The sequence below is a fragment of the Poecile atricapillus genome, chromosome W (genome assembly GCF_030490865.1).
Source record: "Poecile atricapillus isolate bPoeAtr1 chromosome W, bPoeAtr1.hap1, whole genome shotgun sequence".
Lineage (NCBI taxonomy): Eukaryota > Metazoa > Chordata > Aves > Passeriformes > Paridae > Poecile > Poecile atricapillus.
This window is the reverse complement of record NC_081288.1, coordinates 20,133,111-20,194,058: the sequence shown is the minus strand read 5'-3', so window position 1 is coordinate 20,194,058 and position 60,948 is coordinate 20,133,111. Positions and strand designations below refer to the sequence as shown.

General features: G+C 40.0%; 2 protein-coding genes across 5 annotated transcripts; one reads left to right on the top strand and one right to left on the bottom strand.

The window, feature by feature from the left end:
* Positions 1–3,182: 3,182 nt before the first annotated feature.
* On the top strand, positions 3,183–38,648 carry LOC131591782 (dynamin-1-like protein). 4 transcript variants are annotated; one of them, XM_058862830.1, is made up of 20 exons: positions 3,183–3,427; positions 14,522–14,669; positions 19,774–19,812; positions 20,976–21,022; positions 22,095–22,166; positions 22,617–22,703; positions 23,286–23,448; positions 24,741–24,861; positions 25,476–25,607; positions 25,873–26,079; positions 26,281–26,401; positions 27,294–27,449; positions 27,557–27,646; positions 28,349–28,441; positions 30,214–30,270; positions 31,461–31,538; positions 33,694–33,861; positions 34,478–34,587; positions 35,762–35,921; positions 36,353–38,648. In XM_058862830.1, the coding sequence occupies exons 1-20, from the start codon at positions 3,326–3,328 to the stop codon at positions 36,407–36,409; spliced, it is 2,208 nt and encodes a 735-aa protein (XP_058718813.1). In that variant the 5' UTR covers positions 3,183–3,325; the 3' UTR covers positions 36,410–38,648. The 4 variants fall into 4 exon arrangements, with proteins under 4 accessions (XP_058718813.1, XP_058718814.1, XP_058718815.1 ...); XM_058862831.1 differs by lacking the exon at positions 19,774–19,812; XM_058862832.1 differs by lacking the exon at positions 31,461–31,538.
* Positions 38,649–41,412: 2,764 nt separating this feature from the next.
* LOC131592221 (tyrosine--tRNA ligase, mitochondrial-like) lies at positions 41,413–45,957 on the bottom strand. The gene is made up of 5 exons (XM_058863603.1): positions 45,140–45,957; positions 44,070–44,237; positions 42,813–42,968; positions 42,314–42,484; positions 41,413–42,076 (listed from the first exon to the last, which is right to left on the bottom strand). The coding sequence occupies exons 1-5, from the start codon at positions 45,940–45,942 to the stop codon at positions 41,917–41,919; spliced, it is 1,458 nt and encodes a 485-aa protein (XP_058719586.1). The 5' UTR covers positions 45,943–45,957; the 3' UTR covers positions 41,413–41,916.
* Between the last annotated feature and the right edge of the window lie 14,991 nt (positions 45,958–60,948).

Below are 60,948 nucleotides of genomic sequence, written 5' to 3'. Positions count from 1 at the left end.
TATTTAACATAGTTTTGGAATGGAAGATCTTATTACTGAATTTTTAGTTTTTCCCCAGAGGGCTGATGCTGGAAGGTCTTAGAGACAAGGTCCTGAAGTAGATTGATATCAGGTCACTTTTGGTGTGGCAGTTTCTGTGTCCTCATGTCAATTAATTTAAATAACCAGTCTGACTGCTACTGCCTTTATCAGATCTTTGAGTTTCTTGCTCAGTACAATGTAAGTCAGACTTGGAAATTTAGAGTTAAAGCTGCCGATAACCATTGCTTGTTAAAATATTTATTGCTTTGGCACAATCCTCAACAGGGCTGAGGTGACTGTTGGTGCAGGCCAGGACACTTCATAGCAGAGGTATTTCTGACTTTCACTTTTTAGCCAGAAATGTAAAATGTGTTAAATGTAGCAGTCTGATGCTTCTTAACTTTATATCTTCTTCAGTACTTTCTTCTTGCATTTCTTCCTCAATTCATTTCCTCCGTCCCCACTGTGCTTCTCCACTGGTGTATCCAGCCCTTGACAGTCCTTTCAACATGTGTTCTGGGCAAGCTGGCTTGTCCCAACTTGGTTCAGCAACTGATGTTTCCTCTGTGTACTCCTTAAAATATTACACTGATAAAATTCTAAGAATAGCCATAGTGGGACAGGCAAACGGGCGAGTGCACACAGTGCTTCTGCATGCTGCTCTCGCGGCTTCCAAACGTTGTCAGCTCAGAAACAGCCCCAGCTAGATCTGATCCCTACAGAGCTCTTTTGATACATGCAATGCATTTCTCCTTCTTAAACTAATCCATACAACATCTGAATCAATTAAAGTTTTACTGTCTACAGCATCCTTTGGCAAAGAGCTCAAAAGGTCACCAAAGCACCTGTAAGGGGCTACTGTCTTTGATTTGTTCTGAGCTGGCTCTTATGTTCATTAGATGTTCCCAAAATGTCTCTATTGGAAGGAAGAGTAAAGAAACCTGATTCTCTTTCACCCACTCCAGGTTGCTAATGAATACACAGACCTCTGGTCCTTGCTACCCTGTGCCATTTCTTTTGTAGAGTGAAGACTCCTGGCTTGCTTAGTTGCTCTCAATATAGAAACTGCTCCATACCTTTCATCATCCTTGTTGTCCCTCTCTGACCCTCTTCCAGTTTTAAATGCTTGCTGAGATGTCCCACTTCTGGTTTAAATTAAGACATAAACCAGGTTTCACTTTCTCCATTTCACAGGGGTGTCCATGAGGTCATATGGCAAAATAAAAGCGGTAGGAGAAAAGATATTTGCATAATGAAATTGGGAGCCAGCAGCTTCTTGTCCTGTGCAGTTGGGATGCTCTTATTGTTTCCTTTCCATCTCCCTTTCCCTTTCCCTTCCCCTTCCCTTTTTTTCTTTTCCTTTCCTTCCAGACACTCAAGGAAGAAGAGGAGGTCAGCCTTGACAGGGAACAGCAAACCTTTTTAAAAAGATTATTTGCTGTGTCAGGGAAACATTTCCTTTTGTCCTGGAAGCTGGAGAGGTGGATGCCAAATGGCCTTTTGGTATTAATGATCTCTGGGAGCCATCAGCTCAGTGGGATGCTGAGATCTAATGGGTGAAACCACTGGATAATGTCTGCATGACAGGAAGCCCTCAGCAGTCATTCAGGACTTTCTTCCCAAAATTTGCACGCATTAACTGCTTCTCTCTGTACTAAATACACTGACTTTCAGAGAGTTTCAAATTGCTTAGCCATCTTTATGCTTTTATCACAAAATATTATCCCTCTGACAAACAGTGTGAAATTGCTTGGCCAAGAACGAGAAACTTTGTTGAAAAGATCTACAAATAAGAACACATATCCTTGTTCTTTCCTTTGACATTTGAGTGTTTCAAGACGTGAGGACTGGAAAAGACTAATTTGTATAGAACAAGAATAAGAATTCTAATGCCATGCAAAACTTGAAACTTTCAGAAGCCTTTTTACTCTGCTGCTTACAAGAAAGAACAAAGTTCAAATTAACTCAGTGCCAGCATATTCATAATTTATCTTTCAGAAAATGCACTCAAAGGAAAGACATTTGGAGAAGAGACAGCTTATTTGTTGTGATCTCACATCACAAGTCATCCTCTGGTTTTATTTTATCTCTTTTTATAACACAGCTGAGTATTAGGTCTCACACAGTTTCCAACTTCCTAAGACACCTCAACCTAACCTATTATTAATATAGATATATTATTATATATTATTCATATTAGATATATGTCTAAGTTACAGAATTTCAGATGATTATCCAAGAATCTCACAGCAAAACAAAAAATATCCCCAAGTAAGCAAACAGAATAAATATAGCTGTTCAAAGTGTGTCTGTTGCAATTCTCAATATGTGGACAGAAATGGAAGAATAGTCCTTTCACTGTGCAATTTGTAGAAGCAGATCTCTAGTTCTGTTCTTCCCCAGAAAAAACTTCCTTTTCGCCTCTTCCCTGCCCCAGCAGCTTCATTTTCCTGCTCTGTTGCTTTGTGACAGCAGATGCTGCTGAGCTCTGGCACTTTGCCCCTCAGCACCTTTCCTTGGTGACATCTCCGGGGGAACGAGGCCGGCCTGTCCCAGCCTGTGGCACCAGAGCTGGGGAAGGGTCTGGAGCACAAGTCCTGTGAGGAGCAGCCGAGGGAGCTGGGGGTGTTCAGCCTGAAGGAGGCTCAGGGGGGACCTTACCACTCTCTACAACCACCTGAAAGGAGTCTGTAGCCGGGTGGGGAGTCTGGCTCTTTTCCTGGGTGACAGTGACAGGACAAGAGCACATCGTCTGAAACTGTGCCAGAGGTGGTTTAAGTTGGACATTAGGAAGAATTTCTTCATAGAAAGAGTGAATGGGCATTGGAATGGGCTGCCCAGGGAGGTGATGGAGTCACCATCCCTGGCGGCCTTTAGGGAAGGACTAGAGGTGGCACTCAGTGTCTTGGTCTAGTTGACATGGGGGTGTACAATCACAGGCTGCACCCAATTATCTCAGAGGTCTTTTCCAGCCTCACTGATTCTGTGATTCTGTGTAATATAACCTGGCAATGCCGTGTCATACAAGCCACCGCCCTGTGCCCTGCGTCACTCGACCTCCCGCGGCCCCGCGCTGTCCGAGCAGGGCGCGGCCCGGGGAGGGGCCCCGGCAGCCCCCACGGCCTACAACTCCCATGGTGCCCGGCGGCGGCGCCGGGCCGCGCGGAGGCTGCCGGGGGCCGGGCCGTGCGCGGGGGCCGGCGCCGATGGCGGCAGGCGCAGGGGGCGGCTGAGGGAGCCGCCGGTGCCCGTCGCGTCCATCGACCGCTGACGCCTCGCCCGCCCTGTCCCTTCGCCCGCCGCTATGGAGGCGCTGATCCCCGTCATTAACAAGCTGCAGGACGTGTTCAACACGGTGGGGGCCGACATCATCCAGCTGCCGCAGATCGTGGTGGTGGGCACGCAGGTGAGGCGGGCCGGGCCGGGGGCAAGGTCGGGGAGTCCATCGCGCTTCCGCCGCTGCAGACCCGCGGCTGCCTCCGCCAAGGGCACGGGGGGACGCGGCAGGCGAGGGCGGGCGGTGCGGGCGGGACGCTCTCGCCGCCCGCGTCCCCGCCGCACGCCCTCCGCGGCTCCGCTGCCTCACCCCGGCTGCGCTGGGAGCGCCGCGTGCGCCGCCCGCCCTTTGGCGCTTCTCCGGAGCGGTTTGAGCGGCCCAGGAGCTCCGCAGGGCGGCGGGCAGGGCCGGTGCCGCCGTCTCCCGTGGCTCCGCCGGGGCGCGGGTGGCGTCGGGGGACCCGTGGAAGGGCAGCCGCCCCGGTGCGTCAGCGTGCCCGCCATCGCTACTCGGTCCGTGGCTTCCCTTCTTCGACAGCGGCCGTGCAGCGAGGGCCGAATGAAAGAGATGCGGTAGCGGGACGGCATCTTGCAGGCGTGGATGGCTGTCCTTTCCCCCGAGTTCTTGGGTCGTTTGGACTCTTTGTCTTAGCTGGTGATGGGGAGTGAAGGTGAGAGGCGAGGCCGGCGACTGTTGGCTGCAACAGTTGCAAGACGTGCGTGTGAGCCTGGTAATGCTCCTGGGCTCGAAGATAACTCGGGCCCTCTCATATCTCTTCAAATAGGATGCTGATTTTCAGCAGAACTTTTGGCAGCTGAACGTACCTGACCAGAACTACAGCAGTAGAAGATGAAGCATTAAACAGAAGTAAAAGTTGAAGCTGATGGGTCTCTCATTTTGTTTCTGTGAAATTTAAATATCTCTTGAATGTTTTGTACTCCTTGACAATAGCTTGCTCACCGAAGACTTTAATACCAATTGCTCGGTACTCAAGATTTTTATTAATAACTTAAACCACCAGCTGTATAAGTAAATGTAATGGCATTTCTCCATGTAAGATTAAAAAAGTATTTTTTCTAGTTTCACTCTATGAAATATATTGAAGTGGCATTTTTTAAAAAACACTTTTAAACAACTCTGTTCCAGTTATCTTTTCCTAGGTGTAAATACTTTCCATAAGTCAATACTGAGAGTTAAACCAGTATTGACGTGTGTTTGCCTTCATTAGTCTCCCCATCAGTATCAATATCTTGTCAGTGCTGTATTCAGGATATTTATGAACCCCCATGACTTAGCATGAAATTTCCTATCACGACAAAACAAAGTCCTCTGTGGATTCCAGAAAAAATATATACTAAAATATCTAGCAAGCTGTATCTTGGCGTTTCTTTGTTTTAGTCAGGGTTGCTGGAAGAAAAAGTTGTCTTTACTGGCATAGTAGTTCTGTAGATGGTTATTTTATGCAATTAGTTTTAGTTTAAATAAAACTTTATTGATCTATTAATTTGAAGTTAGTTTATTGGAGACCGGATTTCTGGAGATGTGTCAGATACGGCCTTACAGCTGACAGTTTTGCTGCTGGTAGCTTGCTTCCTTTTTTTTTAGACAGTCTTGTTTCTTTGAGGCCTTTAAGTTTGTTCACACTGTTGATGTATCTGTAGCCCACTGTCATATCCTGTCTTTGCTTTTTCGTCTGTGAATAATATTCACAATAAACAGTCTTGAATGTTTCACCTCCATTTTTCTTGTAGGAAGTAAATGCTGCCAGTTAAGGTTTCTGTAATTCTCTGTTAATTGAGTTATGCTCTTTTTCTTCCAATTTGCCAGTTGCCTTTTTTAAATGACCTTTTTACATATTCAGCAAGGAGAAGAAAAATACATTTTGAAGTAGTTTTCTGTTTATTTTTCTCTCTTCTCTACCATTTTGGGTTTTTTGTGCTTATGTCTTTGCTTCTCATTATGTGCATTAAGTTAATTCTTTCATTTTGAGAGTGCATAGAACTAGAAGTTGTTTATAAGCCTTAATTCAGCTCTGAATATTTTCTGTTTCCCATGTTCCCTTTCCCCCACCTCTGTTGTCTGGGATTTGTTTCCTACCTCCCTTGTGCCCTGAGCAATTGAAATGCTTTAATTTTTTCCTCTTTCTAGATACATTTTGGTTCTAATTGCAAATTGTTTCTCAGTAAATTTTGCACATTTAGATGGCTTCTTGCACTTCTAGTGGTTTTCCTGCCACTCAGTCGTGAGCCAATTCCTTAGCATTGTCCCCATAAATATTGTGTAAATTATTTTTGTATCCTGGTGCAGGGTCATTTCAGAAAACGGGACTGTGCTGGTAGAACTCGGAGAACAATGGACTCGGAGTGCCAATTTTTCTTCACTGTTTCAGGGTTTTTCTGCCATTCCCGGATAGATGTTCTATTTTTTCCCCAATTCAGTATTCCAGTTCCATTTTTAGAACTGTATGACTGAAGTGAAAAAAAAAAAAAAAGTGTCCAGGTTAGGAGTATAATATAAAAATATTTGTTCAGTAATGCTGTAATACTCAAGTGCTCTGGTTTATACAAATGCTTTGTGCACTGTATTTGTAAGGGACAACAAGGTGGTATTGAAGTGCCTCAACCAAACACATTAAAACTACAGTAAAAGGAGGCAAGGGAAAGAAAAGTAATGTGGTTAATTATGGCCTTTTGTGTGGATAGGTGGTATCACAAAAGTTAAATGCCTACACTACCAAAGTGGGCATAAGATTTAGAATAAATTTAAGAAAACCAGCCAGATAACAAAATATCTGTCTAGAAGTAGGTAAAAATTAATTGTCTTTATTTTTTGTGCCATTAATTCTTGGAATGTGTTTGGGGTTTTTAGTAGTCATCAGTGTAATTTTATACAAATTTTAGCATCAGCTTTGTAGCAAAATTCTTCTAATTCTGACATTATAAAATCACCTTGTGGGCTTTATTTGCACTTGGTAATGTTAATTGAAGTAGAGACATTGTAGTGAAATTGATGTAGCAGTTGATGGAATTCACAAGTGAGATTTTTGGAGTGACCTTTCATGGGTACATTTATAGAGTACTTTTGCTCAGTCTTCTGTCAATGCCATTTTGAAACTTTAAACGGGGAGGTGTAGTTTACAGTATTTTGGATGTTCCCCTGGAATTGGCTCACAGATGAGCTTTACATGTATTAATTTTTTTTTTTTTTACTGTTTATGTTTGATGCTAATGCTAAACCACTTTTTATTGCAAGATGGAAGGTTTCTTGATCTGAGGTCACAGCCTGAGCACTTGAATATGTATAAATTTATATTCTGGTAAGATAAATAGTTGGAATGCTAATTTGGCTGTTAAGAAGTTGACAGCAATGGGAAGGTAATGTACAGTCCTGGCTCGTGGGACAAGGAGATGAATCCAGCAGATGCTATCAAAGCATCCCATCTGAGAGAGACTAGCACTTTGGTCTGAAACTTCAGATACTCTGCAAAGCTTCTGTGACTTTCCCTGGCAAGGGAACAGAAGTTTAAGCCACTTAGCTCATTCAGTGTAGCTTACACTGTTGGCAAAAAGCCAGTTTGAGGTGAAGGAAATTCCAGTTTGCACCAAGCAACCAGGAAAACTCCATGTGAAGCACAGCCATGTCTTCCTCTCTCCTCTCTTGCTGGGTTGTTGGTTTTATTTTTGTGGGGTTTTGTTTGTTTGCTTGTTTTGATCTTTCTTTGGATTTTTTCTTTGTTGTTGTTTTGTCCAAGGATCTTTCCTGGCAATTCAAGCAGATCCAAAATCTCATTTGTATCTACATTTGAAGAGAGGATGTAACCAGAGCATTACTTCTATACTGGCTGGGGACAGTTTGTTTTTTTTCCCAAATGTTTTGCAAACTTCCTGATTTTATTTGGGTTTTTTTTCTTTGTTTTTGTATCTAACATTTACACACTCTGGTTTTGGGTGTAACTGTTTTCCTTTTTCCCATCCTTTGCTCTTGTCAAGTCATGCCCTGACTGTTCTGCTGTTTGTTTCACACAAGCAGCAAAGTGAAGCTGACATGAATTAGCTGTTTACATTTACCAGACATAATCTAAATGTTGCTGCTGATATGATACAGTAGTTAAAACAACATTTAGTGTTTTGCTGTTTTTCTTTGATGGGCTCCCTGTGTTTCTGAACAGCTGAAAGTTTTGGGTCACAAAGGTTTCTGTGATTGGAAGAATTGCATTTTCACTGTTTCGATCTGCAGACTTGGGATGAATTAAAATAAAATGATAGATCTAATAACTTGATCCTGTATTTTAGCATTTTGTGATTCTTAATATGAAAGCATTATTGAACACCAGTGAGAAGAAGATAATAATTTTATTGTTTGCAAATGCCTGGCTATTCTGGAAGAGTTGAGAGCATAGATTTCACAGTTGTAGAAGGATGTGGATAAAGAAGTCTTGTGCTTCTGTTTTTTTGTTTTGTTTGTGTGCTTTGTTTTGTTTTGATGCTTTACTGCAAGGGTCCTGTTTGTCTTGTGATTGGCAGTTTTCTTGGAAAACCGGTATTTTAATTAGACCAGGTGAATCTTGAATGTTATCCAGAGGGCATAGTGCAAAGAAAACTTATTTTCAGGAAGATGGAGGGGAAGAGTATTAAAACAGCACAAGCATTTGTTTTTCACAATCTGGAGAGAAAATGACTGTGCAGTTCTTGGAAAAGATTTGTTCATTTAGTAGCCAGAAGGTTGACTAACTTAGAGATTTGGGGTTTGGGTTTATTTTAATACTACTGTTGTTTAGAACTTTTAAAATTCGAATACGTAAGTTGGCTTTATTTTGATTCACTTTACTGCATGTCATGAATATAGCAGTAGACACAATGCTATGTGAAGTCAGGATATCTGGCTTGCAAATGAAGTGAATCTTCAAATACCGCAGTTCCATGATGTAAGTGAGAGTCTGTAAGTTGTTTCTACTTAGATGAAGCATTTTTTTCTTAAGTGAATTATTGGAGGGCTTTGAGAATTGATGTACTGAAGAAAAAAAAATCTGCTAATCATTGCTCTATTTGCTGTTGTTTGGCACGTGTCTGCAGTTAGATATGGTGTAAATGCGGGATTTCTGAAGAATTTTGACTGAGCTGTGCCAGTTCTGACATTCCTTACTAATTGTACATAAGCTGTTTTATGTGGAGGTAGTTCCTGTGCCTTCGAGTCTCTCCCTGACTTATTCAGGAGAGCTCTCTGTTGAGGTAAATGGGGAATGCCCTGCAGGAACAACAGTCTTGTAGTCTGGACAAGATCTTGCATGCATTTTGCAACAATGAGCAGTGCATTATGCTGGTTTTACTGCTTTCTCAAGTTGGGATCAGCCTGTTGTCTCTTTTGCATCTTTTAGAAGTGTTATTTTGTTTCAAACAATGTCTGAAAATAATTTATTGGGCCTGCTTATATCTTTAACATTCTTTTCTGATTAGTAAATAATTTTTTAAATTTGTTAGCTGTTTAGAACCAGCCTAGCTTGGGGCATTCCTAGTTTGAATCAGAAAATTTTGTTGTAAGAGCTGTTCCAACCAAAGCAGTTCCTTTGTGGAACTGCTCTGAAATTGCCTGTGTACTCACCTTTTATTCCAAAATAATTCATATTTGCAAAATAAGGAAAAAAAAACAACACTGCTGCTCTTTAGTTGACTAAACTTTTCTAGGAAAGTATGTGCAGGCTTTATGTTAAAGCCTAGTAGTTAATGGCTACTGCAAATAACTTTTAAAAGCACCAGTGTAGGTAATATTCCTGTGGATGAGATCCCAGCACAAGTGCATTAGCTTTTATTTCCCAATGATAAAATGAAAATTTAGGAAATTCTATATGTATGTATTGCCAAGAGCAGGATTTACCAGCAGGACTTTTATACTTGTATGACAGAAACTGCAGCGTTGCCACAATTTCATCTCAGATGTCAAAGCCAGATGCATTGCTTTCCTTAACAGAGCTCTTGAGGAATTACTGTGTCTCACTGAGAAGTCTCTCTTGCCTCAGTTCCCTACTGTCATTCTTGAATGTTTTCATTATGCCACTCCAAAAGTCATAGGGAATTTTGACATCACTGCTCTTGTGCTGTCCTGTAATCAGTCTGTGTTGTATTGCAGGGATTCTCTGCATTTTTTTCCCCTATTGGATGATACCGTACAAAAACTTACCAGTTTGCCCTGTTCAAAAGCAATAAGCTAAATTTTGCACTCCTTTCAACTAATTTTTGTTTAGGAAGTTTCCTGGTAGCTTATTGGACGTGTTTCCTTAACAAGGTTTTTTTCCCACAGATGATGTATGGTGCGTTGGCTCCACAAAGATGTTATGAAGTCTAAAGATAGACAAAGGTAGGCAGGGGATTCTTGTAAGATGGCTTGAGATTTGTTGCAGATGATTCAAGTCCATTATCATTTTAATCAATATTTGAAATATACAACAGTCAACAATCTAAGGATGTGACTGTAAGAAATTTGATGCTTCTTGTGCATCAGTGGGATTACAGGTGAGCCTTGTGTTAATTTGCCTTGTTGCTTCATTGTCTTCATAAGAGTAAGAGCAGACTTTGCTTATTTACTGAGCTAATTGGTGAGACCCCGTGAGCTAAAGGCCAATGAATCACAAGGGACCTGGCATTCCTTTAAGCACAACCTCATGGAGCACAAAGGAATAGTCCATACACCTGCTTGGGAAAATGAGTGGAGGTCTAAGGAGAGCAGTACTGAGGGAACTCGTGGCTTAGGCTCAGCACAGAACACTCATGCAGGAGGTAGAAATGAGGACAAGCTCGCTCAGGGATATGGAAATCCTGCCTACAAAAGGCAGAGATGATATGGAGTAAGCCAGTGTTACTGCTAGGGGCATCAAAAGCAGCAGGAACTTCTAGCACTGGATTAGAAGGAAAGAGAAATCAGGAAAATACAGGCTTGCTGCTGACTGTGACCGGTGATCCAGGGGCAGTAAATATGGACAAGGCTCAGGCACTTGATCCTTTCTTTGCCCTAGTCTTCTCAATCAGGGTCTTCTAGGCCTTTGTTCCTATAGGTGCGAGAGGATTGGGTCAGGGTTCTTTTTTTGATATGGAGAAAACATCTTTGCATTCTGTTTGGTATAGGGCACAAGTCTTCTAAAATAGGAATTTAAATATCTTTAGGATATTCCTCATTAGGAATGCTAATGAGGATGTGGAAATAGAATAAGAAAGCCAGTAAAGTAAATGGGATGGGATGAATGTGAATGGTTGTTCATAGTGTTATTTCAGCATTTTTAGGAGTCTCTTCCATCTGACTTGTCAACGACCCTAAAGTGTTTTTGAAAGTAACATCTCTGGCTGTGATCAAAGCTGGACAATTAAAAAATCATACACTTTCTGTGTGCTGCTTCTGAATTCTTAAAACTGTGGTTTGTAATGCAGCAGATTGTAACCCACATTTTCTCTTATGAATTGGTGTAATGGATGGGAGAAAATGCCTTTTGCTTCTTAAGTGCATACAGTTGAAAGATGCAGGGACGAGTAAAGAAGAAATGAAGGATAGGGAAGCAAAGCAACCTCATGTTAAGAGGTGTTGGTTATTTGGAGTGGATCACAATTCTTACAGGTTGCAGCTTTTTAGTTTGGGTGGATAAGTGCACAGTTGTGTCCCAATGGCATCCTTGATTGTCAACATCATCTTCAGATTAATCTAAACCAAAGATGAACATGCAGTTGTTGCAGAGACAGTGAGAATGCTGATACGGTTTCAACACATTCTGACAGTACAGAAGATATAAAATACTGAAGTCTTGTGTGCATCATCTCTATTTATCTTAGTACTTTGGGGGAAATGGTTTTACCATCCACCAGACTCAGGTGTTTCTCTGTGAGATTAACAGTGTTTGACAGAGCAGAGTGTAAAATACTCAGCCATGGTAGTTTGACACAAAGGTTAAAGGAGTGACCCAAGATGTTCCCGTATTTTCTCCCCACCCCCTGTTTTTTTTCTAAGCAACTGTTAAGTTCCTCTAGATATCACAGCTAATAGATACTTTAAGTTAGCATCAGAGTCCAGAGGAAAATCTGCTTGATCTGCTACTGAAGGTTACAGTTTGTTAATGCCTTTCTGGACCCATTGTTAAATGACTTTATGGATTTCAGTCCATGCTTAAAATTGTGATGAGCATTTCATTGACCTGACAAAACAAGTGTGCTGCTTCTGGAGATGCACCTAGAATTTCTGTGGTATCTTTGGTCATTGGTGTTAGTGTCTGTTGGCATCTGTTGTATGAAGGACTGGCTGAACTCACTTTGTATTAACAGAACCATATCCCTTGCTTCCCCCTCACTGGCAGAACAAGATCAGCTTTGTGTTTGCTGCTTTTCTCACTGTGTTCCCAGACAGCTCTTGGTAATGGATGCTGAGGAGTCCAGATTAAGAAGTGCGTCATTAGATAATTGTATTTCATCAACAGATTGCTTTAGTTGGGAGTGTAATGCAATTTGAAAGAATTTCCTGATGCATCGAGTACTGTAATGTTTCATTTAGTGTGTTTGCAAAGGATCCAGATCGTTCCTTCCCCATCCAGAGGTAACTGGGAGCTGTGTAACACAGTGATTTGCTTCAATGCATAGCTTGGTGTGCCCATTTTAGCTTCCTGCATTACCACTCCTTTGGAAAGACTAAATTGCATCAGTGTTCAGCAGCTTGTCTCATGGATTTTGGTTTCCTTTTTTGGTGAGGTTCTTGATAGGGATTCCAGCTCTTTGTTACTATCCCATATGTGCTCGGATTATATGTTCATGAGAAGCCACTTCATCTAAGTCTGATCTCCAGCCTTTTGAGACCGAGTGATCATTTTTCCATGCCTAAGAAAATCTTGTTCAAGAGACCACAGAATCATCAAAATTGGAAAAGACCTTCAAGATCATCTAGTCCAACCATTAACCCAGCATAATCAACCCTAACCCATATCCCCAAGTGCCACATCCAGATGCCTCTTAATGTTTGAAATATTTTTAATAAACAAACCACTGGTGGTCTTTGTTTTTTTCCCAATGCAGATGAACCTTTATCGTCTTTCATTTTTTTGATGAGGCATTTCACTTGTTTTCAGTAAGTTTGTTGAGAAGTGGCTTGTTATTTGTCTCTGTGAAGTTTGTTTTTTCAGGATCTGTAAAATCAGGAGTTTTTCAGAAGTGGGCCAGAACAGGAAGTCTCTCAGGGAGGCTGGCAGAACTAGTTCATGCTTTGGTAGGTTGTTCTTAAGTTAATTGGTAGGAGTTCAGTGTCCAGTGGTCTTTTACAACCTGCTTGCAGTGAAGATGCTCAGAGTTGATTTGGAGAAGGACAGTTGAAGAAAGTTAATAATAACTTTCTAGGGGAGTCTTTTGAAAGAAAAACAAATCTCAATAAGGTTGTATTTCTGTTTGACCCTGTTCTTTTTCCACATCTTTCTGGACCACTGATCTCACTGCTGCCAAATGTGAGTTAGATTTACTTTGAAAAATATACATAATCTGCATTGTGTTATTTGCCTATTGAGACGAATGATATTTTTGATAAAAGGTCTTTTTTTTTTCTGTGCCATAATGCATATACAAAAAAGTGCTACAATAAAAGAAGGCTTTCATTTGTTGCTGTTCAAGCTTTCAATGGGGTTTGGCCTTTTAATATTTATTTTGTCATTCTGCATACAAGCCCTATTTCAATAGGTTTTAAAGCTCTCATATAATATATTTGTGTCCTTTTTTGCTTCACTAGTACAAATGCACTGTCTGATACTAATGTGTTGCTTGAACTCTGATCTGTTTTTCAGTTTTAGAAAAGTCACTGAAAGTCACTAAATTTGTGGGACGTAAGGATATTCATCACTTCTTTTATGTTATGCTAGGTTATATACTCAGCATTTGCTTGAAGTCTCAAATCTGTTACTTCAGAACTGGTAGGCTGAGTGGAGGTTCTATAGCAGTTACATAATGCACATTCCAGCTGTCAGAAGCATCTGTTGGTTTCCTTTTTTGTTTTTGTTTTCTTGTTTGTTTGTTTTTTAATAAGAAAATTGTTTGGTAGTTGCATTAATACCGAAACATTTCCTATATGGTGGCAATGACTGTTGGAGCAGGTTTTCTCATGGTATCACTATGTAGACTTAGAGCTGCAAAAAATTGGAAGAGTTTAATCCAGTATTATTAAAAAGACAAAATCTACTCAATCAGATTGAGTATTATGTTGACATAGCTGTGTATATTATTTTTATTGTTATTTTTAACATGGAGTTATCTGGAATCACTTTTAAAACCCAGGTTTTCACAGCAGCTTGTTGGGCCAATTGTGAATTTTATACAAAAATCCTGCAGGGGAACATTTTAAATGTAGTCTCTCATAGAGTATTTGTCATTTCACAGCCTTTAAGAGTTTTCCAACTTTTTACAGTTTGTTGTTATGTAAATGCTAAAATATATACAGAGAGAGTGTGGGATGCCATGAAACAATGTTTGTTTCTGTGTTTAGGGTGTAAAACAATATCTGTACTTATCAAGCTGATACAATACTTATACCAAAACAAACAAACAAAAACCCCTAAACCAACCAAACAAAAAAACCCAAGCAAACCCCCCTCACCCAACCGAACCTCAAACTGAAAGGAATATAACACTGTAGCAGCCTAATGTACTCAAGTATACATGGTTAATGCATGTTTGTGTAATGGATGCTGTTGGTGTTAATACAGCCAGCCCTTGTTAATTCTAAAAAATACTAACAGAGGGTTAAATTCCTGTGTTCACAACGCAATTTCACCTCAAGATATTAGAAAATGATGTAGTACAAGACATTGAGTTTCTTTCTGAGCATTATAAAAAAAAGCATTTTTTTTTCCAGAAATGTTTTTGGAGTTTGATATTTGTGTTTGAAAATGTTAAACAGGAGATATATTTTTCTGAAACCTATTATGAGTTAGTTTAACCTTAAGAAATAAAAACCATGGGACTCTTACAAACCATGTAGATAGACATCTGTTCTGAATGTCTCAAGCAGGTTTAGGCGGTTACTGGCTTGTAGCAGACCTGTGTCCTTCAGTGCCTGTGTAATGGCACTGCTGTGTCTGCAGGGAGTCTGTCATATGCTCCTTCAGTCACTCTGTAGCAGAGGACAAAACAGAGTGCTGTTTGCAGGCCGGAAAGCAAACTAAAATATCACAGCATTTTTATATTTCAGAAAGTAATGTAGCTGTATTCCACTTTTCAGAGCAGTGGAAAGAGTTCCGTGTTGGAAAGTCTCGTGGGGAGGGATCTGCTCCCACGAGGTACTGGAGTTGTCACGCGGAGACCCCTTATCCTGCAGCTGGTGCACGTTTCCCCAGAGGATGGTCGGAAAGGAGCTGGAGATGAAAATGGTAAGTGTGATCCAAGAAGTGTTTTGCCTTTTTGGAATGAGAATTCAAGTCTTTCTTGTCCTTTTAAATGAAAAACCAGTTGCTGTAATCTTAAAACTGTAGTATGCTTTTTAAAATTTGCTTGGAAGAAAACACAGCTGTTGTCATATCTGTTTTTTCAATTTAGCAAATGTCATGAAGTCAAAATCTTTTGGATATTCAAAATACCTTTAATGTTTTAAGCTTTTCTGTTCTTGTAATTTTTTTGAGAAAAACAGGCCAAAGAAAGCATTTCTGTTGTAAAGATAATTGTCTGGAGTGTAGAGAACATGATTTGCTTGTGTGTGTTTTTCATCCCCTCCCCTTTTGCCGTATAAATTAGGTGTTTCATTGAGAAGGTGAGGAATATGAGAGCTTTTAGAAGGAGGTCTGGAAATAGGTGAGTTCCGAATAAAGAGGAAGGAGGAGAAATGAAAATAAACTTGACCTGTAGTAGATGCAAACAGAATTGAATTGACACATTCTGTAGCTTACAGATGCCACCCTGCTGGGCTGCACTGAGAGACTCCCAAGTGCATCAAGCACAGCACTTTAAGTGTTCTGAAGCTGCTTACTTTGAAGCTTATTTTTTGTACTGCTTCTGTTTTATCCTTTGGCAGATCAAGAGAGTGATCTCAGTTGTCCCTTGGGAGTCTCAGTGCTCATTTTATACCAACTAATGGTCCTGGTCATAGGAAGGAGCAGCAAGGGCATATCCACCTTCTGGTTGTAAGCTAAATTTTAGGTTTTTATGTAGACACTGACAACTGCACAGGCTTTTGTTGGCATGATAAACTTGGGACTATAAATATTAATTCTCGTTGTGTTCAAATTTTTCTTGATTCTTTTCCTACCAATGGTAAGTCAAGGTATCAGAAGTTTACACTATCTGTTTTCCTATAATAGTTATGGCCTTTGATATCTGAAGGACAGTTACTCATATTGCGCTGTTTGAAAGGTTTAAGCTCCAATCCTGATTACTGTCACAAGGAGAAAACACAGGGTTCCTAACAATTACCATGCAAACCATGAGAGAAATTGTAGGGATAATTCAGGCTGGAAATGATTTCAGGAGACCTCTAGTCCAATCTTCTCAAAACGGCCAACTCTGAAGTCAAGACCAGGTTTCTTTGGTCTTTATCTGCTTGGGTCTGAAAACCTCCAAGGATGGAGAACTCAATCTCTGTGCAACTTTTAGAAATTGCACATTTGATGTCTTTAAATGCAGTTGTATATTATTTGTACTGTGCAGTGTATAGTTTGTATTCCTAGAACTTGGATTCTGAGTTGTATGGTAAAATATTAATATGTTCTTCTTTGCAATTTCACAGGTGTAAAAGGAGGTTTTGTAATTGGAGTATTCTGAGTCAAGTCAGAGCCTTTTTATTGTAGGTTGCATTTGATTTGGGGATTTGGATTTTAAATGTAAAGTTCATAGGGATGTTGGGCTAAATTATTACTTATGATGCCCATTTAGATGTTTTTGGGCAAAACAGTACCTAAGATGTAAATGTTATAATCTCATCTTGTTCTTCTGAGAGAGATGTGGGCTTTTTTGATAAGAATAGAGATGTGATAAGAGCAGAAATTATGATTTTTCAATTGAGTTTGAAAAGTCTCTGCAAAATTCAGGGAAATTGTAGTCTAAAGGTGTTGTCGCTGATCTGGTTTAGCATATGTTCAGATTGTGGTGTTACATCTGAGAAGATAGGATCAAGTAGCTTGGAAAGAAAAAAGCTAACAACCTCTTATCCTGGCTGTGCTGTGTAATGTTGTAGTAAGTGCCATTAGAAGTCTATTTTTAGAGGTAGTTTTATTTGTGTTGAGGTAGGGTTGAATATGGATTTGGGATTTCCCAGAGGGAAATAGTCTTGCAGAGAAGGATTTTATCCAGATGAGGGATTTCTTCCTTACAAGTTGAATTCTGGACAAGAGAGTTATCAGTCTTGGCATGCTCCTTTCTGAATGCTGGCATTGAACTCTCTGTGCACACAGATAGTTGTATACAACTCTCTCTTCTCTATTGACTTCTGTTTTGTGATTGTCATCTGTATCCATCCTAATGCTTGCTCTACTGATATTATGTATTAACACAGCCATTTCAAAATAGCTACTACTCTATGGTTCTTCCAAGCTTTAATTTTACCTCAGTTGGAGTGTTGGCATCCAGAAAGCTTCCCAGTTTCTAACACAAAGCACTTTTGACTGCTGTGCTTTTCACTTAGGGAGGGACAAATGGTACCCTGGTACTGTGATCACTGCAGTAAATCAAGAGTGTCAGAAAATACCAAAGATAAATTTTCTATTAAATGTGAAATTCTATATTTTTATAACAGGCTGATTTGTATATTCTACAGAGAATGTGTATAATTAAATGTGAAGGAAATGTTCTCATCATGCTTTTGCTCTTTACTGTTGGCCTCTAGTGATTCAGCACATATGGTGTATTTGATGTGAACACACTGTGGTGTTCTCTGATCAAATTGCAAGAGAAGCAGCACTTATCAGAGAACTGGGCATGGTCTTGTGAATTATTAAGGTGGCCTTGCAGTGAAGACCTACAATGGTAGTTCAGAAATGGAAAATAAGAGAGAACATGCCAGTGGCCAAGTACTAATGCTTTAGTTCATTTTTTTTGTTTGTTCCAAGATAGGAAACTGAACATCGTTCAAATTCTGAGCAGACAGAATTGATACAGAACACAGGAATAATTATTACAGATCCACTGCTTGATAAAACAACACTGTTTTGTTAGCCTTTTTCTCTCTACTTCAGATAGGAATCTCTTACCCCTAGCTCCCAAACAGTGTGACCTGCTTCACTGGGCTTGGCTTTGTAGAAGTGCAAGAGAAAAAGAGCTTTCCCTCACAAGTGCTTGCAGTCTAGTTGTTGTCAAGGGTGGGAAAAATGGTACAACAATTAGTATTTGGGAAATTCTCATTGCCATGCTGCAGGAAATCCTCTGTGGTGGTGGCCTTTTATGACTCCCAGCAGCTTCTCCCACTGGAAATGAATAACATTTCTGTTGCTTTAGAAAGGGAGACGAGATCCATGAATAACTGAAGTCAGTAATCTTTGGATTTTATTGAGCTTCTTAAAGGAGTGTTACAGAGTAGGACATAATAAGTACAATTTGGTGGAGGGCAGTCCTAGGAAAAATCAAGTAATATTTGTGCTTTTCCTGTGTATTAGTTAAGGTTTTCAGGTCTTAGTACTAGATAAGGAAAACCAGAAAAATATAGACTGTTGCTTTATTCATGAGATGTGATAGGGTTTTTTGAAAAGCAGGATCTGTTTGTTCTTAATAGCTGCTGTTTTAGTAATTTTTTATAATGCATAATACTGGATTTCATCATGACCAAAGTACCATTTCTTCACACCTTTATCTAGCATTTAATCTTTTATGTAATCAGATGATTTAAGTCTTCTGAAGCTATAGCCTGAAAAGCTTCCAAAAAGTAGCATAACTGAGAGAAGACTGATTTACCAGTTAAATAGGTAATAAAAAAACATTCTACGTGGAAACCAGAATGTAGGCTAATTAAAACACTTTCTCCTTGTCTTGAGCATTGTTACATTTAGAGAAATGCAAATCCTTCCTCATTTCCTAAAAAACTCCTTTCCATTAAATCAGATCTATTGGGAAACTTTTCCATAGGTGTTGGCAAGTTAGAACGCAGTGTCTCTGACCCAAGTGTGTCTTTTAAATATTTATTTTAAGAAGCCTATAGGTAATACTGAAAAAAAAAATTTATCCATAGAACTAAGCCTAGTACCTGGCTGCAAATTCCCATGCCAACAGTAAGAGAATGATTTAAGTGTCTGAGAAGGAAATTATCTCCCAGGGAGGGACATAATCAGAAAGTGTTTGGTCCATATCTTTCAAATGTAACAGTGGCAGTATCTTGCTGTATATTTTTTATGGCTTTAGGCATCTCTTTACTCCCTTAGATCAAATTTTCAAGAGATATGAGCAGTATAATACTGAACATACTGTAGTTTCTTCCTCTGTGTGCATTTTACTTTATTTCCTCTAAACAATGAATAAAACCTGTTAAATAATCTGGAATGGAGGAACCCTTTAATTTTGCACTTATTTTGCAGACTGGTGTGTCACTTTGCTATTTACCAACCAATATAAACAAAAGCTTTTTCCTGATCTTGTTTTCTTCATAGCTCATGTGCCTGCAGAACAGTAGGGATGCAAGTTTGGTTTTAAAAATTTTTCCTTAGCAGATCCAGTCCATCAAAATCATATTTCTATTGATGGTACCCACACTTTTGACTGAGCAAGACATCAGTTTTACAGATGAACTAAGCTTTCCAAACAGATGAGTTGATTATTGTTGTGCTACCTGAATTTTGTACCAAAAAGGCACAAACCAAAAATATCTTCATCAGTTTGTTTTGCTGCTTGCACTTTCAGGATGTTGTGCAGACGTCACTGGAAAATAAAGTTGTAAATTCACCAACCCCTCAATAAGAAGTTAGATTTTTTTTTGGTAATGAATTTTCCATTAATACTTTGAAAAAATTAAAAGTTGAGAAGGGTAATGCATATGCTGTCTCTTCTTAAATCTGTCTCAGAACCGATGTTATTCTTTAATTGAGTCTTAAAAATATTGATGCACAGTATCAGATTTCCTTCCCATACAGTAATGCTACTTCCAATGACATTATAAATGTTTGTTTACTCTTTCTGGCTCTTGCCATGAGTAAATGATGGGAAACGTATTTTGCCAAAGAAGTTCAACCTTGAGGAGCCCAATGGTGCTGTTGTCTGTGTTCAGATAAGAAAATACTTTAACCTGTTGGAATTAGCTTAATGGCAATAATAGTCATCCTCAAGTAAACTTCGTTGTTTAGAATGTCTGATTGATAGGCATCATTTATGTGTTTAGTTAAGGTCTTATTTCTGTGCAGATTGCTAATATGTTACATACTCCCATCAATACTAGAATAGCATGCACATCTGTCTGTTTGTGCTCTTTTTAATAGAATCTGGTACTGAAAGTGAGTAAAATGCTATATTAAATATGATTAAAAATGTTAAACATCATTCAATGCTGTTTCTCTTTAACTGCAGACCCTGCTACATGGAAAAATCCAAGACACCTTGCTAAAGGTTGCCTTTATCCACTTGCTTTTTCTCCCTACACCTGAAGTGCATGCTTATGTACACTAATTACATACATTTCATGCCACATGATTGTTGATTACACTTTTCCTTTTACACTTCAGCTACTGTGGTGATTATTTTGCTGAGTCTTGTGATTTGATTGATTTTCAGTTTTCTGACCTTGTTGCATTAAAATGAGATGATTTTTGCTTTTCTTCTGTGCCGTTGCTGCTTCATAGAACTTCCTGCACTTTTAATTCCCAAATCCTTAAGAAAAAAATCTTTGGTGATCAATTTTCTTAAATTTCAACTTAAGTGAAAAAAATGTTTTGGAAGATTACTTGATTGTACCTAGATTGTAGGTAAACCATCTGTTTGCAGAAGACCACACTTCTTGTAGACTGTTCTTGTGGAGCAGATTGCTGTGTCAGGGAGCACAGAGGAAATGACCCCAAACTAAAAATTGGAAATGGAACTTGCCTCTAATACTTGGAAACCTAATAGTGAAAGTGTGAATATCTTGCACTGTGACTCAAACTTCTGCCCGTGCTACAAAGGAGGAATTGAGCAAAACCTCCTTTACAGTTTCTGGGATTGCTCTTGCATAGTCCCCAAGTAATTCTGGACCTCGGTGGTGACTGACAAGAGTGAAGATATTTGGTCCTTGACAGATTTGGGAAGAGACATGTTCTCCTAAGGCTTCTTCCTTATGCAGAATTCTTGTGTATTTTCTGTTTGCTTGCTTTTAGTCCTACAGATTTTTCTAACTTTTTCTTTCAGCTGTAATTTGGTCTCACTTGCATGGTTAAAAAAAAAAAGATGCTAAAAGCTAGCTTGATAATTCTTTTATTTTCTGTTACAAGCTGATACTTAGTGAACAAGACCATTTCTGAAGGATTGCAGGATAGGTGATGGGCTCAGTCATATGTAGGAAGATGGACCTTGTGTGAGACAAATTAGACAGTAGCAAGGTGCAATGTTTCAATAGACAGAATCATAAATATATTTATACTGAGCTATTTAACATCTAACTGTGAACTTTTAGAGAAAGCTAACTAATTTTTCTTTTGCTGCTTGAAAAAGAAAATCTTTCATTATTAATGAACGGGCCTTGGAAAAATGTTAGTGAAACATCTACTTCTTTCTCATATATCTGTTTTTGTTTTCAGAGGTAGATGCTGAAGAATGGGGTAAATTTCTTCATACCAAAAATAAGGTATGTTTAGTCTCTTGATGAAGTAGCAGTGTCATAAAGACATTAACATATATATACTTAACTCTGTTATCTCTTCCCTTGACTTTCCTGAAAAGAAGATGTTTATTGGCATTATTATGCCTGCTGTACTATATGGCAGAATACTGAGGATTTTGTGTTTTGCATTTATGAGTAGAAAACTTCTGAAAACATTAAGTGTCTGTTATGTGGGTCATTGACTCTGCTGAGTTATCATAAGCCTTTTTTGGGTTATTTTGCTGATTATTTTATTTTGTGCATTGCCAAAATTAGAGTGGACGTCACAAAGACAAGGATAGGTGTAAGCAGAGTCATTTCAGTCCATTGAAGAACTGGCTGCTTCAGAGGTTTATTAGAAAGCTGTGAAAAGGAAGGAAGAGCCTCGTGCATCAGGGTCAAGGAGCACAAACTGAGATGACCTAGCACCTCTGGAAGAGTCAAAACTTAATTCTTGCTTGAAGACAGTCATATTTTTTGGCAAATGAATTATAGAAGTGTTTATTACTTTAAACTGGTTTCTTCACCTCCTAGACAGTGCTAGGAACTGAAGGAAAGCTGGAGAGGAATATAAGGGGAACCAGTGGACGGGTAGCTCTGCTAACCTTTTTTTGTGTTGATAGCAGGAGAACAGTTATTACAAGAGTGGAAGAATTTGAAAATGCAACTGCCCTTTGTCCTCTTCAAGATGAGAAGTGATTTAGGCTACATGTTGCTTATTAACTTCAAAGGATTACAACTGGACTCAATATGGAATTTTGAGAGTTTGGAATTCTCTGTAGGTGGACACAGATTAACAGTTTGTGTCTGACATTGGTTGTAAGTGCTAATAACTGCCATCTCACAGAAGCAGTCAACAGATTACCAATTTCTGTAATTTTTAGCGCTGGTGATTCCTGTTAGCATCAGTTTAAGGACTACTAGTAATTCTTGTATTTTTTTTTAATATTTTGAGTACTCAGAGAGTTTTTTGCCATCCCTGGAGAAGAGGACATTATTTTGCAGTTAAGTAAGTGAATGCTGTCTTTGATTTTTTTTAAACTATTTCTTCCTTCAGATTTATACAGATTTTGATGAAATTCGTCAGGAAATAGAAAGTGAAACAGAGAGGATTTCAGGAAACAATAAGGTAAATCCTGTACTGTTCATCTGTTGTCTTGCTGTTGATTTTCTTGCTGCTTAAACCTTCAAGGAGTTTCGGCAGCTAGGAGTGAAAAGCATTTAACTGTCCTAATGAGGAACACAGGAATGCTGCTTGCTGTCTTGAGATTTTTTTCACTGTGTTCATGAGATAAATTTCATTAGCTAAAAGACAGAATTGTTGCTTTGCTTCAAGATTCTGTAATAAAAGTTTAAAAAATAAACTTTCAGTTAAACTTGCTTTCATTTTTCTACATACCTGGCTTTATGTGTAATTATAAAATTGGCTGCTGCCAAAGACAAAAGAATTGTTTGACAGATGTTTGGCTTTTTTTCCTTGCTGTCTATTTCATACTACAAAGAAGATCTTTGGATTCTTATATGATGAATTTAAATAATCCAGGGCGGTAATTATTACTTCTTATAAATATATTTCTAGGGGATCAGTCCTGAACCGATTCACCTTAAGATTTTTTCATCTAATGTTGTAAATCTGACTCTTGTGGACTTACCTGGAATGACAAAGGTAAGATGCAGAATGCTTCTCCTCTGACTCAGTGTGTATTTTTGAACAAGGTGTGCCTGTTCACTCTTTGCCATTGTTCTGCATTGTTAGATGAAGTGCTTTCCTGGGGTTTAGTAGTGTTATATAATTCTGACATGTCATTGTGTTCTGGGCTAAGAGTTGAGTTTCTGATGCACTTTGCTGATGTCAGAGATAGATTTGCTTATGTTTTTCCTCTTTCTATATATAAGTGATGGTAGGTCTGTGAGCTGCATGTTCCTTTCCACAGAAGAGGTAGCACTCCAGGTATTTGGCAACTTGGAAAATCTCTTCCACATTGCTTCTCCAGGAGTTGCTTTGTGTATTTTGTGTGAGAGGCTGTATCAAGTAAAGATATCCTAAGAGAAATGTTCAGATCCTGCTTGTTCAGGTTACATATGGAATAACTTTCTGAGACATGAAGAAGTCATCTTGACTTCTTTCCCTGCCCATGCACACATACACACCCCACTCTGCCAGTTGTGCAGGTGGTCTTTGGACACCAAGCCTCATGCAGATATGAAGACACAATTTTCAGCAGTTCCATATTGTTTTTTTCTCTAGGTGCCTGTTGGTGATCAGCCTAAAGACATTGAACTTCAAATAAGAGAGCTTATCCTTCAGTTCATCAGCAACCCCAATTCCATTATCCTGGCAGTCACAGCTGCTAACACAGACATGGCCACTTCTGAAGCACTGAAAATAGCTCGGGAGGTGGATCCAGATGGTAAGCACCAAGGGTAACTGGATGCTGTTATTCAACTGCTTTTTAAAACTCAATCCTAAAGTAAAACTGAAGTTGTTTGGGCAAAATATAGTAAGAAAAGTAAATGTCACCACATTTCCTAGAAAACAGAAGTTTTATATTTGCTTAAAGACTTCTTGCTGCAGTCTCTGTAACTCAAGAGAATGCTGGGATGAATCAATAGCTGATAGTTTTCTGGCTTGCCAGCAGGCCAGGTAACTATTCTAATAGTCATGGAGTCACTTCTGTTTACACAGCAGCAAAATGATATTAAGAACGTTGGAGGTTTTCAGAGTTTTAGTAGTTCACAGTGGTCTGTTAGGGCAACTTCAAGCTTTATTGTCCAACACTGTTTTCTTTGGTAGAGAAAGTATGCTATCCTGCAGCTAGTAATTGACTGTCTAGCTGTTAGTTTAGTGACTTTTAGTAAGGAGGAATTTTGATGCCCTGTATTTATGTGCGAGAGCTGACTGATTTAATGGAGAGGGAAGATTACCATTTTATATTCACCTAAGGACTTTGAAACAGATCTGAAGCTGCTGGCTGCCTGCTTGTTGCATTTGCAAAGTGCTGTCGGTACCATTTACTAACAAATGGCACTGTATGATTTGAAAGAACATGGACTAATAAATTTGGAAAATAAACATACAGAAATTAGGCTAAAATTTAGTGTTGGTACCCTCAAATTTTTCTTTTCATAAAAGGCAACATTTCTTTATTGTTTTCAGACTTCAAGTCTGCTTTGGCTGGTCTGCCACATAACCTTGAGGGAAGACCTCTTCCGGCAGTCTACTCAGTTAAACTGTCCTGGTTCAAGATATCAGACCCCTTTTATTTTACTCCTGTAAAAATGATTGGCAGGGTATTTTGGATCACTTCCCAAAATTCTGAAACTCAAAGGTCTAGACTGGCAGATCATGTTTCAGGTTCTGCAGGAGTAATGCTATATAGTGAGAATCTACAGTACTAAAGTAGCTACACTCACATAAAAGTTTCAAGACCCAAGAATTACTGATTTTGCTGAGATGCTGGTTTATTTTTTAGACTCAAAACATGTGTTATATTTTAAAGAAAAAGTTATTAACACTTTTTTTTTTCAGGCCAAGAGATCAGGAAATATTAAGGTCCCAGACAGATCTTGTGTGTGTTAGCCTACTGGTTTAGATATTTACGTATTTAATGAATTTAGGTCACTAATTCTCCACTTTGCTGAATTGAGTTTCAGTTACTCTGATGAAATCAGAACATCCCTGTGAGTGTTTTCCTTTTGGTAGGTCGAAGAACCCTTGCTGTTATCACAAAGCTGGATCTCATGGATGCTGGTACTGATGCTATGGATGTGCTTATGGGAAGAGTGATTCCAGTCAAACTTGGCATCATTGGAGTAGTGAATAGGTCTGTGTGGGCACACTGGTGCTATTTTTATAACTGTGTTAATATGAAGTAATGCTTCTGCTTTTTTAGCTATGAATATAGTTTTAAGAATAAGGTGACAATGTTGAAATAAACTTGTCAATAAGCAAGTGAGAAGCTTGTTGCTCACTTCTCAAAAGCCTTTGTTCTTCCACTCAACCGGCTGCTAATGCAGATGAGAGTAGAGATGCTTCTAAAAGAACTGTAGTGTCACCACTTCTGCTGTTCTTCAGCTTGAGGGGTGCTTCTGGTCAGCTGTTCACGTTAGCTCTGATCCAGCACAGGTCCTGTATTTCTTAGACCTAGCTGCTTATAGCTGTGGTACTGTTTGCTGTGTTTCTTTACATTACTTAGGTCAAATCTCATGTAGTTTTAGTATGAGCATTGCTTAGTCTGTGTATTATTGCTACCAATACCTATTTGTGTACTATGCTGCATGGAGAAACAAATAAAAACCTTTAAAGCCTAAGGAAAGTGAGTTGTGTAAAGCAAAACCCAATTTTTAAATGTTCTGTCCAGAAAAGCGGAAGTGTAAATTACTTACACTTTTAATTTGCGTCCATTAACTAGTGTGTACCTCTGCCTTTTACCTTCAGGAGTCAGTTGGATATTAACAATAAGAAGAGTGTAGCTGATTCCATTCGTGATGAGTATGGGTTTCTTCAGAAGAAATATCCTTCCCTTGCCAATCGAAATGGAACCAAGTATCTTGCTAGAACACTGAACAGGTATTACTTGAAGATATAAACTGATGTGTTAGACATATGTGCAGATCTTTCTTTTTGCCCTCAGTGTCTCTTTTGGTGCTGTAAAACAGTGCATTAGAGAAAACTGGTTGCAAACTCTGGTTCTCTCAGTTTCTGAATTTAATGTAATTTTCCCAAGTGACTGTTTTCCTTTAGTGGTTGTTTTGTGTCTCTTCTGTGTTTTGATGGAGGTGATAAAGCTGGAACTTTTCCTCCCTTCTAATGAGGGACTGTTTTCTATTTTTAGATTGCTGATGCATCATATCAGGGATTGCTTGCCAGAACTGAAAACCAGAATTAATGTTTTAGCTGCTCAGTACCAGTCTCTGCTGAACAGCTATGGGGAACCTGTTGAAGACAAAAGTGCTACTTTATTGCAGCTGATCACCAAATTTGCCACAGAATATTGTAACACTATTGAAGGAACAGCAAAATACATAGAGACTTCAGAGCTGTAAGTACAAATGTTTTCCTGGAATATTGACTGAGTGGTTCGGTTGACCCAGTGGCTCTTAGGGGCTCTCACTGGCAATATTACTACACTGGACCATAGCATACTCAAAAATGTTCGAATCCAAGCAATTGTAAAAAATGTTTTCAATGAGAGCTTTCTTTTTATTATTTGCTACTTCAGTTGTTTTTTTTCTTCTTTCAGATGTGGTGGAGCCAGAATCTGTTATATTTTTCATGAGACTTTTGGAAGAACTTTAGAGTCTGTTGACCCTCTGGGTGGCCTTAACACAATTGACATTCTGACTGCCATAAGAAATGCCACTGTGAGTGGTCTTCTGTATTTCTGAGCGTTGTAGCTGTATGTTAGGAAGCTAAGGTTTAATTATGTATAAGGGGCACAACTTTGAAATGGTTCTGTGTTTACATGACAGATTTGGCTTCTTGCTAATATAGGAATTGGTGTTGCCAAGAATTAACAGAGTAAGGCCACTTTTAAATTTTGCAGTATACAAAAATGTTCACTCCTTTGAGCTTGACTTTGAATGTCAAACATGTCAGTCTGCTTTTGTAATGTGTCTGTTGTGTGTGGACAGAGAGGCAGGTTTCTACATGGTCTTGGACCATGAGGTACTCTTTAGCAATGATCTGTGTGCATGTTCCTATCCTGTAAAAAAAATGTAGAAACAGGATTTAGTAACAGCAAATATGTCTTATTTCTGGTAAAAAAATGTTATATGTGTAGCTAAGCATTGGTCTGTATGATCATAAATTAAATTCCTCCAGACACTGAAATCCACCTATCTTGTTGGTATGGTATTAGATGCCCAAGACTGTCCAATAAATAAGCTTTTCTCTCTGAAACAAGAAAGAAAATTGTTTTGCCTTTATAATAGATGTCATGTAAATGGGGATCCAAAAATGTGAAAAAGCACTGTTCAGATTTGTAAGCCTGAAGTGAAATGAGTGGGTAGAAATCTCCAAGGTTCTGTAAGGATGCTGGTTAATCATTGTTTAATACATCTTGGCTTAAAGATAGCAACTGATAGCTTTCGTTTTTAAATATTCTTGCAACATATTTTACTCTTGAGACCTGTTCTGAGTGTCAGGTGTGATCACTGTGACCTGATTTATTCTGGGCCTCATCAGATCCTACTTCTTAGAAAAACATCTTGTTTTATACACAATTTAGCAGCTTTTTCCCTCCTTTTGAACCAGGGTCCCCGTCCTGCCTTGTTTGTTCCTGAAGTTTCCTTTGAGTTGCTGGTAAAAAGGCAAATCAAACGTTTGGAAGAACCGAGCTTGCGCTGTGTGGAGCTGGTTCATGAGGAAATGCAGAGGATTATCCAGCATTGTAGTAATTACAGTACACAGGTAAAAATGCATGCTTTAGAATTGTGATTACTGGCATATGTATGTGTGTGATTATTTGGTTAAAAAGTTCTGGAAGTCTCACCAGTAAAATTTTGGTTTGTTTTTAGGAATTACTGAGGTTTCCTAAACTGCACGATGCCATAGTTGAAGTAGTAACCTGTCTTTTGCGTAGGAGACTTCCTGTCACAAATGAAATGGTAAGTTTCCAGCTACTGTAATTTTACTGGTAAAAGTGCATGTTTTCTGGAGTCTTGATGCTTCTGCTGGCAGAGTCAGAAACCCAAGTTATTAAAGGAATCTTAACTTACTTGTTACATTGATAGTTATTTGATATGTACACATTTTGAATCATATGTTACAGATACATAAAAAACAAAGGGGTGAAGTCAGGGTTAAGCATATTGTCCCCTATGTTTCACTTTTCCAAGAAGAATTTTACTAAAACTTCAATTTAGCATCTTCTACTCTTCCTTATATAGGTTATTTCCCTCCCTTGTAACAGGAGCTGTGCAGTTACTGTAGAGTTTGGGATGCAGTTATGAAAATTAAATTGTAGACCTTATTCTGAATGTTTCAGAGGCTTGTAATGCCCTTTAGCTAGTGAAAGCTAAATGTTCCTCTTTTACCTTCAAATCTGTTTTAATATTAAAGTCTGATTTGGCCTGTTGGGGAGTAAATAGTGTTTCAATATTTGACTCTGTATCTGATGTGAAAAACAAAAATTTGTTTGTTTTTTATACTCACTATCCCTCACAATAAGCCATCTGCCCCTGGTTCACGTATTGTAGGTGGTTTGTGGCTGAGTGGGTTTTTGCTGTGGGCAGTTAAGCTGTGCTTGCCAGCTTTGCACTGGCATTAGGTTTATTCCCTGAATTTTTGATCTGGGTCTTGCATTGCAGGTTCATAATCTGGTGGCCATTGAGTTAGCTTATATCAATACCAAACATCCAGACTTTGCTGATGCCTGTGGGTTAATGAATAATAACATAGAGGTAAGAAAATATGTTCTCTTAAACTTGTCTCTTCAATTGAAAGGGAAATTGATAAAATAAGAAATGCTTCAATTTCTTTCATTGAAACAGATTTCTGCTTTCTATTTTGAGGCATTAGAAATGTGATGAATTATAAATATGGTATACTCTAATGATCTGTGGATTTGTGCATTTCTATTGCATATTACATTCAGGATCACAGACTGATACTTCACTGAATAGATTCTACCTGTTTTCAGCCTGGAAAACAAGATGGGCACCTAATTGGGTATTGCCTATGAAATGAGTTTTTTTAAGGGGAAATTTAAATATGTAGTTGTGAAATGGCCTTTCATGTTGAAGTAACTGCATTTAGTGTCTGACACAATATATCAATACTGTTCCTCTCATTCCTGAAAGGATAATATGAGTATTGTTTCCTCTGTTGGGGTTCTAATTTCCACTTGCTTTTGGCATTGGTCTTGAATCTCTGTGTTTCCACACTTCAGTCTCCCTGAGACATTCTCTGCATCAATCTCCCATCAGTGGTCTTGTGTTTTTCAAGCCCAGCTCTGATTGATAATACTTGTTGCTGCCATCATGCTGTAAAAGCAGTTCAGCAACCAGTCTGACAGACTGGAAGAATCACTCTGGTATTGTTGAAATACTTCATCTCTCTGGCTAAAAGCTTGTTAATACTCTTGTGTTTATCCAGCACATTGTTTCCATTCCTCACAGACCCATAGAATGGCTTGGCTTTGGAAGTCATGCAAGGTCATCTCATTCCGACCCCTCTGTCATGTGCAGGATCACATCCCTCTAGACCAAGTTACTCAGAGCCCCATCCAGCCTTGCTTTGAATACTTCCAGGAATGGGGCCTCCACAGCTTCTCTGGGTAACCTGTTCCGGTGCCTCATCACCCTCACAGTAAAGAATTTTTTCCTGTGGAGTATGTAATTTAAACCTAATCTCTCAGTTTGAAGTCATTCCCCCTTGTCCTGTCACTACACATGCTCTTGAAGTGTTACTTTTCTAGATGCTTACATTACAATTTCTACTCTAGTTTTTACCTTTTACTTCCTGCTATACACATATTTTGTACTGGTGAGGTATGCATTTGAATTTGCCTTGGTAGACTGCTTTTTAATCTAGCTCAAAAACAATGTGTATGGAAACAGCTGTGAGTACAGAAACTAAGACTTAGTGAAGCTGAACATACAAAATTGTACCATCATGTGTTACTTAAAGTAGTTCTTTCCTAATGTTTTCCTAAAGAGAACATTGAAATTCTTGAAGAACCAAACCCAAGCCTTACTCAGTGGACAACCAGTTGTTAATTTTGAGCAAAATCAGATCTTTTTTTCCTGATTGCTTCAAATTCTGTTTTGCTATGAAGCGAATTCTGCCTCCTCCTTCATTTTGGGCTAATCATGTGCTGACCACAGAATCAAATCCTTTAGATTACTTGGAGGATTTACGGTTTAATGAGGGCTATAGGGTATCTGTGCTAAGACAAATTGTGGAGCTTTGATGTTGTTTTTTAAATGCTCAGGTTTTAATTAGGGAGTGTGGTGCAGAAAAACTTTGCAAAACTTCTTATATTGAGAATTTAGTTTTGACCAGGTAGTCAAAGTATCCAAATAATCAAGGGTTTTATAGACCACAGTATTAGCATGGCACAGGATGAGATGAAGTTACTCATGTTTGTGTCTAAAATGGAAGTCATCTGTAAAATCTGAATCTTGCCTATGAGAGAGTAATACATAATTGAGGTCTTGGATTGTTTTTAAAGGAACAAAGGCGGAACAGGTTAGCCCGGGAATTGCCTTCTGCTGTGTCACGAGACAAGGTAAGTAAGTGTTCGATTTTTACATAAAGCTTAATGCATTCTCCTAGATCCAGTCTTAAGTATTGGAAATTTTGATATGCTGCCCTAGTAACAGTCTTGGGAGCTCCTGGGTATTGAGTTTTTTCCTTTCAGTTTTGTAAGATAGAAGTGAAATGTCATTTTCTTAAAAAGATGCAGTTTTTGGAAGGTTTTAAATCTGGTATTTCTGAAGACTTGTCTATAAATGTAATAATGCACTTACTACTTGAATTTTGTCATCTCAGGTAAGATGTAAAATGCCTGCAGATATTGAAGATAGACTCAGAACTTTCATGCTTAAATTTATTGCTGAGACACATTGATTTCAAAAGATAAACAAGTGATTTAAAATATCCAGTGCTAACATAGTGACTTGTGGTTGGTTTTTGTTAAATCACTCTTAAAACTCAGTTTATTGCAGTCTGTCTTTGGGATCAGATGTTGGAGGAGATATTTTGGTTGTTCGTCATAATCCAGCCATGTATTCTGTCTCTAGTTTGCCTAATTTTACCAGGTTTTGGGATTAATGCAGTGATAAGGGTGGAAGAACCAACCAAGTGTCATGGAAAATACTGTCTGACACTAAGCTGGAATTTTAGACAGTTATTTAATACTATATGAATTATTAAGAATTCAAAGATGGAGACTATAGTTTAGGATCCTCATGAGGTTGTAACAGGAGTTTCTACATCTGATAGAAATCTGTTTACTAAGTTCATTACCTTAAAAAGTGTGACAAACTCCCAGAGTAGGTCTAATACTGCTGCCTTTAATCAGTCTGAGATAATTGATGGATGAACTGGGAATATAAGGTAGCAAGCTAGAGATTGCTTTCAGTGCTCTTTGATCTTTAATTTTATTGATTACATAGTTAAATCATCAGTGTAGGAGCTTAAATGAAATTGAAGGTCAGATAATCCAAAATAACTGTCTTGGAGATGCTTTTTTTTTTTTTTTTTCCCTTTTCTTTTTCCTTCTCTGTTCCTTCTTCTTTTATTCTTTTTTTTCTGCTTCTATTACTGTTTTGGGGTTTTTTTTGTAAATTCAAAATACTTCTTTTCTGGATTTTGAAAGATGCTAGTAGATAAAAGTGTATGAAATTTGCTAGGTAAATTTGGTGGTCTTCAGTTGAATTTTTTTTTTCCCCTCCTTGCATTTTTTACCTTCCTTAGTCTACTAAAGCTCCAGGTGCATTGGCACCTGCTTCCCAGGAGACTGTTACTGCTGCTTCTGCTGAGGCTGATGGCAAGGTCTGTCTTGATTTTTCCTCTAAGCACTGCATGCATGTTTCTGTTGTGGTGCACCCCAGGTGTAAGGAAAGCAGTTTGTCTCTAGTGTTCTGTCACCAACAGTGTGTCCTACCCAGTCTGGATGTCCTCCCTAGTGTGGATTACTTGGCACTACTGGTTTTATGTGCAGTGGCATGTCAGGACATGCCATGAGGTGGCCAAGTCACTGCTTTCTCTTTGAACTAGTTTGCAATATATGGTGGTGCAAATACGCACCTAATTTGCCTCAAACTGTCAGTAGGTTGTTGGGTGCAACAATATTGTAATCAGGTCTTCAGCATGGCTGTTAAACTGCATGTTTTTAATGTGTTGACAGTTAAAGAAGGAGGACAGAAGATAAGCTAAAATGTGAGTTTCCTGCTTCCTGCAGGGAATCTTTACAGGCTTTGTTCAAACTGAAGCTCATTTGTGTTGTTTCACATAATTGTTGAATCCCTGGTTTACTTATATTTGTGAAATGTGTTCTGCAGTGTTCTTTTACATGTTAGTTGTGCTGTCTCATGTTAAAATAACAGCTCATTATTCCTCTGAAGGCTTTTCTGCTCATTGCTCTCGCTTGGAGTCAGAAAAGATGGGCACTCCCAAGTTTGTGTATTAGGAGTACCAAGGACACTCAGGTTTTCTGCTTAATTGCACATTCAGATTTTAATACAAAGCTTCCATTTCTGTCCTGAGCAAAGTGGCTAACATCAAAATCTAGTAGAATTTTAACTATTTTCATCAATGTTTCAGAGGTTTTGATATCAAAATTAAAAAGAAATCATGAGCAACTGTGAAGATAGTATTGTGACTTAGGAAGTTGCAGGAAGCTGCCAGATTTGGTTTGCATTTCCCATAAAACCTGTCCTCTGTGTGATGCATTTCACACTATCTTGTATAGCTTTGTTTCTGAAACTACTTTGGAGGTAGAGCGGGCTCCACAGTAACGCAGAAGGAGAGTGGCATTTTCGTGATTTTGCACAGCTGCCTTGCAATCAGAAATCATGCAGCAGAGCTTTCCTTAACAATAATTTTCTCTTATTAACAGAGTTTGATTTGAATTCCTAGTGTGTTCTACAATGCCTCTGAGCAGTTGTGCCATTTAAATAAAATTTTTGATGTGCACAGGTTAGCTGGGCTTCCTCCTGTATGCTACTACTGGTATTCTCTTTGCTATGCTTTGTTTCTCACTTTTCTTTTGGATTTAAGATCAGTCTCTGGTGTTTCATTGTAAACACAATAGATAAATTTAGTTTTTTTCCTCTTATATCTGAAGAAAGACATAAATAGTAGTACAAAGCCAGGACTGTTTTTCAAACAGGAGTAGATTTTAAGCCACAGAGTAAATAGATAATAGGCATGTGGAAAGGTACAAAATAAAAACTATTCTACATCAAAATAAACTTTGGGGTTTTTATTACTAGTTAATATACGGTGGATAACATCCACTAATATTTCTTTTGTCCAGTGATTCCTAATGTTTAAGAGTTGGGTGTTTTTCTCAGAAGATTCGTGAGTCTGTCTTTTTCTGGAACTCCCCAGAATCTTTGATCTTCACTTCCAGAGGATGAAGATTTTTGTTTTGATTTGTTACCAAAAAAGTCTTCTGTAAATTTGGACAGCACAAATATGATCATAGCTGTGGTACCTCGAAACAGAAATGTGCATACCTTTTAGCTGTTACTGTAAGAGACTCCAGTCTGTATTTAAATAAAACTCAAAGAATTTAAATTCGAGTATTGCAAGAGCTGTGGTGATCTTCAGCATATACTTCAGAATGATCCTGATAGGATACAATGTGTGGTCAAAGCCAAATAACTTACAAAGGCCACTCCATATTTCACAAGTGATTTGTAGACCCTTAAAATGTTGTGGAACTTCTCCATGTGAGATGTTTTCATACCCTCTATTAGGGATAGTATGAGTTTTGAAAGCTTTCCTTTTACTGGCACCATTTGTCAGCTGTAACCAGCAAAGGGAGAATAAATGTGGGGAATGTGAAGAACAGAATGAAGGGAATATACCTATGAAAATCTTATTTTTTAGTGAGTTTTACCTGTAGTGATTTGATCAGGCACTTCTCTGCAGTGCCCAAGTTCTAATTCTTCCATGTTTTTTCAATGTGCTGTTTGTGCAGACTCCTTCTCTAGGAGCAGATTCGTCTCAGGAGTCTGTAACAGGCAGCTGGAGAGGAATGCTGAAACCCTCCAAAGCAGAAGAGGTATCAGCAGAGGAAAAATCCAAGCTACCTGCAGCCCTACCTGCTAGTCCTCAAAAAGGACATGCTGTAAACCTATTAGATGTGGTGAGTCTTGGAAGACAAACACTTTTTCTATGTAGTTCAGGCTCAGGAAAGAAAATACCTGAATTCCAGATCTTGTGACTTTGCTGCTAATATGTGATATCTTTGTATATCATTCCCACTATAGCAACAGGGAGCTGTAGCCAGTCTCTTCTGCTTTGCTTCTTGCCCGATTCCAATCTCCCTGCAACCTCCCTGCCTGCTCCAGCTTCAGGCTATGATTGGGATAACTGTCTTCCCTTCCATACAAATTCCTGTGCAAGAGAACTCCTTGTCTAGATAGCTGTCAATACTGAGTAACAAATCTCACATTCCTGCTCTTGTGCTGAATTTGAATGTTTCTATTAGAGAAGAATCATTAAAGATAAAACCCACTTAAGTGAAAAACAGAGATATTTGGAGAGCTTTAGAAAAAATGTAGTGGTGCCCTCTGACCTTTGTTTTACGCATGTGGATTTTGCTATGTCTCTAATTTTATTTCCGAATAATTATAGGTTTGTTGCAAGACAGGTTATGTTTATCAACTCAGGCTAAAAGAGCAGTAGTTACAGTTTTGAGTTTTATTAACAAATGCAAATGACCAGAATTGGTAAGCTGAGGGGTTTATTTTTTCACACAGCCTGTACCTGTTGCACGCAAACTTTCTGCCCGTGAGCAACGAGATTGTGAAGTGATCGAACGACTTATTAAGTCTTACTTCCTTATTGTCAGGAAAAACATTCAGGACAGGTAAACCCAAACTTCCTTGAAATATTTAAGCCATACAAATATTGTGATATTTCAGGAATCATATATCTGATCATGTTATTTTTATCATGTTCTTATATTTGTAAGAAGAGAGAAAATAATTTTATTTTTTAGAAGTGGCAGCAGCAAGTAAAATTTGATGCTTCACAGAATGAAGCAGTTTGAAGAAGCACTTGTCTTCCCTAATGGTTTCAAGTTCTGTAATATTAAGTAAAAGGTTCAATTATTTAGGAGATGCCTGCTTTTCTGGAGGATGCTTCAATTCAGATGGAAGATTTGCAGCAAATAACTGGAATAAACTCTATGTGCTGTGTACCCTGACAGAATTTAGATTTGCCATCCTGTTATTTCAAATGGGAAGGTCAAATAGGAACTAGTATATGTGGCTCAGTTTTCTAGCACTTAGCTATAAGGATGGAAACGGCATAATAAAGTTCTTTCTACTGTGGAAAATGCCTTTAAAGTATTTTCTTTTAAAAATGTCGTACTTTAATGAGCAATTCTATAAAACTTTTTTTGCTTATGTCTTTGTGGAAAGGTCTAACTTCATATATATTTATACTTTTACATATATGAGAAATTTGGGAGGGGGGGGAAGTACAGGAATCTGGAAACCAGATTTTAGAGCAGGTTAGCGAGGCTCATAGGTGTTTTAGTCTATCCAGTAAACTAATACCTTCAATATCATTTTTAGTATTTCATGTCAGGAAATTGCTATGTTTATCTTTACTGCAGTGTTCATACTATGTAATATCAGAGATATGAATTATTTCTTTACCTCTTTCCCTTCCCATTTACACATAAAATTTGGTTTTAGGGTTGACATACTTTAATGTGTGTCATTCCTAGCACAGTAGAGATAATTGGGTTTCTACAAAGCAAAGTTATTTATTCTGTGTTTTATATTGTTCATGTTTTTTTACAATGCAGCTTTTTCTATTTGGAAGAAATTAATTTTATATGAAGTAATTCTACTCCAATATCATATATGATGCTGCTTTTACTTGAGAGAGCTTTTATTTATGGTAGTGATAGATTCCTGGTAGTTAGAGCCATGGCTGTGTGTAACTGCTTGCCCTCACTGTGTATTCTTCAATATGGAACAGACCCGGTTTTGAACAATTATTTTAAAGAAACAACCTTCCTGTGCTTGCAGTGTGCCAAAGGCAGTGATGCATTTTCTGGTGAACCACGTGAAGGACACTCTCCAGAGTGAGCTGGTGGGCCAGCTCTACAAATCCCTGTTGTTGGATGACCTTCTCACGGAGTCTGAGGACATGGCACAGCGCAGGAAAGAGGCAGCTGACATGCTAAAGGTGATGAAGAGATCAGGAGCTCATGGGAGCAGTTAATCATATCAGTGGGAGGCTCTTTGAAGACTTGTCTTCCTTTTTTCTTTGCTGCTTTTGAAGAGTATGCTAGTGTATTATTTTTCTGTGATAGAGTAATTAAAACCAATGCATGACCAGAAAGGATTACATAGGAACTTTTAAATACGCTGTTTAGCAGGCTAGATAGAAAGTAGATGCAGTTTCTCTTCTATTTTTAAGCTTTACAGCATTAAAGCCGTGCATGGTGAAGAAGTCTGCCCTTCTTGAGAATTTAATGTGTTGCCACTCATTTTGTAATGAAACTGATTAGCTTTGATTTGATCTTTAGCTTTGCGCTTCCCAGACTGCTGCTGTTACGTCCCTGAGAAATCTCTCCAGCATAACTAACTCTGGCTTTTGTGTGTTCCTGTGTGCAGGCCCTGCAGCGAGCCAGCCAGATCATTGCAGAGATCCGTGAGACACATCTTTGGTGAAGACTGTATCAGCCACACTATTTATATGCATTGGAGGTTACATTGGCTTGACAATTGCTAGGCATGGTATACGGAGTAGAATTTTTATTTATGAACTCTTCTTATCTGTGTACTGCAACTGTGTAAATCTGCTCATGTAAAGACAGTTGGTTTGATTTGCAAACAGAAAAATATGCTGTATTTTGCAAAAGAAGTCGTATTTAATCCATATAATAAATGGCTCTAAATGTTTCCTTACCAGGTTTCTGGTGCAAATTAAAGCAGACCAAGTCTTCTGTCTCAGTGACAGTCTAATTTGAACTTGGGGAAAAATGTTCGAGTTCCAGTGCCCAACTTGCTGAACAGGTTGCCTGTGGTTAAGATGGCCGGTGTAGTCTTGTGGCATAGTTTTAAGCTGCTTTTCCAGTAGAAGTTTCAATACTGTGAAGAAAAGAGAGCACCGAGTATTTTCTTTCACGAATATATTGCATGCACTGTGACAGATGGAGGTCTCCATTTTATAGCACAGTAGAGATGTTGAGCGTATTACTATGTATGTGTGTTCCCTTTTTTGTTTTTTTTTTTTTATTTTTTTTCTCATTGTCCCTAAATGTTTCAATGGCAGAAAAAACTTCAGACTTGATTTCATGGAGTATCATGTAGGAAGAATTAGCCTGGAGCTTGCGAACAAGAACAGCCTACTAAAAAGTGGCTGCAGAATTATTAACGTGCACTGGAGCTTGTGTATGAATGTTGGGGTTTATAATCAGGCACAAGGACACCTTCCCCTTCCTTCCCCTTGGGACCAAGCCCCTGGACCATCTGATAGTAAATTTGCTCTTGGCAGAACTGAAAAATAAAACTGGATTTCAAAACTGTAATGGGATAATAAGCGTTTCTTTTAAAAACAGATGAAGTTGGTCAGGGAGAAGGGGATGCCCACAACTTCTGCAAATTTTGGAATGTATGACAGTATGAAAGAAAGTCTGTGGAATTGGAATATTTATATCAGAGATTACAGTTGCTTTTGAGGAAATTTTATTGTGCTGTAAGTAGCTTTTTTTTTGAGGACAATCGTAAAATTATTAATTTTTAGGTTGGAAATTAAGTTAATGAGGTTTCTTTTTTTCTTCTGATTATAATTCATACAGAACTTGATCACACTAGCCTTGAAAAAGTAAACATTTTCATTTTTATGAATAAAAGTTTATTTAAATTCCAGCCAACATATTTGCATGTACTTTTCAAGCAGATTCACTCTTTTTGTATGAAGTGAAAATGTTTACTATAGTGTTGCTGATACTATAACACAACTTGCATGAAAAGTAGGACACTGCTGTTAACCTCCATGGCTTGATTTTATGGTATTGGGCCAAGATAGTGAGGTTTTTATTACCATATGCAGTTCCTTCCCCCTGAAATCAGTTAACAAAAATGGAATTCCTTTGGTAAGTTGCTAAAGATTGAAAATCTAAAAATTCAGTTTACAAGAAGCTCTGTTTAAAAATTTATTTTTCTCATGGTAATCTTCAATTTGCCATCAATACGAGCACAAGGAGTTAAGTCTGACAGATGCAATTTTTGGATACTTCATGTATGATCTGAGGTAATTCATGCAGAACACAGAAATATATATTGTGTATTTTTAAACAGCCTAAAAAGTGGTGTATGCATTACGTGTTATGAATACAAAGGAGGTACTTTTATCTTGCATTGTATCCAGGGATGGTAGTTCTCAGATTTAAGAAATATAACTGAGGTGCAAACCACTTCTTAAATCAATCTGGTGATCAGTGAAAGCTTTTAAGTTTTTTCAAAAGCATTACATGTCTGTTTAGAATTCACCTGACACCTCTCTCCCTTTTGCTTTCAACAACCAAGAAGTTTTCAACGAGGTAGTGCCGTCCATAAGTGATCTGCTACCTAAGCTTTAACTCCCAAAGTTCAGCCAACAGTCTCTTTGTGAAGAAATACTCTGATTTGTAAAGTTTTGAAATGCTGCATAAAGCAAATGAATTTCATTTATTGAAGAAATTCTTGCAAGTGATACCTGGCTCTGTAATGTCATGTGAAATTTCCAGTGTTAATTTGGTTTCTGAAATGTTACAACTTTTTTTTGTTTAAGTTTCACAAAAAGTTTCAATTTGGTAATGTTTGAGTGCCAAGAAATGAACTTGATTTGTAATCCTTAATGCAAGACTTTGAAGGTCCATGCTGTAACAATCCTGTTATTTAATAAACAGATAATACACAAAATTAATTATGCCAGAAATAGTTTTGGACTCACTTGTTCTGGTGGCAGGACTTAAATGCACTTGTAAGTTAGTAGTATAAGTTCCTATATGTGTACAGCTTTAGTTATGATTTCACTTGTTCTCACTCAATTCTGCATTATTGAATAGTTCTGTAACTCATACTCTAGACAGGCTGCTCATGCCTACTGATAGGTTTCAAGCAAGCTGTGTGTGGAACTGAGCTAAAATACTTCAAATGCCACTATTACTACCAACATTAAAAAAAAAATTATGGGGAAGCTGTGGAAAAAAGCCTAATGAGGGCAGAAACTGAAAAATTCCCAGATTAGACTGATGGTTTACAACTGTCTTCTAGATCACCTTATTTAATTTAAACTTGAAATAGGTTTGTCATCAATGGACAGAGTTTTTCCTAACTTGCTCTCCAGTGGGGAGAGAATAATGGAGGGGAAAGCTCCCTGTAGCAAAGTTCAGATCAGCAAATGTCTGACATTGTTACCTGGGCTGTTGTAGTCCTTCTTTAACTAAAACACAGTATCCTGGCGTGAACAGTTTGTATGTAGCAGTCAGGTTCAAATTTTACATAGTGAAATAGATGGCTAAGGAGGGTGGTGGTGTCTGTGTGCATCAGACCTTACTCTGAAGTGAACAGAGCAGACCTTGTGTAAAACCTGCCTTTATTCATTGCTTTGTGGATGAATGACAGATGCCAGATTGGATATGGCAAACTCATGTCCCTGCTTTATGGACCACAGCAGGGGAAATAACTTGCCACTTTGTTGTGCCCCTGTTGGGAACCTGAATTATCCTTTTCTCCTTCAGCTATGAGAACAATGGGTATCTGGTGTTTTCTGTAGTTTCTGAGGATTGCCCATTGCATCTGCTTTCTGTTGCTAATTAAACTTGCTCTGAGGTGAGAGCTAGAGGATTGGTTTCTTGAAGTTTAATACCACTTGGATATGGTTTCGTGCTCAATGACACTGTTTAAACTAGTGAAGGTGCTTTCATGTTCCCGTGAGTTTACCTGCTGCATGCTCTTTCACCCTTTACCTCTTGATTGCTACCTGCCATAATAAGGTTAAATTCAAGTCTTCCAGGTTGTGCTGTAAAAATGTTTTTGGTGGAGCTTTTTTAGTTTGTTGGTTTTAGGTTTTTTTTTAAATATCCTGCCCAAATAATTACTTTTATTTTTGCACTTTTAAATCATGAATTTCTGTGTTTAATATTCATTACTTCTTGTTTATTACTTATGTTCACATTTGAACATAAACTCTGATTATCTGAATGTACCTGTATATAAGAAATAGGACCAGGCTAAGAAAGAACAGTTGACTTTTCCAGTTGTTCTTGATCCTTGGCCCAAGCTTTCACATGCTCAGTGGTGATGGCCCTGTATGGTCATGGCAAGTAGTGGTTGTATCCAGCTGTTTCTCTGGCAAGAATCAGGGAAGGGTTTGGATTGCTAGGACTTGGTCAAAGGCAAGCATGTGCTAAATGTCTTAGAGTTTATGAATTTTATCAGAAACCTTGCATGCAAAGAACTTTATTCCTTTTTTTGCTTCATATTTCTAAAAACTAAATTTACTCATTTATTACAAACGGGTATATATGTGCATCTGCACTATTTGGCGATGACAGAAAACAGGCAGGAAAGAGATCAGACATGAAACACTACTTATTCCTAGGAGATTTTCGTGTAACCAGAAAAAACCTCTCAAATGGGCTCTGTTTTATTTCTCTGGAGGTGAACATAGGTGTGTACTGGAGGATTTTGATCCTAGGTGCATTCTTCTGATTTGCTGTAATGCTTCTGTCATTTAAGGAACAAGGTGGTTGTGTTAGGTGGATGAACTTTCCCTTTTCCCTTCCTCTTGTGTTGCCTTCCCCCTTTTCCTCTGTGTGCTTTCTTTGAGGTAGAAATGACTCAACTACTTTTTATTGTTATGTAATAGAGATTAGGCTAGAGATGTGTCATTATTAGACAGAATAAGTAGGATCTGGAAACTGAAATTAACACCAAGAATGGGCTGAGCTTCTGAAAGTACTGTATTTCAGTTTCACTGCCAGCAGAAACTGTCATCTATAACAAGCAAGCCACTGTATTACTGTTGAAAACTTGAGTCATGGTGCAAATGAAATCAGCATCAAGTTTATCAAGTAAGAAACATAAAAAAGGTACCTAAAACAAACTCCCCACCCTATTCTAGAATATACACCACATTCCAGAAGGTTAGATTAAGGCTTCCTCTTCCCCCCCTTGTGGCTGCTGTTACTGCAAATTGGTATTGAAGATTTCATGGACCAGGACATTATTCTCCATGGCCTAAGAGTGAGGCCTGATCCTTGAAAGCAACACTGCAAAGCACTTGAGGTTCCCTCAAGTGTTTTCTGGTCCAGAGACCCTGTGGTGCCATTCACCCACAACTCTTGGGTAGCTCACATTACTTGGCTTCTAATGTTCTGGTATAATGTGCTATCTTCCAGCTGACTGCAGAGCATACAGCCCTAGTATCTGGATAATCCCTCAGCAAAGACGCTGGAGAGCATGGATGCATCCAGTCATTCACAGGACCGAAGAAGTGTAAAAACTGTCACCTTGTGAGTCATACTATGCATAAAGGCCTAAAAGGGATTCATTAGGTTGATTTAAGCTCTGAAAGGCTCTGCACTTTCAGATTTCAGAAGTGAATTTGCTGTGTATTCCCATATGAAGGCTGGAAAGCTTTAGTGCAGTGTGTCCCCATACATAACCAAGAAGCAACTTACATGTTTAATCATTTAGTCCTTTATTATAAATTTTCTGCAGCTTCATTCAAAACAAACCTGTTCAGAGACAGATGACCATGGCTGTCTTTGTCCCTAGCAAGGTTTCTTGCTTACATGAGCACACATTGGCTGTAAGGAGTGGGTCTGAGTTTGCTTTGGCTCATTTTCCTGTGAGTTATCCTGTGGAATAACTGGCCACTGTTTTCCTACAGCACAGAAGGCTGTTAAAGGAGGGGATGCACATCTCCATTGCTGGACTTTGAAATGAATCTTTTCATTTTCTTGTGCAGATCCTTATGACTGGTGCTTTGAATAAGGCAGAGTGTCAATCTCTTCAGTGGTACAACTCAGCTCCTTTATTTGAACTCTGCTGAACTCTTTTGAAAAGGAAACTGATACTGGGTGGTCTGTGAGCTGTGTAGTAATGCACAGTACAGAAACATCTTCAAGTACATCTTCAAGCAGCAGAGTTAAACTGATCTGTCATTTTAGGGAGATACTCTCTTGTCACAACTGCAGCCATTTTATAATGTAATAATTTTTCTTTCCAACCCTAAGTAATGATACTCCATTCTTCAGAATATGCTGTCCCAGAATAAGAACAGTCTCAGGATTCGTTACACGATTCCCATTTATTGAAACTCCTCCATCTGTAATTTTCCTGTACCTTAAAAACAAAACAGAAACATCTGTTAATTGCTATTTATTAAGAAGTGAAAGCTCACTTAAGTTGGGATTTTTTTTGTTGGACACATAATTGAATACATTTTAATTCTCCCTTTCAGTTCCTTTAATTCTCACTTCCCTTCAGTCATTTAACTTTATTTAAGTCTACTACTCCAGCACTTTCTGAGAAGTGTAGATACTGTTTTGAGAATTACCCACAGCACAGGTGAGAACTTACCCACTAGGTCCATCTGGAATGGCATTTGCTTTGCGGCACAAGTCAAGAACAGTCATCCCAGGTTCAAGCATCAATTCAGCAGAAGCAGTTTGTCTGAAAAGTTCCTGTAACTCTTGGTCAGACATTTCTTCCAGTGCCTCCACACTGCTGTAATAAAGGGCCTTAGTGCACCTGTGAGAAAAAAGAGCATTCAAAATACAGAGCTAGTTCTTGTCACACAGAGTGCTCCTCGACTCATCAGATTCCCCTCCCCAGTTTCTTCTGAGAATACACACACTAACAGAAATAGTTTAAATACACCCCCATTTTTTTATTGTACCCTACTGCCCTGCAAGTTCTTTTAATATTTTCAGTGTGTTTTTAAGTCTACAGGATTATTACATTTTTCTCTTTTACCATCTAAGCAACAACTTAATGGATTAAAATAGTCCCTGAAAAGCTATGGAGAATTACCACAGAAAAAATCTGAAACAAAACTGCTTGATGAATCGAACTTTACCTCTTAGCAGATTCCAGCCCCTCTCTACCATGGACAAGCTTAGTTACTTCTGCAGCCAGTCGTTTCTGAGGGCCCCATTTCTCAGGTTCTTTAGCATGCATTTCCATGATGTGGGCAATCTCCTCAAGAGGAAGGAAGGTGAATAGTTTCAGGTATCTATGAGTAGGGAAAAAATGTTTTGTCTGTATAGCCATCACTACAGATTTCCTGCCTTTTTCATTCAAACTTCAGTAACTGCACTAAAATTATTCTTAGTCAGTATAAGAAACACATACTAAGATGCTCTGTCCTTTCAATCAAATCTTTAAAGCTCACATTTTACCTAATATTCTGCCTAGGGTCAAGTCTTCAGGCATAATATAATGCCAGATGCTTTTATGAAGCTTGTATTCCAATCAACAATTTAGTTTTCTCTTGAAACTTTTACAGGATTTATTGGAAGTGTGTGTCAACTAACAAGGTTTTGTATTTATCTTAGGAGATCCACAATCTGCTAATGCAAAATCCCACTGCCAGTCTGTGGCCATCACAGGACAGAAGCATACTTGTACTGGCAAGTAGCTCAGCAGGAAGAGTATTTAGGATAATCAAGAATTTAAAGATGCATCCCTAAGCCTACTCTTTACAACAAAGTCAATTTTAATGAACTTTCAGTCCTGTGCAATGTATTGAAGGTACCCTTACTAGTAAAAAGTCTGAATGCTTGAAGTATTTTAGCATTAAGTACCAACATACCCTTTTCAGTCTGAAAGGTGCTGGTGATCAGAACATGGATTTGAATTTCTAGGGGATAAATCTTTGTGAGAGCTAAGTTATAAGGCAGGTCCCAATATGAAAGGGAAGCAGCTCAGATTTAACAGTACTATTGATGTTTAAAGTAACACAGATACAGAAAAGAACATAGAGTTACTAAAATCAATGTAGTGATATAGTGTACTGAAAAAAACTGTGATGCTACAGTACTAAAATTAATAAGCCATGCAAGAGAGTCAACCCACTGGCAAAACAAAATGCACTATACTTCACTCCTTTGTAATTCACCTTCTAATTTGCTGATGCATATGTCAGCATCTGGAAGTTCCACTATCCTATCTGCTTAGGAACCAGTCATGCCTGTTTATTTCATAAACAGTTATAATTAACACAAACTTCTACATGGAGCTTGTGTTGCACATAATTAAACGAAGCAGCTACAGTGAACAGTTAGAATCAGGTTTTATGAACAATGACAAAAAAGAAAGATGGAGAAAAACTTACTTTTCAACTACATTATCTTCCTGTCTGACAAAAAACTGATACAGCTCAAATGGAGAGGTCTTATCCCTGTTCAGCCAAACTGCATTTCCAGCAGTCTTTCCCAGTTTATCGCCAGTAGTACTCGTAATAAGAGGTACAGTAATTCCAAACACATCTGTTCCTGTCATCCTGAGAAAGAAGAGTCACTGCATGTTAAAAAAACCCAAATTATATCTTGAAAAAGCTGAGTAAAATGCAAACATTCTGCAAGATTCTATCCTTGATATAAAGCAGGGGATGATGAGCAAAAAGATGCCAGAACACTGTTCTGTGGAGAGAGCTTTAGGGAAAAAAACAGCACCCTAAGTTTTAAGTTCTTTTGTATGTATCAAAGATATATGTGTATTTTAAGCAGTTTTTATGTTATATACCACAACTGCCTCTACTTTGGTGTGATTACACCAGGATGTGTGTGCTGGCAGACTTGTCATGATTTTGTCCCATGCTTCACGGTGTTTGATTTTGGTTCTTGGATTCACTAATACAAGAACCTATTATTTTTCTTAAAAATTCATATAAACCTGGTCAAAACGTACGTATGTACCAAGCTTACGGTCAGGCCAATTAATTACTCCTTTCAAATCACAGAGATCTATGTCTCTGCCTTCTGCTCCTGGTGCTTTAGAGACTGTCAGCACCAAGTCGCACAGCATTCTGTCACGGAATCAGAGAACTGGCGAGGCTGGACAAGACCTCCACTCTCCTCAAATCCAACCTGTGACCGAACATCACCTGTCACCTAGAGCATGGCACTAAGTGCCACATCCACTCCTTCCTTACACACCACCAGGGACAGCGATTCCACCCCCTCCCTGGACAGTCCGTTCCATCGCTGCCCTTCTTGCTCCGGCACCTCAATGAACCGAGCGGCGCAGGACCGGACACAGCAGCCGAGATGCGGCCCCGGGCCGGCAGTGCCCAGCGCAGGGTGGCACTGCGGTCCCCGATGCCGCTGGCCACGCCAGTGCTGACACGGGCTGCCCGATGCCCGGACCCTGCGCGCCACCTCCCGCCCCGCGCTCCCGCCGTACTTGGTGACGAGCTCGTATCCGGACATGATGTTTCCCATCTGGTCGTGGCCCCCCAGCTGGATGCGGCAGCCGTGGTGCCGGTGGAGGTGCAGGAAGTCGTAGGCCTGCAGCGCAGGGTACAGGAATTCGGCCAGGCTCATGCCCTCGGCGCTGCGCAGCCGCGCCTGGCAGCTCTGCCGGCTCAGCAGCGTGCCCATGCGGAGGCGCCCGGCCGCGCCGCCGAGGAAGCGGAGCAGCGGCTCCCGGCCGAGCCAGCGGGCGTTGTCCAGCAGCGCGGCGCGGCCGAGCCGCCCGGCCCCCGGCTCCCAGAACAGCTCCCGGTGGTTCCCGAACAGCCGCTCCAGCCCCGCGCGCAGCGCCCGCGCCTGCGCGCGCACCCGCCCCGCCGGCAGCGGCTCCCGCGCGCGCTCCCGCCCGCTGGGGTCCCCGAGCCGCGCCGTGGCCCCGCCCACCACGGCGATGACGTCGTGGCCCGCGCGCTGGAAGTGCAGCAGCGCCATGACGGGCAGCAGGTGCCCCACGTGCAGCGAGTCCGCCGTGGGGTCGAACCCGCAGTAGGCGGCCAGCGGCGGGCGGCCCGGCTCCAGCAGCGCCGGCAGCTGCTCCTCCGCGCTCTGCGCCGGGAACACCTCCTGGAACAGCCCGCGCTCGCACTGCGCCGCCAGCAGCCCCGCCGCGCCCCGCGCCCGCCTCGCCTGCTCGTGGGCCCGGCGGCGGGGCGGCGGCGGCGGGAGCGGGGCCCGGCGCAGGCCCCAGCGCCCCGCCCGGGCCCCGCAGCGCCGGCACAGCGCGGGCGCCGCCATCGCGCGCGGGGCAGGCCGGGAAGGCGGGGCGGGCGGGGCTGTGCGCTGGGACCGCCCCGGAAGCGGGAACCGGCGCGGGAAGAGCCGGGAGAGCCGCGGGGCAGGGGATGGGAGCGTGCCCGGGGGCCGGGAACGGCCCGGACAGCGAGGCTGTGGCTGGGGTTTGCGCCGGCTGGCTGGCGGTTCTCCTCCGCGACATTAAAAGTGCGACAAAACCGGCTCCTCCTCCTCTGCTCTTTTCCCAGCCCGAAATACCGGGATTTCAAGGGCTGCCAGCGATGGAATTAAGCCCTTCGGCTGGTAGTAAGGCACCTGGCAGAGCGGGTACCACGTGCCTGAGTTAGTCACACCGGGGCTTTAGAATTTACAGACCCTAGAATTTCTTAGCTATGTTACCAGAACTTATTAGCTCTATTACTATTCGCTATTTTATATGTATCTATAGAATATATCTATATTTTTAATGTATTGGACATTTTTAGCTGCATTGCATGTCTTGAGTGTTTGGGAAGGGGTGACTCAAGTTATAGAGGTGTGGAGCTGTAGGTAGGTGGGTGATAAAAGAAAGACTGAGGAACTTGGGCCCTGTGGAACGCCTGGGATATGGAGAACACTGAGGTATGCAATGATTATTTTGTCTCAGTGCTCACTGGCAAGTGTTCCAAGTACCCCAGCAAAGTTGTAGAAGGAAAGGTAAGGATGAGAATGAACCACCTGCTGTAGGAGAAGATGAGAATTGAGCCCGTCTAAGGAAATGGAAGGTGCACAGGTCCATAGGACATAATGAGATGTGTCCATGGGACTTGAGGGGACTGGTGGATGAAATGTCTAAGCCACTCTCCATCATGTTTGAGGCACTGCGGCAGTCTGGTGAAATTCCCACTGACTGGAAAAGGGGCTCAGTTGGTCAATGTGTGATACTAAAAACGTTGTTACCTTTGAGACAATGACAAGTACTTTGTAGACATTGGCAAAATCTTTGTCATTCTCTGTAAGAAGTAATATGTAGAGGCGATAATACAATGGGAAGATCAATAAATGGAAATACTGAGCAGACTTAGAGAAGTTTAGATTATTAATTGTCCAAATAATACTGACAAGAAGAGAGTATCTAGTTCTGACACATTCGATCCCAAAAAAGGGCCTGGTAATGTTCTCTGTGCACCACTTTCACACTCGGCTGAAATTTCTATTCTCTAGCACATTTGAGTGCTAGCAAAAAACAATGACCATGGCAAGTTCTTACTTGCTGCAGGTTCAGGTAAATGCCTAATTGGAGCAGATGGTTTGATTCCTTTGTGCTGGAACGGGCCACTGACTTCAGATAATCCCTTGCTCTTTCTTCCCTTGTTGACTCACAACCCCCTGCAATGCTACAGGCTGGGAGAAGAGTGACTGGAAAGCTGCCTGGGGAGAATCAGCCTGGAGCTGCTGGTTGAGGATGGCTGAACATGAGCCAGCAGTGGGCCCAGATAGCCAAGAAGGCCAATGGCACCTGGCCTGTGTCAACAATAAGTGGGGCCAGCAGGACCAGGGCAGGGAATGTCCCTCTCCTCAGCACTGGTGAGGCCATATCTCAAATCCTGTGTCCAGTTTTGGGCCCTTGATGACACAAAAGACCTTGAGGTGCTGGAGCGTGTCCAGAGAACGATGGAACTGGTGAAGGACCAGAAGTTTACTTTTTTGAAATCTCTGAGATGCTGTGTTGTGTTAGCATCCTTCCCTTTGCAATGAGCCAGTTAATTCTGTTACAGAGCTAGTTTTTGCCAGTTTGTTCTTTATTCATTCACTTCTGCTTTCATTTCACAGGCACAGCCTTTGGCTGCTGGGATGGTGAACCAGCATTAAGCTCCAGAACAGCAACACGACCTTTAGAATTCACTTCCCCCAGCCCCTCTGCAGTAAATTCCCTGGTGCTGGGATAATCACCTTGAGATAGCAGATGCTCTGGTTGTGCCCACTCCCTTCCAGATGTACACCTCATACCAATACACCTCTTTTCTTATTATTGCTTCTGCTCTACTCTGAGGGTTTTGTTTCTTTATGAGGCCTAGGGGTGGAAAAAGCATTTGCTTTCAATGTACATCTAAGGAGCAGTGATGGCTAACTGTGGTGGCTGTAGGCAACAGGGCAGTGGTTATTTTCTGCAGTCCTTAATCCCTCTGCAGCTTTCATCTCTTGGATTAGTCAGAGCATCTGAACTAATAGTTTTCCTTTTGATGTGGTTTGTCACTCTCCCTCACATTTATATAATTTGATCTTCTTATTTTTCAGGATATCTATTTTTTTTTAAATCCTGTCATCTTTTTCAGCTGGAAAGTAACTTGTTCCCTGTTTCCTCATCTCTCTCCAGCCAGGGATATTTAGTGCTTGTGTGTTCCTTTCTCCTCCTCTCTTTCTCTTTTCATGGACCTCTTAATATGTCCTCTGATAGGTGCACAGATGATTTTAATTGGTCTTTGTGCCTTATGGATCTTGTTTTAGATTTAAATTTAATGTGCATCCTTTAAACACCAGACCAATTAATATGGAATATGCTTTTGTAGTTTTCCATGCTAAATAATTCTGCTGATTTTACAATGACCCAGGGGTCAGACTATGGTGCTGACAGCTGCTTTTGTCATTTACTTTCAAAAAAAATTCAGTTTCGGTACTTGGTTTTTCTAAGACAACCCTTAACCCTGAATCAACTATGAAAATCCTCTTTATTTTAAAAATACTGTTGGGAGAATGATATTATTTGTGGCTTGTTAGCTTTCAGCAATTATTCCTTTTTTACACAGCTTTTTTAGACATGACAGTATCCAAAGTTCAGAATCTCTCCTTACTCCACAAACAGTCATGCACAGACTTAATTTTTAAATAGGATACAAGTCTTAGGAAGAAAGTTCTGCATCTCCCATGAAATTTAAATAATTACACAGTGTGTATAGGCATATGGTATCTTTCCCCAAAGCTTATGGGTTGGTATCACTCACAGAGTATTTGTGGCATAACTGAGAAAACTTTCTATTAAAACTGACTTATTTCACCACCCTGCCATACTGTAAGGGTCAAATCATCTGTTCTGAGAACCATTCACTTAAAAGATTAAGGCAAAGCCAAGGGTGATCTCTCTTTGCTGTATAATGGGATACCAGTAATGTAACCAGGGAAAGTAGGAAGTCTTCAGGACTAAATCCCATTGGGAGACAGGCTAAGCCTAAGTAGAAGAAATGTGGATGCAGTTAGAAGTGATTAAGGTGCTTAATCTTTCCATTATAAATCATCAATCTTTATGTGTGATTGTCTTCCTATAAATCATAAAGCAATTTATCTTAGCCTTGTAAGCAAATGATTTTTTCAGGCATTTTGAAAGCGTTTTCACACAATAAATCCAGAACTGATAGCAAAGGCTTAGCTTCCATTATGATAAATAGAATAGTCATGAAAGGATCATTATTTTCATGGCAATATACTTGGAAAAATAACAGAGATTAGAGCAAGAACTAACAAGAGATAATAATGAGAATAAGAATGGACTTTTTCCTAATTCAGTTGTTAAGGATGAATCCTTTATCTTGGCTGCCTGACTTAGTATTCTGGATGATGGAAATGAGAAAACTGTTCTGATTTCAGAAAATATAAAAGTAAATATGAAAGCTGAAACTCCCTCTGCTTTCCAGTGCAGGTGTATAGACTTCCATATGATTTGAAGGAAATTACTCGGAGAGTTCAGGGAACTGCTATGTGAAATTGAAGTAAATATAAAATGCTGGTATGAAGGGCCTGGGTGGAGCCTGCTGAACACCCCCACAGTTCTCTGGGCAGTAGTTGATCTCATTCCAGTGGTAGGCACCCCTCCACTTGTATTTTTCTCCTTGTTCTTCACTGACCCATGGCTCCTTTGCCCTTCATCAAGTAGATGTGGACATAATCAAAGTCAACCCTTCCAGTATTGTGGGATCTAATTCTCAAATAAAGGCAACATTTCCTATAAACCACAACTCTCATCTTGTCAATTGAATAGCAAATCACCCAGGGCCTTGGAAACTATTACAAAAATTTCCCAGTCTGGTTACTTAACTGGAATAATTTTGAAGTTACTTATTTGTGGTACCATTGTCTTTTGTGTCCCAGCATCAAGAGTGCCTGGCTGAGGGATGGCTGCAGAGCTGACACATCATGGGTGAGTTGTTCATGCCTGAGTTTTCACCCAGTATTTGATTCATATTCTTCCTTCAGAGAAGCTCTTCATTCCATTGCAAAGTATCGTTATTAAATGTAACTCCGTTTAAAACTCTACTTCTATTTATGATTCCCTTACAGCAATGGAAGGAATTCCTGATCCGCTTGCTGTCCTCCTGGTAAAGCCAAGTTATACGTGCATCAGCCACGAGGTGGCAGTACAAGAGCTTGATATGGTGGATTTTGGTGAACTTTGGGATATTAGCTAAGTAAATATATTTACAGTGTTTCTGCAGAGTTTGGCTTTCTCTGCCAGTGTGTGATGCATGCTCCACATCTGCGTAAATGACTTCATGCAAAAGCTAAGGGAGACTAAGCTGATTTACTGGACCAATTATTGAAGCCTTTTATGTGGCTAATAATTGATATCTTTATTTAAATGGCTCGGTAGTTGATGGGAGATGTTATGTGAAGAACTCAGCTGCCATTAAATGCAAAATATCTCAAGAAAGGGGATGCACTGGTAATATACAGCTGTCTCACTGTGAGTTTTCTCCTGGCTTTAACTTCTGACCTTCCTGAAGGCCAAGGAAACCTGAACACCTCACATGTATGGAATTCCCAGACAGGATTGCTTCACAACATTGAAGTCTGCCTTTTTCATCCAGGTTTTTGATTCAGTTCTCAGCATGGCTGATGCTTGTTTTTCTGCTTTATAAGAGCATTCAACACTGGTGTCAGGTGGAAGTACTTAATTTCCAATCTTTTTCGTCCTCTCTTGTCATTTTCAGGCATTAGGGAAAGTAATAATATCTCTGTACTTTAAAGGACTAGTTTTCACCCAATGTAATGGAGAAAGTATTTTAAGACATTTTCTATTTTGACAGTAGCTCTTTCAGTAGCAGTCAGTGCTACAGCTTTTCAGAAGGTGGAGTTCTCTGTTTTCTCTTTCAGATAGACTAAAAAGCTTCTAGCATAAGAAATGGATTGTGGACTTGGCAGATGTCTCATGTCACTATATTCACCACAGTGTTTATTTGAACATGAAGAAATTATGGATGTGCATTTTGTTATTTCACATGAAAGTGCCAACAACCTGTTACTGTCTTTTCTTGACATGGAAATAGTTTTCCTCTGAGTACTTTATGGGAAATCTTACTTTCAGTCAGACAATGCACTGTGAAGTCTCTTAGCAAATATGTCTTTGAAATACATGCAAGTTTGTGGTTTAGTAAATAAATAGAAATGTAAGGGGAGGAACATAGTAAGAAGCCTTGAAAGAGTAAATAACTTTTGAGAAGGGAACTTCCCTAAGAAAGATTTGTGATAAAATTCTGCCTGTGAGTTGTGTGTTCAGCCTGTAAGAAGTGCTGTGAGCACAGGTGCTGGGACTGCCTTGTCTTTGAAATAACGCAAAGCTTTTCTGCAGGGGCAGTGATGGCCCCTCTCAGTTTGCTGGACCAGGGACACTGGCACACATCAGAATTCAAGATTCACAGCTATTAAATCCTGAAGGAAACGGATGTGGCTGATTTTCCCTCTGCACAATGCTGACCATGGGATTTAACAGTTGACAGAAAATGCAGAAATGGAGACCTGTATTTGGCAAAAGCAGATACACCACAGCCCAGGTGTCTTTCAACAGGATCTCTAACCCTATCTGTTAGCATCAAGCAGCCTGCTTAGACAGTTGATAAACAAACTTTGTCTTCAAAGCTGGTAACAACAGATTTCTCCTGAGAAAACATGCTCTATCCCCAAAGGCTCTTCTCTTTCTTGAGGTTGTTTGCATGTCTCAGATACTGCACAGCATCAGGCCAGATACTGCACAGCCTCAGGCCATGCTCCTGGCAGGTTACATAAAAAAAGGCTTAGAGAAGCTGGCTGGTGATTGAAGAAATGAAAGTAAGCTTTGGGACATGATGTTTGAGGAACTGGATGGCTACTGCTTTTACCTTGCTGCTTTCTCCAGTTGCTTGTGGCAAGATGCTGGACTTAGATCTCGATAGGAGCCATTTTTCAGGGATAACAAGTAACTGGTTGTACCAGCAGAAGGATAACTCAACTCAGTGATGAGTTGATAGGATAATATTTCTGTCCACCTAAATTGTTCTGCAGTGTCAAATGACAAAGGAAATTTCACACTTTCATTAATCCATGGGTTTTGGATATTACCCTGACAACTATGACTGTATAGAGTAGTATGTGCATCTGGGAAGGGAGAATTTGAAAGGGAAAAGAGGGACAGAATGTGACCACTAGCCTGAAAGTACAGTGCTGAACAGAGAGGCCACACACCATATACTTTTCTTCCAGAGAAATAAATGATGACAGTGCTGTGTCTTCTCTTATGTAGTTTGTTCTTTTCGTGTTTACCTTGAAATGGACACTGAACATTTGTTGTATTGCTCATTTCTGATTCTGATTTAAGGTGTTTAGTATTTATTTCAGCCAAAGAGAAGGAACCTGGTGACCACTTAAGCAAGACATGAAATGATGTCACTGACATAGATAACAGTGTCAGTGTTCATTCTGGGTTGGTAGTTATTTTCCATATATATATGTTATTGATGTTCACGGATGATTAATTTGATGGGTTTGTGGTCTGAAAGCTAATAATTTATATTCCTGCTCTGTTCCTGGAAGGGAGAAGCTTGCTCTTTCTTGCCAGGAATCCATAGTCAATGCACTCTGTTCAGGCTTTTCATATCTTGTGTATTGTTATGTGATAAGGGGGAATTATAGAGTGGGATTCTGCCTGAAATCTTCTAGGCCTGTGGGAATTTCCCCAACATGTCCCAGACTTCTTCAAATACGTGATAAGGCAAGCTGCAAATACTGATAAAAGATAGGGAAAATGTTTGTTTTTCACAACAGAGGGGGATTACCAACTGGAATCCTTTACAGATCAATGTGAAGATCAGTGCTGTTTGAAATGCCTATAAACAATGTGGGCAAATAGTTGGTTAGTGAATGGTTGTTGAGGAGGGGATGATACCAGCTCCCAAAGACATTTCAGGGTACTCCAACCTAATCACATTTAGAGATTTGCTGTGTATTGAGGTGCTATCATATCTAGTCTGGCTTCTCAGGCATCATGGAGTTACCTGGCTGCATGGAACTCAGGAGGAGGAGGAACCTTAAAATTAATGTTTCTGCCAGGTTTGCAAGAAAAAAATCCTTTTTTCTAAAGCAGTATTCACTAAGAGAAAAAACAGTTGTTCCTTCTGTTACCAGAAATGCTTTGTTACAGGACCTGTTTGTAAAGAGGGAGAATAAGGTTGGCTTGTGCCCAAATGCATTTGTAGTTTAAGTACAAAGTGAAGCAGTAGTTGGTACAAACAGCTATTGAATGTGAAGAAACAAGCCCTCACTGCCCTGCCCTGCCCAGCCCTGCCTGCCTTGGAGTCTCCCAACCTTATCCAAGGTCCAAGACCCTGTCCTGGCCGCTTTATAGGGGTAGCCCTGCCTGGCCTCCTTTTGCTCCTGTTGAACCCCCTGGTCCTGGCTCACCCCTTGATGCACCTGCTGTGCCAGAGGTCTGTTGGATGGGGGTTGCCCTCAGCCCCGTGCTTGTCGCCTCTCCTGGGGCAGCCTAATGTGGCACTACGGCGTTATATCTAGGAAAGACAGGTCTATCAGTGAAACACAGGGATGCCAGGTGTCTCAGAAGGGTGGGCTTTATTTTTTGTCCTTCCTGAAAAGTGCCTACCTTCACCTGCAGCTCTCAGCATGAGCCTGTTCCTAAATCTCACCCCTCACTCACCCTTAAGAGGCAGCTTTTTGTCCCCTGCCTGCAGCTGTCCACAAGGTCAGCTGCATTGCAGCTGGGGTTATTAACACTGCAAGGACACGTCAGCACTCCTGTGTGAGAATGGTAAAAATCGATAGCCAAGAACCTTGAACTTTCTAAGAAGCAGTGGCTTTTGCTGACTGTGAGCTGCACTGAGAGTCTGGGTGAAGTGTGTGTCAGCCCAGAAGTGTTGATTTAACTGTGAAATTACAGTGTTGGGCATCCAAACCAGCAGAGATGGAAGAGCAGCCTGAAATACCAGCTTGTCCATGGGGATTCAATCCATGCCAGGAGTGAACTGGACGCAGTGTGTGCTAAAGAGCGTTAGATCAGCCTAATGTGCACTCTCATTATCAGCTGAAAGTATGTATGTCTGTGGTCCCACACGTCCCCAGAGATGTTAAGTGATGGGGTTTGCCTCATTATTTGCCTTCCCTTTGCCAGTCCACCCTGTGCAGCAGCTGTAGGCTGGGAGATGTCCATGGAAATGGGAGCTGCTCAGTCATGATTTGGGTAATGGAGACTTAGACTTCCTCAACCTGCTGAAATGGGATGTGGCAATGGTCAGTCTTCCTTATTTCTGTGGGACTCCAGTGACCTGAAAACCAGACAAACAATGGCCCTGTATTCTGTATTTGTAATGATAATTGCTTAATTATCCTTGCAAATAAGGGGAGTGAGGGTTCCTCAGTGCTATGTGTGTCTTAGCATTATGGCTAACTATGAGATATTGTTAGCTGTTTACATTGCTTAATGTTAATGTTAAACAGGACAAGCTATTTCAGAGCCCAGGATAAGTCCTGGCTGCCAAATAGAAGGGAAGAAGTCCAGGTGCAGCTGTGTAAGCACTTTAAATTTTTGTGTGTATGTGAACCTGAAATAACCCTGAGGAATTCATTACTCAGTCTTTATCATGAGCACACAAACAAACATATTTTCTATAAATAGCAGTTTCATTAACAGTGGTAGGTGAAGGAGCCTCTTGCATGTGTGGCCTTGATATTGTGTTTATATGCAACCAGTGGATCATTATTAACATTTATTAGGGTTAACCATGATTGCTATATAAGCTACACAATATATTACTATATAATCTATGATTGTATAGCAGGTTATACCCCTACACACATCTATGGCATTAATTTTGAAGTGTATATAGGAATAATGAATATACATACATACAGATATACATACATGCATATATATATATACACACACACACACACACACACATATATATATACATACATACACATGAATACAGCCCTGTTGTCCTGTTAAAGTTCACAGAAACTCACGTGAAAACGGAAGAGCAAAGCACAGGGAAGTCACCCTGGTGGCTGTTGGAAGCTTTCTCACACTAATGCAGCTGGCTCTTGCTGTCTGTCCTTCACACATGGCATGTTGACATTTATTTGGTCAAATGCATTTGAGTAAAGAGGAAGAGCAGAGGTAGCTTCAGAAGTCAACTCTTTAAAATAAACCAAACCAAATGACCCAGAATTGTGGTCCCTACACTAAGCACAGGCAGCTTTGGCAGCTTCTTTGATGGTACTTTGAGTGTTACAGAAAGCTCAGTAATCCAGGGGAACTGCTGGTTACCTCCAAAATATTTTGAGATACTTACTAGGGACTGACAAATATTTTAAGTCCTCCTTTACATTTTGTGACTTCCTGTGTTCAGTTCTTTGGCACTTTCCACCCCAAACCTCCTGTCACAAAAGCCTCAGAAGAGCTCTCTCTCGCCAGCTGCAAGAAATGGACATGTTCAGAGCCACGTGTCCTCCACAAGGGATTGTTTCAGCTTGAGCTGTTGACAAGTTCTGGGAGCCAACAAGTTCAGAGCTTGAGAATGGGAAGGGTGCAGAAGAGCCAAGTCAAAAAACCCCCAAACCTAGCATTTAAACCCAAAGGGAAATCTTTCTGTTCACTGCCTAAATGCCTCAACAAAACGCCATTTTTGTCTCAGGGCATAAAAGGTATCCCCTGCTTTCTTCTTGAAGCCCAATTCCAATGTTGATGTGAGGGGTGGATGGCAAGACAGAATCACAGAATACATTGAGAAATGATCAGGATAAAAAAGATTTAAATGCAGCCATTGAGAGGTAAGTGGTAAAGCCATTAAATGCAATCAGAAGTATTAGACTATCAATCAGTCACAAAAGCTTCAGTGAGACACCAGCTCAAGAAAATGTGCAGCAGCTACAGGGACAAAGTACTTAGAAAGGTAGGGAGTCATTAGCCTTGAGTTGTACCTGTTCCCCTTGTGCTACATGATATAGATGTTTTAGCACAGTGACATTTCTACTTCATTTATTTTATTTGAAGCAGATAAATCGCTGTATTTCACAGCAGGTTTTTTTTCATAAGACAGCAATTAAATAGTTGAAAGCCTTTTTGCACATTTGTACTCCACTCACCCTTTCCAGTTTATTTTTGTTGCCTGCCTGGTACATTATTAGTGCTTTCCAAAAGCACTGTGACCACTATGGGCAAGTACTGGCAGGGGGAAAGACCAAGGCAGGGAGGGTTTAGCTGGAGAAATGAAGATGTGTCACCATGTTAGCCATGACACGTGAAAAGCAGCAGCAGGACAGGTCCAGGACCCCTGGAGAGCCTCCCCAGGGATGACTGTAGCCCAAGCAATTGCCTCTGATTCAGCTGAGACCCCTCAGGACTCGCTGGAGGCTCCTGCAGCCGGGCAGCTCCTCAGTGGGGCTGGGATGGGACCACCCTGCTCCTTCCCACCTTGGTGGGAGGCTCCCACTCCAGGGCTGCAGTCCTGGGAGGCTGGATGGCCATTTCCAACTGAGGCAGAGCCTCAACCTGTCTGTGAGACTACCACGTGCTGCACAGAGGCCCAAGTACCATTTTTGTGTTTTTTCTTTATTTTTTCTTCCTGTAATAGTTATCCTAGGAATTAATTTAGCTTTGGCACGTATAATTTCCACTGTGTTTATAATGGTTTTCCTTTGTGCTCAGAAGTTTGATTTTTGTTTGGTTGTTTAATATTACCTGATCTTTTGCACTGTGATGGGTGATTAATCTTTAGCTATCATATTATTAAGCAGTTCCTACACAGTATGAATTCCAAAGCCTGCACTTCCCATTCTCTCTCAATAGCCTGGACACATATTAAATTTCATTTCTAATTACATATGTTAGGGTGAATTATGGGCTATTACTCAAAATAAATTGTTCTTTGATGTCAGTTCAGCATATGAATGGCCAGTTGTAATTATACCAAGTTATAAAAGAACTTAATGCTATTGTGCCTAGTCCAGAATAATTTTGTTTTTCTTTTAAATAGACTCAAATCAGCAATTTTCCATTGTTTATGAGCTCAATGCAGCCGTTATGAAAGAATTTTTTTCTTTGTAGATTTGAGCTAACAATGCAAGTGGCATGTAAATGGCATTGACAGAGGCAGAGGAAAGGTGATCCTTTCTAGTGTGCCATCTCCAATTTCCATTTCCCTTCAAAGGGAGCAGCCACTGGTTATTTGCTGCACTTCTGCTGTGGCTCATTTCAACTTTATGAATGTGCTGAGTTCCCAATAAATGTGCCTATTTATCACGGGAAGACACCATCCAATGTCTCGGCTGCCCTGTGGAGTAACATCACACAGAGCTGTGCACAGTTTGGGGTGGGGAGAGAAAGGGAGGACACGCGTTCTGTTATCTGTCATTGAAAGACCCCATGGACGTTCCTGGGGCAGTTTTGATGTTAAATACTGATCCTTTGCCATGCTGGAATGCACAGACACGTTCTGCTGGAGCATGTTAAGCCTCTGCATCTAACACAAACATAGGACTTTTAAAATGAGAGGACTAAACACACTCCTGGTGTCAGACCTTAACTTCCAGGGGTTTGGTTATTTAATCTGTAGCTAGCACGCATTTTGTGCTGGATGGAATTTGTTATCAGCTGTATTTAAGGCTGCTCCAAGGCTTTATGGAGCTGCAAAGCTCTTTAGAATTCGTGGTTCTGCTGTTGGGCTGCCTGTTTTACAAGAGTGTGTATGCGTTAGCTCTATTTTTTGTTTTAATTATTGGCAGTAAATACACTTCAGGAGTGAAATATGTTTTGTCAGGAGAAATCTGGAAGTGCTTCCTCAGGAGAAAAATAATTAGAAAGGTTAATGCAATCCACTCTGTATAAGACATCAAACTCATTTGCTTGGAGATGTGAAGCAGATGCTTTGTTCACAAAACTACATTAAATTAGCCCTGGGGGGTGTCCCATTACTGTTTCTCAAGTACAGCAAAAAAGGCAAATTAAATCTATATCAATTTTCAATATTGACAATGCAGTTGGCTTTTTAAGTGTGTACAGTGCCCCATACAAACAGTTTCTTACTGCAAGCTTGGTTTCACACAGGCCTCGAGAGAGTGAAAACTGGAATTTTAGTTTTATTATATTAAAACTATAGATCTCCTTGTCTGAGCTGCGTAGGAATGTGATTTTAACAGGATGGCAGAATCAGTGCTGGAAGCCCTAGCCTGCCAGCCAGTTCCTTGCAATAAATGGAGACCAGTTTTGGGAGCAATTGAGCTGAACCAACAGAACTGGTGGGTTGGAAGGGCTTGCTCTTTTTCTGTGGAGAGGGTTTCAGGACAGGCTGTATGTGCACACTGAATTGTAAAAGGCTAATGCTGCTCTTTTTGGGCTTCCACAGTCCTTGTGCTGGGCTGTGAGGAGCTAAAGTGTGCTGGGGGTCACAGCCAGCAGCAGTTTCTCATTTGGTTCTTGTTGGCAGGGCAGTACATCAGCTTCCATCAAGTTAGCTCAGGCACAGTGACAGTGACACTGCCCTGACACAAATCACATCCATGACTCTCACTCAACGCCTGCTTGTGCCTGTCTGGCTGAAATTTTGGCTGTGATTTCAACAGACTTCCTTGCAAGATGTTATAGACCAGACATTTCAACTAGAAGAGGCAGAAGTTAGCCCTTAGCGGAAATAACTTTTTGATTAAGTCAAAGATAGATTAATCATTTATTGGGCTACATATAAAACCAGTTTCAGAAGCACTCGTTATGCAGGTCATGTTTCCTCCCGTAATCCAGATAGGAAATAGATTTTACAGCACAAAACCCCTTGTTCAGATAATGGTATAAGTGTGCCTTGAACCTGTTGTGACCCCACTGTCTCTGCTAATGTGGACTGAACTGCTGAAGAGATGCATAAAAATTAATAAAATGAGAAATTTAAGTTCTGCGAATTTCCTCCCTTTGAGATTAGTGGGTCCATCAGTCGTTTCAGTTACAATAGGTTTGTTACCTCTGCAAATAATTTTTTACTACTGAAATCATAGCCATCCTTCTGCTGGGATTAAGGCAGAAATTTGCAAGGAACAGAGGTAACTTTGGGGCTAAGATAAGAGAAGTTGTTTTTCAAGAAAGCTTGAGAGGAATTAATGCTGCTTAATGTGTTTCCTGATCATTGCTAGAGCCAAGATCTCATATATTTTCTCAGGCTGATGGGGCAGCAGTATAAAACTTCTGCGTTTTATTATCTTGTTCTATATGCTCCAATTTATTACTTCCCCTTTGGCTAAACCCAAAGATATATGATACAGGTAAAGCTGCTTGGCAAAAATACAGAAATGCAGTTCAGTCTGAGGCACAGAGGGAACAACTACAGAGGCAGATTTCTTAATGGAATGCAAGGTTTTCATTTTAGCACTTCCCTTCTTCCCAGGTCTCCCGTCTGGGTGACCCCCACGGGTATTTCCTTTAAGCTCCATAAATGCATTGCCTCAGGACTGCTGGGCAACTGCTCTCACAGTTGAGGAGTGCTAATCAGGCAGCTCCTTACTTAGCCTTCCATTGCTACATCATTTTTTTTTTTTCTTCCTTTTTTTTCTTCTTTTTGTCTTTATTTTTTTTTCCACCCCAGCATTCCTCTCATCTGAAATGTGATTTATTTATCTTCCGTCTCTGAAGATATTACAGCATTTGTGCTGGGAGTGATGCCCTTCCCAGGAACTGTTTGGCTACTCCATTTCCATGGCTTGAGCCCAAGCAAACTTGTGTGCCCCATTTTCCCTATATAAGGTGACTACAAAGGGACTCTCAGAGAACTATACAAGGCACTAAATTCATGCCTTTGAAAGCCCAGTTGTTGGCATGCATGAAGGAGTTTGTAGTTAAACTGCTTTTACTTCCTCAGCAGTAATATTGCAAGTTAAATAGAGCAACCGGGTCAAAAGTGACTTTTCTGGCTTAATTCCTTCCTCTTGTCATTTGTGCATGGTAGGAAACAAGAATATGTTCCAACAGCAGCTTCTCTGGCCCCAACAACAACTTCTGTTTTCCCCAGTGTCCTACTTACTGAACACCATCCAATAGGCCTGTCATGGAGGAATTTCACCTATCAAAGGTGGTGTATGATGAAAAGGAATAAGAGGATTTGGTTAAAAGTGCATTTACCCCATCAGGCTTTTAAATTTTTTTTTAAAATTATTCTTTTCACAGCTGGAATAGGAGTGGTTGCACATGAAACTGTAGGCAATAGTTATTAACCTTTGATGGGTATACATTGATTTTACTCTCATAATTCTTCTTGTTTTACTTGGATGCCTTCTTATCAGAATCGGGGGCCCTACAAGATTCCGAAACAACGCTCTTACCTTGTAATGTGGTTTAGCCTGTTAGGTTTGATTTCCTAAATGTGTTTCAAGTTACATCCACACCCTAAATGCTTTTAATAGTTTAATAGTTTAATTCCGTTATGTCAAGGCTACTAACCTTGATGTCAAAATGCTCTTGGCTCCAGCTTATGTTAACTAAGTCTGCTTTACGTTGCAAAGTTTCCTCTTGCAAAATTACTGGAAAAGTGATTAATATATCGGTGATTAGGAAAGCACATGAGTCCACCCTTAAGATTTACAAGAAAGGGCGGGGTTATTAGAATGTTTTTAACCAAAAGGATTTAGTGAGAATCACAGAAAAATCAGAGACCTTTTAAAAGCTATCTAGTCCAATCCTACTGCAATAAGCAGAGATATCTTCAGCTAGATCAGATTGCTGCCAGCCCCATG

Coding starts and splice junctions, on each gene's coding strand:
- LOC131591782 (XM_058862830.1), top strand. CDS start 3,326: ATGGAGGCGCTGATCCCCGTCATTAACAAGCTGCAGGACGTGTTCAAC. Junction 28,442..30,213: donor TAATGAATAATAACATAGAG/GTAAGAAAATAT, acceptor TTGTTTTTAAAG/GAACAAAGGCGGAACAGGTT. Junction 34,588..35,761: donor AGGAAAAACATTCAGGACAG/GTAAACCCAAAC, acceptor CTGTGCTTGCAG/TGTGCCAAAGGCAGTGATGC.
- LOC131592221 (XM_058863603.1), bottom strand. CDS start 45,942: ATGGCGGCGCCCGCGCTGTGCCGGCGCTGCGGGGCCCGGGCGGGGCGC. Junction 44,238..45,139: donor GGATACGAGCTCGTCACCAA/GTACGGCGGGAG, acceptor CTTCTTTCTCAG/GATGACAGGAACAGATGTGT. Junction 42,485..42,812: donor GGGCTGGAATCTGCTAAGAG/GTAAAGTTCGAT, acceptor TTTTTCTCACAG/GTGCACTAAGGCCCTTTATT.